This window comes from Chanodichthys erythropterus, chromosome 20 (genome assembly GCF_024489055.1).
Source record: "Chanodichthys erythropterus isolate Z2021 chromosome 20, ASM2448905v1, whole genome shotgun sequence".
NCBI classification, from domain to species: domain Eukaryota; kingdom Metazoa; phylum Chordata; class Actinopteri; order Cypriniformes; family Xenocyprididae; genus Chanodichthys; species Chanodichthys erythropterus.
In genome coordinates, this window is record NC_090240.1 from 37,092,936 (window position 1) to 37,165,024 (window position 72,089).

The following is a 72,089-nucleotide window of genomic DNA, read 5'->3' on the forward strand; positions in this document are numbered from 1 at the left end:
ACTATAAAGTGATTTAACCACTTAAAACACTTTAACTTTATGTACACTTGTTGGTCTCTCCTTTATACTTTCCCTTTTAACTTTCTCACTTATTACTTTACCTATATTTTACTTGAAAAGGAAAATATTGGTTTACAATTAATAATTGCCTTACCTGCATTTGACTTGAAAAGAGAAATACTGGTTTACAATTTTTAATTGTCAAATTTGAATTTAATAAAACCAATTAAATTCAAATTGAAATCCTACATTTTTCTAGAAAGTAATTTTAAATGATTTCTACATTTCCAAATTTCCATTATTTCTAATTTCACAATTTTCATAAATCTAAAATTCTATTTTAGATCGAATTACTTTAGGTATGAATAAGCCTTGAACTTTAGAAGTTTAAGCAAACTTATTCCACCAAAGTTTTTCCTAATTTTGACTCACATTTGCTCATTGTTTTATTGCGTTATATCTTTCTTTTCCCTTTCTTGGTTATTCACTTAGCCACTCTATTTTATTTATTCATTCACCTCTGTTTAATTCCCTTTTCCTTATTTCATCCTGTCATTTTCTTACCTTTTTCCTTTCCTCTTTGTATTCTAGCTTAGGAACGACACACCTGAGCCTTTTTAGGAGACATTGATAACTTATTACGAGTTTCAAACCAATCAGAGACAACCCTCTCTTACTAAAATTTTATTCTCATGTGTTTAGTTGTTCATCAACTACCAATTCTATACTCGTAATTAGACAAAGGCTTCAGAGCCATTTGTGGATCTGGTCTCCTTTCTTCCCCTTTCCTTTTCCTCCCGTCTTTCCTGTTCTCTCCTGCTTTCTTACATCTTATTCTTCAGATTTGTAGGGATCAAGCTTGGACGAACCATCAATCGATTCTAAAGAAAGAGAAACACAATCTTTCCAAAGATATAATTCATTAGGTATTTGATCTTAATCAAACCCTTTTGGGTTCTCCATACTCCCTGCATTTGTAAACGCAATTTAAATTTTGACATTTCCTCCAAGAACATTTAACAGAGACAAGTGTTGAGCAACCGTTGCCTTCACAGCATCCCTGGTAAGCAGTTCAACTGAAGGTGTGTGGTGTCAATCCTGTCAAACTAAGAAAAGAGGTATCAGCATTATTATTGTATTATTGTCCTTGCGAACATAAACAATAATATATATTTTCTTTTCTTTTATTTTTAGAAACCGCTTTTCATTAATAGAAAATATTTATTGGAAATAAATATTTCTCTAAATTGAAAAAAAAAAATCTCTCTTCTTCCTTACTCAGTCGAGTGACAAAGTCCTCACACCACGAGTTGAAAACAGTGTTCATCGATAGAAATATATTTATAGGAAATATTTCATCTACTGAAATTTGTTTTAACTTTTTCTCTTTCTCTCTCTTACTCAGTTGAGTGACAAAGCCTTCTCATCACTAGCCTACCTGTCTACACTCTGAGACCAACACGTAGCCTTCACACTTCACGATTGGTGTACATTCACTGAAACGACACTTAGCTGTTCCACCACATAGGCTTACACCCCACACAGATCTGTGTCAGTCTCTTCTCCCCAGCGTGCCAACATGTTGCAGACGGAAAACCCCACTGCCCAAGATGTGGACGCCTGGCTCAGCGGCATTACAAACTGCCTCATGCCAAAGACAATTGAACTGTTATTATTTTTAATAATAATCATAATTCTGAGAAGATTCCCGACACATGATTCAAGCCAGAACCAAGACCACACTGAACTAGGCAAGATAACCAATTCTCTAAGCATTGCCTTCACAGCCCAGCTGAAACTAAGCGACAAGCACATCACCCACCTACAGGAGGAGCTGACACGTGCCCAGAGCCGCATAGACAAGCTGGAAGTGAAAGTCCAGGATGACTTCAAGCGTCAGACCACTGAGTTCCTGAGAGAGCTGATGCACATCCAACGCTGCACAGACCAGCACAAGGTGAAAGCTCAAGACAAACTTGTGGAGCAAGAAACAAAGGAACAAGTTGACAAGCTCCAAGAAGCCCTTGCAGTTGCGGAACGTGACAAGCAAGAATTAAAGACTTTCCAATGTCACCTGGTAAACCAACTAGAAAATGCCAATTCTGACATTAAAGATAAGAACTTTAAAATCAATGCTCTGGAAGACCATTTGAAATGGTACAGCACTGAAATGGACCATCTAAACCAACAATTAGACGATGCCAACGGCAAGCTCTACATGGTCAGAAATGAACTTAAACATGTTCACACACAGAAACCAGAGTCAAGAAGGGAGGGGCCTCCCTCAGCATCACCACTGCTGAGCACAACAGAGTCCCCCATCCAAGAACTGCCATGCAACGGAAGAAGTGAGTGGCCACAACCCACAACATCACCGGCCTTCACTACAGAATTCTTCCCTATCAGCCAAAGAGAGCTCATCCATGCAGACCCCAAAGTTGCACACGAGATGACCCTTAAAGACCTTGACAAGCTGGCTAAGAACATCACACAGTTCAACCCGAACTCCATGGAGAACCACAACATCCAGACTTACCTCCGAGATATTGACTTCTACCTAGAGGTGAGACCCAACGTGACTGACGGAGACAGGTTGTATCTCCTCAGGTCCACATCCAGCCCAGAGGTACGAAGCTTCTTAGATCGACAACCTGTTCACGTTAAGCACAACTACCAGCTATTACGTGAGTCACTGATCAAAGAATTTACAGGCCCAGAGTCTGAACATGGACTGTTAGTCGCCTTGGAAACCAAACAAGGTCGACAAGAGACTCCCCAAGCTTACTACAACCGTTTCCGACAAGCCTACTTAGGTGCACATCACGAACCTGAACTTGAAGAGGATGTGAACTTCAAAACCCTCTTCCTGAGAAACCTGCACCCTGGACTAAGTCACCATCTTGGCGTCATGGCCTGCCCAAGCACAATGTCAATCCAACAGCTACGTGACTTGACACACAAGGCCTACATCAAACAGAAGATGAACTCAAAGAAAGGTTTGAAAACAGTCACAATTTCAAACTCCGGCAGCCAAGACCCAAGCCGTGCACTGCAAGACGGCCAGTGGCATGACAATGCCACAGCCTGTCATAAAGGACACGGAGAACGTGACCCCCATGCCACTGACAGCTTCCACTCCGACAGCTGGAAAATGCCATGGGACCAGCCACACTTCTCAAGAAACCCACCAGAAAGAAACATCTGGGATCCAAACTGGACAGCCAAAGTCCACCAACCAACACATTCAAATGCATCCACTGTGGGTAAGCGACGGCGGAACCCACCTCTGCATCACTCAGTTAAACACAGCACTGAGAACAAGAACGCCCAAGAACAAGACAGTTCCACCTCAGAAGACATGGAACAACTGATGAGGCAAATTACAGCGTTCTTTGCAAACAACATAAACAGTGACGATCACAAGGATGAGTCACCCTTGTTATGACTAGAGACGGAACGGAAGGTCAGTGATCATCTGATCCACCTTCCAAATGGAGATGACTGCCACCTGTTCTACAACAGCACAGAACGAAGTGGTCTCTTGCAGCCAAACACCGCTGAAAACTCAGTAGTACCAGAGAACACAGTTCTGGTTACTCATCACCCACCAATAAACCCAACGAGTTCCCATCTCAAGAACCATGCTTGTGCAACAGTAACAACAGTAAGCACAGAAGGTCAGACAGTCTGTCACAACCAGAAGGCACTACAAAAGGAATGCAACGTAGGAGACAAAGTTTTGCACCACAGCTCAACACAGCCATGTCAAACTTCCTCCCACCTTCTGCCAAAGAACTTCCTGCCTCACTGGACTGACTCCCATCAAATTAGGGATGATCCCTCGTCCCAAGTCCAAGATGCAAAGAGCCAATCTTCATCTAAGCCCTTCAAGAAAAGGGGGGAGCAAGACAGACTGAACCAGATCTGACCATACATACACTGCACTACATTACTTTACACTACACTACATTAACATACTCACCAACATGCTCTTCCTACAGACAGATATTGGTTTCAGAACCTAGCTCAACATCGACTTAGCTACATTCACCATAAGAAACATGCAACCATCTGCACAACAAGTAGGACACCTTTCATTAAGCTGATACATGACACCTTAGATGCACGCAGTAGTGTTAGCCATACCAGGAAACACTTAACTGTTTTATTTTGTTTTGTTTTCCTCTTCCTCTCTTTCCCTTCTTTATAAGGTAAAATACCTGCCTGCCCCATAAGGGTCAAGGTCATGACATTAGGATTGATGCACCACGCCTAAGGTCTGAAAGCCATTTGAAAATCCGAATGTGAGCCCGAGAGAGCTCCATGATGGGTCACATCATTTTTACCACAAATGATGTCACCAGAACAACCTAGAACAATTTAGAAGAGAAGGAAACAAACAATTTAAATCACACAATTTGATCCAAGCATTAACATACTGAGACAATGTAGAATAACACTCCCAAAATTGAACTTAATCCATCAGTACTCAGATAATCTAATGCCCTGCACCAGTATAGTGGTCAATCATGGAGGTGTTGTTTTGTTGTTGCTTTGTGTGTGTCTGCTTCTGTCCATTTTTCTACAGTGTCCGCCGATGTCTTCATCTCAACACATCGCCGAACCAAGGGGGGATATGTAGGAACTGTGGACGAACCAGACAAATGAATCATTCAGATGATTCTTTCAAAACATAATTCTAATTCAGAATTGAGGTTCCGGCTCCGGCCCGTCTGCAGATAAAGCCAGGCTGATTACTTTTACGACACATGCTTCCTGATAGTAGAAGAAGCGACATACCAAAGGGTCACCCAAGAAGACAGAGAGACAATCCAGACCCTTTTGTTTCCTTACTTCACAGGAAAGCCAAAGAGACTGTTGAACAAATAAAACTGCTTCAAAATTGTTCCAACAATTTTAACGGACTTATCAAACATCTTTTAACTACATACATTTTGCATTATGTGTCCACAAGTACTACCTGTAAACAGTTAGGCTTTAGAACACTCACAATTCATGTAAATGTGTTAACTCTTGACTGAATGACTGAAAGTATGCCTTATTTGGACTTAATTTGATTCTTTCCCCCTTTCCTATATCCTGACTTGAATGAAATCTGTTTAAAATGTATTGTATTCCATTTAATAGAAATTATGTTAAAATGGCACTCTCTGCTGAAGCAGAAACAGGATGTAACACTTATGTTTTATTGGGGGCAGAGGAAGGCCCTCTTGAAACAGGACAATGTCTGATTGGCCAGGACTCCTCAGAGGGGTGACAAACAACTAAGTTTAAATGATCATATTGCAAGATAGTGAAAGGAGAGAAGTTGGTTAGTAAACGAGAAAGGAGTTGGTTCTGTTCTGGGAAAAGAAGAACAGACCAGCCGCTCATTCAAGCCATCCAACCTTCACTCACTTTTCTTTTCTTTACTTAATTTTCATTTACCGCTGAAAGTCTTGTGTCCTAAGTTTCACCGCAAAGTTCAACCAACGACTTTTGCCGCTTCAACTCCAGCGACTTCCTTCATTGTTCCACACGGACCTGATCTGGACCAATCATCGACTTGGGAAACCCCTCTCTGCATGACGAGGGAAATTCACCTTAGTCAACGCAAGCAAGTATCTCCAGATGAAAACTGAACTGGTGCATTTAAATGAATGATTCATGGTTCGTTCTGGTCTTTGAAATGCATTGATAGGAATTCGGTTAATCAGATCTCTCTCTCTCTCTCTCTCTCTCTTTCAAAACTCTTTCTCTCTCATTTCCTTCTTACTGCAACACGTATGAATGTGGGTGTGTGTGTATGTGCGTGCCTTTGTGTTAGATTAGTTTGTGTTAGAATAAATAAAATCTCTTGTAGATTTTAAAAGGAAAGTGTCTTGTATTATGTGCTTTATGATTTAATGTCTTAAACTGTGATCAAGTTACCGTGCTCTAATCAGTGTTTTCACGATTGTTGGATATTTATATCCGTTACAAGAGCTTATTACGGCTCGAGCAAATGAACGCTGGACGAATCAGTTGCTCGGTCGTAATCTAAACAACTCTTTATAATTCCCTAAATATTTCATTTGAGCTAATTTTACTTCCTAGGGTGTTTTCCCTACAGAGAAAAGTGTGTATGATGGACAGTTTACTATCCCATGAAGCCACGGGAGAGGATTTGTAACTGTCAGTGAAGCAATGTAGGTAATCCACATGATAATGACAGTGTGGCGGATGTAGTCCAGATTGCATTCATACTATATACAACATGCTTTTTTAGTGGTCTTGAAGTAATTATTTCAGTGGTTATTTTGACCCCCACAAAAAGAAAAAAAAAAGAATAATAAAATTGATTTAAAATTGTTTTTGTTGTTTTGGCCCATGTAACATTTTATTCAAAATAAGATAGGCCTGCCAGTGAAATTTTCAATACCACAGCAAAACTACTATAGCCAAAGACTTTACTACTGTATAGCCTAACTGTAAAGTTCAAACATTATTAAAGAAATGTAAACATTCAGCAATAAAATTAGAACAAATAAACATAATTACAAGCAATAGCACAAATAAATACAACGGAACAAAGATTAAACAAATGAAATAAACACAGCTTTAAGATTTTCAGGTAGGTATAACAGTATTCAGGTACAGAAATTGAATAATCAAATATAAAATAATCCAGCATAGTCTTGACCCTATAACTCTATACACTTTATAACTTGTTTAAATATGGATATTTTTCATACACAAATGCATCGCTTTGCTTCAGAAGGCCTTTATTAACCCCCCCGGAGCTGTGTGGAGTACGTTTATGATGGATGGATCCACTTTTTTGAGCTTCAAACTAGTTGTTTTCCGTTCACTGCCATTATAAAGCTTGGATGTGTCAGGATATTTATTAATATAATTCTGATTGTGTTTGTCAGAAAGAAGAAAGTCATATACACCTAGGATAAGGGTGAGTAAAGCTTGGGGTAATTTTCATTTAAAAGCGAACTAATCCTTTAAGTATACACATGACACTTTCATAGAATGCTATTTTAGAATTGCCATAATGTAGTATTTATAGAATGTTTAGAAATTTAGTTTACTACCAGTAAAAAGCGCAGAAGAAAAAATTCCCTTACTGGGTGACAGTAAAGTACAAAGTTTCAAATGATAATAATTACAAACCCGATTCCAAAAAAGTTGGGACACTGTACAAATTGTGAATAAAAACAGAATGCAATGATGTGGAAGTTTCAAATTTCAATATTTTATTCAAATGTTGTCCCATTCTTGTCTAATACAGGCTTCTAGTTGCTCAACTGTTTTAGGTCTTCTTTGTCGCATCTTCCTCTTTATGATGCTCAAATGTTTTCTATGGGTGAAAGATCTGGACTGCAGGCTGGCCATTTCAGTACCCGGATCCTTCTTCTACGCAGCCATGATGTTGTAATTGATGCAGTATGTGGTCTGGCATTGTCATGTTGGAAAATGCAAGGTCTTCCCTGAAAGAGACGACGTCTGGATAGGAGAATATATTGTTCTAGAACTTGGATATACCTTTCAGCATTGATGGTGCCTTTCCAGATGTGTAAGCTGCCCATGCCACATGCACTCATGCAACCCCATACCATCAGAGATGCAGGCTTCTGAACTGAGCGCTGATAACAACTTGGGTTGTCCTTGTCCTCTTTAGTCCGGATGACATGGCGTCCCAGTTTTCCAAAAAGAACTTCAAATTTTGATTCGTCTGACCACAGAACAGTTTTCCACTTTGCCACAGTCCATTTTAAATGAGCCTTGGCCCAGAGAAAACACCTGCGCTTCTGGATCATGTTTAGATATGTGTAACGAGACGGGACTCAGGCAGGGATCCATCTGCATGCTTTATTAAACAGAGTTCGTAGTAAAACAGGCAATGGTCAAACAGTGGCAAACAGGTATGGCAGATAGCAGGCAGAATCGTAGTCAAGGAACAGGCAATGAATCAGGTCAGGCAGATATCGTTCACAAAACCAGGAAACAATAAACAGTCCAAAAGGTCCAAAGGGCAGGCGGCAGAAATACAAACACGGGGAACAGACAGGATCAGAAACAGGCAGACAGACAGTGTAAATAACGCTCAGAATTGTACACTGGGTGAAACAAGACCTCGCAATGATGTGTGGTGAATGAGAGTCTTATATAGTCCGGTTAATGAGCTTCAGCTGTATGTGGCAATTAGTGATTGGTTTGGAGTGTGTGCATGTGACTGGCAGGGAGGATTATGGGAATTGGAGTCCGGAATGAACGGGAACATGACAATATGGCTTCTTTTTTGACCTATAGAGTTTTAACCGGCAACGGCGAATGGCACGGTGGATTGTGTTCACCGACAATGTTTTCTGGAAGTATTCCTGAGCCCATGTTGTGATTTCCATTACAGAAGCATTCCTGTATGTGATGCAGTGCCGTCTAAGGGCCCGAAGATCACGGGCATCCAGTATGGTTTTCCGGCCTTGACCCTTACGCACAGAGATTGTTCCAGATTCTCTGAATCTTTGGATGATATTATGCACTGTAGATGATGATAACTTCAAACTCTTTGCAATTTTTCTCTGAGAAACTCCTTTCTGATATTGCTCCACTATTTTTTGCCGCAGCATTGGGGGAATTGGTGATCCTCTGCCCATCTTGACTTCTGAGAGACACTGCCACTCTGAGAGGCTCTTTTTATACCCAATCATGTTGCCAATTGGCCTAATAAGTTGCAAATTGGTCCTCCAGCTGTTCCTTATATGTACATTTAACTTTTCCGGCCTCTTATTGCTACCTGTCCCAACTTTTTTGGAATGTGTAGCTCTCATGAAATCCAAAATGAGCCAATATTTGGCATGACATTTCAAAATGTCTCACTTTAAACATTTGATATGTTATCTATATTCTATTGTGAATAAAATATAAGTTTATGAGATTTGTAAATTATTGCATTCCTTTCTTATTCACAATTTGTACAGTGTCCCAACTTTTTTGGAATCAGGTTTGTACATAAAATAACTGCAATCTCTATAGATGATGAGGTAATTGATTATTCATTCACTGTTAAGAAACTTAAAGGTAATTTTTTTTATCTATGAGTAATTATTTTAAAAGATCTGATTATTTAAATGTGAGATATCTGTTGGGCAGAAGATCAGTTCTCTCATCTCTTGATTTCTGCATTAAAATAGGGTTCCCTTTCAAGAAAAACTTGCGTTGCTTCGAGAATGACGCTGTGGGAATGCTCTGCATGATGTCGTCATGAAGCACATGTGAAATCCATCCAATGGTGTGACGAGATGTCAGAGGCGGGTGACGTCATGACCAGGAAACTATAAAGCACCCTCAAACAGTGCAATGCTAGCTTCTGTGTCTTCAGTAGCACTCTCTGTGACTCATTTGTCTTATTTGGTGTTGTATTATGTTATCACAAGCATATATATATTATGGCGGACAAACAGCAGTTTAAGCTGTGTGTTCATCCCTGCCCACGTTACATCACAGGTTGCAGAGCCTGGACATTCGTCCAAAAAGCAAGCTCGATGAACGCTTCCTGCCCTCACGAGCACAACCTCCACGTTGGGGCCTCCCTTTTTTCCAGATCTCCACAGTGAGGTGTCGAGATAATGGAACAAAATCAGACCACGCACTATGCATTGATAGTGGGGCTTAAAGAGCACAGTTATGGGGCGATGCCTAAAGTGGAAGAGACGCTTGTGAGCTATCTCTCTCCACAGTCCGCATTGTCCCTAAAGGCCCCAACATTGCAAAACTTATCAGCACTATGGGCATGCTGCAAGCCTACCAGGAGGATTTATTAGGAGATGTTGAAGAGGGCAGGGAATTAGCCCAGACGTGGTAGATGAACTATGTCGGGCTGCAGACTTATCTCTCTTATCTCTCCGCCAGATCTGTCGGTCATGGTGGCCATGGAGAGGCACTTGTGGTTAAACTTAACCCTCTGGGGTCTGAGGATTTTTGGGGCCCTGGAGAAGTTTTGACATGCCCTGACATTTGTACTTTTTTCAGTTGTTCATAAACATATTTATGGAAAAAGCGTCATTACACTGTATTCAGCACGAACTAGGCTACCATAATATGTGAGCAGCCAGAGGGTGCTCTGTGCACATTTAGTCCACATTTAGTCTCACCAGTTAGTGGTTTGGCATCGAGGTGTCGTTCTCATGCACATCAGGAAGTTGGGGTTAAGGTCAAACGCCAAAAAGAGTGTGCTTTCTCCAACTCAGAGGACCACTTTTCTAGGCGTAGTTTGGCACTCTGTTGCGATGCAGGTGTGTTTCGCTCCTGCTCGCATAGAATCAATCCTTTCTAACTGTAAAGTGGATGTAAGACAAATCAGCTTAAATGAAATAATTAATTAATTAATTATAGGGAATTAAACTAAGTCACTTAGTTTACGACCGAGCAACTGAATCGTCCAGCATTCATTTGCTCGGGCTTTAATAAGCTCTTGTAGTGGATATGAATATCCAACTATCGTGAAAACACTATTTAGTTGCAAGGTAACATTAAGATCGGCAGTTTAAGACAGTAAATTTACAAGCACATAACACAAGACACTTCTTTTAAAAATCTACAGGAGACTTTATTGATATTCTAACACACAAACTAATATCTAACACAGACACGCACATACAAACACACATTCATACATGGAGCAAACAGAACGGAAATTAGAAAGACTTTTAAGAGTGAAATGATAATTTCATAAGACCTGACCTTAACAAACCATGAATCACAGTAAATTAATGCACCAGTTCAGCTTTAGGATCTGGAGGTACTTGCTTGATTGTCTTTGAATGTGGATCCCCTTTTCGGCGTCCTTGGCTTGGAGAAAAGGGGTTTTCCGGGTCGATGATTTGTTGCAGTATCTTTTCAGGTCCGGATTGATGTCAGGTAAAAACACTGCTGGCAGATGCTGTAACTACACCATTCTATGGCCAAAAGTATCATTCAGTAATCCACATGTAGCCATGTATACTGACATGTAATGTATAAATTATATTATAGACATTGTGCTCATGAACAAAGATGACAACAGGTAGGTTGTGTATTTCTAGGTTTCATGTACAAGCCATGCAACTGCCATTGAGATGAATGTAAATGCAACAGATAGCTTTTTATCAGGTATTGTAGGCTTCCTTATTGTTTGATAAGGAATAAATTGAAAGTCTAAATGAGACTGTAGGGAGTACAAAGTACAAGGTTTTTCCCCAGAGATGTAGTTGTAATACAAAATTTTAGGCTACATGAGTAGGTACAAATTCCTCAAAATAATAAAGTATACTAAGTACTTTAATCCGTCAGCTATTCCAGGTCTTACTGCTAGGCTACATCACCACAGACAGGGCAGCAACTCTTATCATTCTTTCTTAGTCTAGTTCTGGATTACTGGAGTATTTCCATATGAAATTGATTATAAGGAATTGTTTCATGACACACAAACACTGACAACATGCAATCATATTGGTGACACATTCCAGTGTAGTCATAAAATATATTATAACAATGTAACTATAAACAGTTGTTTATGTCAAAGTAATTGATTATCATCTCTCTGGTGTGTAGAAGAGATCTTATGTCTCTACGAGCTACAGTGAAGAACAACAGCATTTAATACTATCAAGAAAGGATCTTTATATATAATTTAAAAGACAACAGAAATTTTTGTATTTTTCAAATAAATAACTAATAAATAAAGATCCTCAAAAAATGCAATTTTCATTTTATGGAGTAGTTTTCACTAGACTTTGTTTATTCTGTCTACTGGTCAAGTTCTTGTTTCTGAAGTATGACATGAAATTACACAAACACACTTTTAAATAACAATAAATACTTCTTTTGATAATACTGCATCATGGTATTAAACTCTGCTAAACTCTTACATTTCTTACATCACTTACCTGTGTGAGAATATCAGATGTAATCACTAGTTTCAGAGTGTTTGAATAAAAAGGTTGTCGTCTGAAGAAGCTTTCAGTTCATCTGTTATAGTTTCACCTTCAATAAAAACTCTTTCACTCACCTGCTGTGATGTCATACAGTAGATCCGCCCATATTTCATGAATATGAAAGTGTGTAAATAGTCTTTGGGTAGATATGCCTATAGTAATAATTCATGATAATGATAATTTCATAACTAGAATTTTATGAAGCCCAGCTAATTAAATAAACACCACACCATAAACATGATCACAAGTTAAATTGTCATTCCTGCATCTTGTTCAAGGGTAAACCAATATTGGCATTTAAAAGTAAAAAACAAACGATATTAAAGTTTCTAAGCCAATAAAAGTTTATAAAAATGTTCTAAGCCAATGTTAATGTGACTTTAATATAAAAAGGATATGTTAGTTCCCTTTCGTGGGAACTATCGACGCTACGTCAGTGACGTGATGGGAATCCTCTGCATTTTTGTGTTCGTGAAGCACTATTGTATCTAACCAATGAGAGAACGCGACGTCAGAGGCGGGTGACGTCACGGACCGGAACCTATAAAGCATGCCCGGAAACAAAGAACGCTAGCTTCTGTTGTCTTCAGTAAGCGCTATTTGTATCTTGTCTGTCTTATTTACTGTTGTTTGTCTACCATCTCGCCAAAAAGTGATCTCTTCGTCTGAGGACAAGAGTTTCCAGAAAGTGAATAAGACACATACATATATATATATATATATATATATATATAATGACGGAAAGCCAGCGTTTCACTAAGTGTGCGCCTCCCTGTCCGCGATTCATCGTGGCAGGGGACACACACGACATGTGTGTGAAGTGCCTGGGAGTTGAGCACGCACAGGCAGCTCTCGAGGGGGCTGTCTGTGTGCACTGCGAGCGGCTCACTCTCAGGGCGCTGCGCTCACGCCGGGCGCTCTTTGAGGAGGGCGCCGCGGCGAGTGTTCCCCACGGGTCTGGTCCCGCTGCTGCTGAGGCACAGCGAAGACTGCACTCGTGGGGTTCACAAATGGATCTAGCAGAGGGGGGAGAGACGGGCTTTGCCTTATCGCTCCCCTTACCTGCTAGATCTAGTGTCTCTCCTTTGATGGTGGAAGCACGCGCTGCGGTTTCTTCCCCTCAAAGAGAGGCACCGGCACTGAATATATCTTCCTCCGAGGAGGTTGATGTTGAAGGTGTCGAGGGTGGTGATGAGGGACCATCATCCTCATCTCCAGCCCATGAGGAGCTTATGGAGGTAGTGACCCGGGCAGTAGAGAAACTGAATATAAGCTGGCCCGTGGAGGAAAGCGTTCCTAAGATTAAAAGCAAGTTAGATGAACGCTTCCTCCCAGCTAGGTCACTACCCCAGCGTCGGGGACTGCCGTTCTTTCCCGACCTCCACACCGAGGTGTCGAGGTCGTGGAATAGACCCGTGCAGTACCGTGTCTTCAGCCCACAGACATCAATGTACAGCAACATCACTGGGCTGAAGCAACATGGTTATGGGGCGATGCCTCAGGTTGAGGAGACGCTTGCGGGCTATCTCTCGCCTGAGTCGGCATCGTCCCTGAAATCCCCGACGCTGCCCACCAGACCTCTAAAGCAAACATCGAATCTGGTGGGCAAGGCTTATTCGGCAGCGGGTCAGGCTGCGGCATGTCTGCACACAATGTCTATATTGCAGGCATACCAAGCTGATCTGCTGGGGGAAATTCATGAGAGTGGGGAGGTTACTTTTGAGGCCATTCAAGAGCTGAGGAAAGCCACAGATTTAGCTCTCCGTGCCACCAAGGAGACGGCCAAGTCAGTAGGCCGCTCTATGACAGCCCTGGTGGCCACGGAGAGACATCTGTGGCTCAATCTGGCCGACATTAAAGATAAGGATAAGCATATCCTTATGGATGCGCCGCTTTCCTCCGAGGGCCTGTTCGGTGACGCAGTTAACACTGTCGTCGACAGGTTCGAGGAGGCGAAGAAACAGAAAGCGGCGTTTCAGAGATTCCTCCCCCGTAAATCTCATCCCCCTGAGGCTGCTGGGCGGGGGCAGCCTCAGCCGATAGCCGGCTCCTCGGGACACAGGTCCCAGCAAAAGGCTAGTGTAGCCGCCCGTGCTCCCCCGCGGAAAGCTTGGGGACCGGAGCGTGCTGCACAGCCGAAGCCTTCCGGGGGTAGGGCGGATCTGAGGACCGTCATTATTTCCTGGAAGGCTTCCCAAAAGAAATCCTGACGCTCATGGGCCAGGGTTTCTGAGGGCAGCCCCCTCCGAAGGGGTTCGACGATTAATTTCTATCGTTCCCCATCGGTGCCCTCAAGGGACTGTTCTGCCAACCCTGCCACCCAGTGTGCGACAGGGCGCAGCAGTCCCTGTCGATCCTCCGAGGAGGGTCGGCCAGCACGTGATTCGCTTATCTGCCGGTGCGCCGCGTCAGATAAACGAGCCAAGTGCTCAAAAAACACCAGAGACCAGTCTCGAGAGGCTGGTTCCCTTAGTAGAATTTTTGGGAGAATGGAAACGTCTTCCGAATGTTTCGAAATGGGTGCTGCTCATGGTAGAACAGGGTTACAGAATTCAGTTCGGTTCTCGTCCGCCCAGGTTCAGTGGAGTGATTCACACAGTGGTAGCTCCAGAGCAGTCTCTGGTAATGGAACAAGAGGTTACGACGCTTTTGCAAAAAGGGGCTATAGAACGGGTTCCCTCTCCCAGAAAAATGTCGGGCTTTTACAGCCGCTACTTCATTGTTCCAAAGAAGGATGGGGGGTTGCGTCCGATCATAGATCTTCGTATACTAAATCGATCTGTAAAGAAGTTGAAGTTCAAGATGCTTACACTCAAACAGATTATTCCACAGATCAGATCTGAGGACTGGTTTGTGGCGATAGATCTGAAGGACGCATATTTTCACATTTCCATCCATCCTTCTCACAGGAAGTTCCTCAGGTTTGCTTTCGGGGGCGAAGCATACCAATACAAGGTTCTTCCCTTCGGCCTATCACTATCACCCCGCACGTTCACGAAGTGCGTGGATGCAGCCTTGGCTCCTCTGAGACTCCAGGGCATCCGCGTGCTGAACTATATCGACGATTGGTTGATTTTAGCTCAAACAGAACGTCTGGCAGCTCAACATCGAGATGTTGTGTTGTCGCACATGAAGAAGCTTGGGCTGAGGCTCAACGCCAAGAAAAGTGTGCTGGTTCCGAGTCAGGTTGCCAACTATCTTGGGGTAATCTGGGATTCGATCACGATGCGGGCGCAATTGACTCCCGCTCGTGTGACTTCCATTCTCGGGGCCGTGAATGGGGTGAAGTTAGGCCGGTCACTCACTGTAAAACAGTTTCAGAGACTGTTGGGTCTGATGGCAGCTGTGTCCAACGTTGTTACTTTTGGCCTTCTGCACATGAGACCCTTACAGTGGTGGCTCAGGACCAAGGGGTTTTCTCCGAGGGGAAATCCTTTTCGCATTATCAAAGTCACGCGGCGGTGCCGGTGCTCTGGTCATGTGGAAAAAGCCTTGGTTCCTGTCCCAGGGACCCGTGTTGGGAACTTCATGTCGTCGCGTAATGCTTACGACAGATGCGTCCCTCACGGGCTGGGGAGCGATCATGAGTGGTCGCTCAGCTCAAGGTCACTGGGAGGTACACCAGCTCTCCTGGCACATAAATCGGCTGGAGATGCTGGCAGTGTTTCAGGCTCTGAAGCACTTCCTCCCCGACCTGAGGGGCCACCATGTGTTGGTTCAGACAGACAACACTACGGTGGTCTCCTACATAAATCACCAAGGGGGACTGCGGTCTCGTCCACTATGCAAACTGGTCAGTCACATCCTCCTGTGGACCCAAGGGAAATTACTCTCGCTAAGGGCGGCGTATATTCCGGGGTATTTGAATATGGGGGCGGACGCTCTGTCGAGGCAGAGCGCGAGTCCGGGGGAATGGAAGCTTCACTCAGAGGTAGTGGAGCTCATATGGAAAACATTCGGTCGAGCGGAAGTCGATCTTTTTGCCTCAGAGGAGTCAACTCAATGCCCTCTGTGGTACTCTCTGAGGCATCCAGCTCCCTTGGGGTTGGATGCCATGTTACAGACGTGGCCGAGGCGACGCCTGTATGCTTTTCCCCCAGTCTCTCTGCTCCCGGGGGTTCTGGACAAAGTCCGTCAGGAAGCGGTAGACCTGATATTGGTGGCTCCTTTCTGGCCAACGAGAATATGGTTTGCGGACCTAGTATCGCTTCTTCACGGCTCTCCTCTGGAGCTTCCAGTCAGACAGGATTTCCTGTCCCAAGCGGGCGGCATGATCTTTCATCCCCGTCCAGAAATGTGGAAACTGTGGGCCTGGCCTCTGAGGGGGCAAGGCTCATAGAATCTGGTCTCCCAACCGAGGTTGTGGAGACCATCCTTCAGTCCAGAGCTCCATCTACAAGGAAGCTTTATATGTATAAGTGGAAGGTTTTCTCTACATGGTGTAGTCATCATAGGGTGGACCCGGTCCACTCATCTGTCAGCTATGTGCTTCAATTCCTTCAAGAAAAGGTTTCAGAAGGCTTAACTCACTCCACATTAAAAGTGTATGTGGCTGCTATTTCAGCCTATCATGTTCCTATGGGTGGTGTCTCGGTAGGTCGAGACCCCTTAGTTGTTCGCTTCCTTCGTGGCGCGCTGAGGCCTTCAGTACGCCCAAAATCTCCGACCTGGGACTTAGCCATTGTGTTACAAGGGTTGGCTGAGGCGCCCTTTGAACCTTTGGAAGATGTGTCAGATAAAATGCTCACATTGAAGACTGTGTTTTTACTGGCCATCTCATCCTTGAAAAGGATAGGTGACCTTCAAGCTCTTTCGGTTTCACCATCATGTTTAGAGTTTGCACCAGGCATGGTTAAGGCCTTTCTACATACAAGGCCTGGTTACATTCCTAAGGTCCCCACTAGGGTCCCAGGTCCTATCGTTTTGGAGGCCTTTTATCCCCCTCCGTTCACTAATCCGGATCAGGAAAAACTTAATCTGCTGTGTCCTGTGAGGGCATTGGACGCTTATGTTCACAGAGCTGCCCTGTGGAGAAAATCAGACCAACTATTTGTATGTTATGGGTCCCCGAGTCGAGGGGGCCCAGCGTCCAAGCAGAGGATGAGTAAATGGGTGGTTGAGGCCATCTCATTGACGTATAAAGCCCTGGGGCGTCCGTGCCCCTTGGATGTTAGGGCACACTCAACAAGAGGTATGGCTGCTTCAAGAGCTCATATGTCAGGGGTTCCCTTGGCTGACATTTGTGGTGCTGCTGGATGGTCATCCCAGCACACCTTTATCAGATTTTATAATCTTAATGTGAATAGAACTCCGGGTGCTTTGGTTTTACAAGATAGTAGCCAGGCACCTGGAGGCTCGGCGTAGTTGGGACAGCGTTCCCATCACGTCACTGACGTAGCGTCGATAGTTCCCACGAAAGGGAACGTCTTGGGTTACGAGTGTAACCCTTGTTCCCTGAGTAAGGGAACGAGACGCTACGTCACGTTGCCGTACCTCCAGCATGCCTGGAGCGCTTACTTCAGACATATCACAGAAGCTAGCGTTCTTTGTTTCCGGGCATGCTTTATAGGTTCCGGTCCGTGACGTCACCCGCCTCTGACGTCGCGTTCTCTCATTGGTTAGATACAATAGTGCTTCACGAACACAAAAATGCAGAGGATTCCCATCACGTCACTGACGTAGCATCTCGTTCCCTTACTCAGGGAACAAGGGTTACACTCGTAACCCAAGACGTTTTCATAAAACTGTTGTCACTGTACGATTGCACACGTCACGATCCGCGCGAATCTGTTCAATTTAAATTTCAACGGTTATTTAGACGGTCCATCTGAGGAGAATCTGTAGATTTATCAAGCTAAGATATGCGAGTATAGATTTTGTTTAATTTTCCATGTCTGAACAATAATTGCACAGAACCTTTGAGAGTTTTAAGAAGGTGAAATATTCATTAACTTTATAGTGTCAATTCTCAGTGCAGCACAGATAAAAACACTTTAGTTTCTTTCTTTCTGGTTCCCTTCTGTTTATTTTTGCTTTACATTTGCCACAATGGCACATGGTAATTTACTGTGGTCATTTTATACTTGATGGATGTAAAAGATGAAAGTGAAAAACTGAAGGATGTTGTTGATTTGGTTGCAGTTATATTATGTAACTATAAATTGTCATAAGAATAGTGCACTACATACCAAGTCTTCTGAAGTGCTTAGAGTGAGGAACTCTAAATAAAGGTGACATGACAAATCAAACGTACAGAATATCGCTATTTATCTATAGACCAACAACTTTTTGACATGAACTGCAAATTACCACAATACATAAATAATTAGGCATACCTTAGTGAGAAACAACTGACCTAAGTGTCGCGAACTTGAGCTCGTGAGAAAGAGTCATTCTCTATGATGATTGGCCGAGAAGACATAACATGAGATGAGATGGAAGACGTGCATAACAAAGTTCACATTCTCCGTACAATCACGACGTAGTGGATCCACCTGGTATCCACACAGCTAGATCAATGAGCCGATTTATAACGACCATCATTTGAAGTGTCACAAAATACTGAAATTATCGTACATTATGGGATTTTTTTCATTATTGATCGTACATCGTACAGAGGTCAAAATTATCGTACAAATACGATAATTATCGTACGTCTGGCAACACTGAACCTGATGAAACATCTGAAGGCGTCATATTTGGATTCAGTTCATCACAAAAAGAAACTCTACATCTATTGATTGTGTTTGTACTGTTTTCAGCCTCTAGATGGCGCTGTGGTGTGTAAAGAGTTGACAGTCAAGATCACGTTCCAGAACCCGCTGACGCAAGTGTTGAGGAACGTTTTGTTCCGGATAGAGGGATTGGGAATGCAGAGCATCAGAAAGATCTTGTATGGGTAAGACTTTCAGTGTTTAACAGCAGTTTATTTCAGCTGTGATGTGTTCATGCACTTTAGATTTGTTTAAAAACATAAATTGTACTACATTAAATATGATATTTGAAGAGTGAAAATCTTTCAGAGAGTTGATATTGTGTTTCTGTCTGTCAGTGATGTGGAGAAGCTTGCGACGGTTACACTGATGGAGAAGTTTGTTCCCACCGTCTCCGGCTCTCAGAAGCTCCTGGCATCGATGGACTGCCGTCAGCTCACTCAGGTTCACGGATTCACCGATATTGTGCTCAAACCAAAGTGAAAAACACTTTCATTGTGAAGCTTTCTAATGCTCTCACTTCTCTTGAAGAATATTTACTAGATTTAATGGCATCTACACTAAATAATAATTCAGTATTTTTATTCACAACTGATGAAAGTCAACAATAAAGATCCTTCATGTTTTTTTCATATCTGTCTGTCTGTTGTAATATTTATGTGTGTAGATGTACATGAACTTAAATCATTCTCCATTTACATATTTATTTACAAGAAATTTAGTGTACAAGTAATGTCAGTTACAGAACTGAACACTTGTCTTTATTCAGATGCTGCAGTTATTCCATTATGAACCAAGAACTGCAGCATTTGCAGTAATTTCAAGTTAACAGCTGGAGAGAGAGAGAGAGAGAGAGAGAGAGAGAGAGAGACATAATGGACAATGGAAATTACCTTAACAGGTGTAGAAGTTTAGAATATTATGCAGAATTTCACCATTTCATATTAAATCATATTATGTAAAAAAAAAAAAAAAAAAAAAACAACAACAAAACAAACAGCAGATTTGAAAAGCTGATTGAGAAGAAAGAGATGAAATACAACTGTAGCAGATGACTACTATTATATTCTGTTGTGTGGAACTGAGTAAGAACTGATGACCGCACGACTTGATCTTTGGTTGACCGGTCAGCGCAAAGGGGCTTTTTATTCCTGCCCATGTACAGATCGATTATTCAAGTTTGCCATTTTGGTTTTATTGTTTTTCCATTTGGTGAAATAGAACAAAGTGCGATTAAAAACAAAAATAAAAATATGAAAAAACAATGCTAGATTAGTTCACTTATGTTCACGTGAAGGGTGGAATATGTGATAAATGAACAGTTTCTTCATTTTTCTGTTTTGAAGACAAAAATTAAAACAAACTAGCTGAAGGTACACAGACCATATTCTGTGGTAAAATAGCATCTCTATTGTTGGTCATTTAAATATATCTCATGACAAATATGTAATATTATATATATAATTGGGTTTTGGAGGATCCTTGAAGTTTGTCTCGTATTTGTCCTGTCTTTGACATCAAAGCAGCTTGAGACTGTGTGTGTTCTTGTGGTTTAATCAGACAGAGTTGGTGTGACACCATTGAGATGAATGATAATGGTAATATGGTCTTCTTTGTGTATCTTATATATGTCTTTTTCAATATAATGTACTTAAACATGAACTAGACTCAAAGCTTCATTCTTCATTCTATTATCCATGAAATCCATGTAATTATTGTGCAGTTACTTTTTGTTTTGCAAAATCTAATCCTCTAAAAACAGCTCATGCATAGATAATCTTTGCAGATTTCATGATTTATATTTTGGAGGATATTTTTTCTCATTTAACTGACAGGTGTGATGATCAGTGGCTTTGAGTTTTTACCTTCATCATTAAGGCCTGGGTCAAACAATGGATAGAGTTTGTCTGTGAAAGTCTGACCAGTGAAAGTGTAGATATGAGATCTGGAGTCCACGTCATAAAAAGAGACCAGACCCTCCTCATAATCCACAAACACTCCCACCTTCTCAGGTTTCACTCTCTGAGATAAAGAGACTGGTGGATCATCATAAGCTTTATATTGATTCTCATTCAGCATCAGAACCCAGACTCCATTCTTAGGACTCGCTGCAATCTCCCCCTTCCTGTTGATGGATTCTCTGGCCACTCCTAAAGCCCACCAAGTCTTTCCCTTCACCTGCACCTCATAGTAAAATCTCCCTGAACTGAATCCCTGCTTTGCCAGAACAGATCTGTCCTCTAATCTCTTTGGGTTTTTTGGGACATTCTGCTTAATGTCTCCATGACGGACTTGTTTTCCAACATCAGACAGGATGAGATATGGATTCGCTGTATCAGGATCCAGAGTCACATCCACTGAGAGAGATCAGACATTATCAATCAACTTCAGATTAAACACTTTTATATACACTAAATAATACAGATTAACAACGTATTGTCAGTGTATTGAAGAAAATGGTGTCAGTCACTGTACCTGCATACTTCTGCACAGACTTCAAACCTGTAGACACTGATGACAATATAATAATGGATTATTTATAGGAATAATTTCAGGTTTACAGTGAGTTTATCTCTATTAACAGCATCATGGGAATGTAGTGATTTCTGGTTATGTATTATTGTTTGTACATGGATAGTTATGTCATGTTGCTTATATGTCTCTAAAGTAAGTTAAAGTAATACTGCAGTAACTGGTTATGGCATAAGTTAAAGTTTGGATTTAACTTCACATAGACTAGGTGTTACGGTTTGCTGTTGTAGAAAGGAGGCTGATACGGATATCCACAATCAAATGGGTTTATTAACACAACGAAGAGACAACATCCAAACACTGGTATATAACATTTAAGATAACATTTAGGACAGACCAGGAGTGAAGGGAGTGAGTCCATTATATAGGGAGTGATGACGATCAGGAACAGGTGCAGGTGATCCGTGAAGCTGAGGAGCTGACGAGGGAAGTGAGTGCAGGTGAGGAGACAAGAGGATCATGGGAAATGGAGTTCTGGAGACGAGGGAACTGTGACAGTACCGCCCTCTCCCGGTAGGCGCGACCTCGCGCCGTAGATGTAACACCGGGGAGGGGGGGTGGGCGCCCTGGAGACCTCATGCCGGTGCAGGGAGAGGCATGGGTAGGAGTGGAGGTCTCCAGGGCGGGTCCATGAGCCATGGCGGGTCAGGCGCAGTGGGCAGCCATGGCGGGTCAGGCGCAGCGGGCAGCCATGGCGGGTCAGGCGCAGCGGGCAGCCATGGCGGGTCAGGCGCAGCGGGCAGCCATGGCGGGTCAGGCGCAGCGGGCAGCCATGGCGGGTCAGGCGCAGCGGGCAGCCATGGCGGGTCAGGCGCAGCGGGCAGCCATGGCGGGTCAGGCGCAGCGGGCAGCCATGGCGGGTCAGGTGCAGTGGGCAGCCATGGCGGGTCAGGAGCCTTGGGCAGCCATGGCAAAGCCCCACCCACCTGTGTGTCCCCCACATGTCCCCCACCCACGGGTACTTGGCCCCCCCCAAAAAAATACTTGGAGAGGTTATGGATCATTAAAAGGAGTCCAAGGAATATGGTAAACATGTGGGTGGAGGAGCATGAAGCTGGTTTGGCGGCGCATGGAGCAGTTGATTCGGCTGCAGCGCGTGGAACGGCTGGCTCGGTGCAGGAGCGCGGAGCGGAGGGCTCGGCGGCTGAGACTGGAGCGGAGGGCTCGGCGGCTGAGACTGGTGCGGAGGGCCCGGCGGCTGAGACTGGCGCGGCTGGCCCGGCGGCTGAGACTGGAGCGGCTGGCCCGGCGGCTGAGACTGGAGCGGCTGGCCCGGCGGCTGAGACTGGAGCGGAGGGCTCGGCGGCTGAGACTGGAGCGGAGGGCTCGGCGGCTGAGACTGGAGCGGCTGGCCCGGCGGCTGAGACTGGAGCGGCTGGCCCGGCGGCTGAGACTGGAGCGGCTGGCCCGGCGGCTGAGACTGGAGCGGCTGGCCCGGCGGCTGAGACTGAAGCGGCTGGCCCGGCGGCTGAGACTGAAGCGGCTGGCCCGGCGGCTGAGACTGAAGCGGCTGGCCCGGCGGCTGAGACTGAAGCGGCTGGCCCGGCGGCTGAGACTGAAGCGGCTGGCTCGGTGGCTGAGACTGAAGCGGCTGGCTCGGCGGCTGAGACTGGAGATGAGAGGGCTGGAAAAGGGGTCCAATACATTCCCTCAAACACGATTAAAATCCCCACTGGTACTGGAGAGGGCTCAGTGGAGCTTGGAGAAGGTTGCTCGGCGGCGGCGGCTGGAGCTGAGGGCTCGGCGGCGGCGGCTGGAGCAGAGGGCTCGGCGGCGGCGGCTGGAGCAGAGGGCTTGGCGGCGGCGGCTGGAGCAGAGGGCTCGGCGGCGGCGGCTGGAGCAGAGGGCTCGGCGGCGGCGGCTGGAGCTGAGGGCTCGGCGGCGGCGGCGGCTGGAGCAGAGGGCTCGGCGGCGGCTGGAGCAGAGGGCGCGGCGGCGGCAGCTGGAGCAGAGGGCTCGGCGGCGGCGGCTGGAGCTGCTTTCTTCCTCCTCCTCCGCTTTCTGGACCCAGCGGAGGAGTGTGGGTCCAGTGTGACACAGGAAGGAAGTTCACTGGAGGGGTATGAGGAGGAAAACGGAGCTTGGCAGACTGGCCAGGCTGCCCGTGTTTTTGGAAGGACTGGACGAGAGGAACACTCAACATCCTGAACCTCTTGGACAAAGAATTTGGAGCAATTTAAATCCAAAACTAAATTTATAGCATCAGTTAAGGAAACATAATCGTCAGGTTCATAAAAGCGGATTGTGTCCTCGTCCAGTCCATCCAAAAACAGGGCGATCAAATGAGCATCCGACCAGTCTGTCAAAAAAGCGAGCTCTACAAACTCCTCCACATACCTCTCCAGTGAACGTCCCATCTGGAAGAGTCCTATAAGCCGTTCCGCCGCAGAGAGAGGTGGTGAAGGAGTGGGAGCCCCGATATGATGAGCCGTTGTGGGTACAGGGACCAGGAAGATACCCATCTTAAAATTGTGGAGGTCCAGCGGTATAGGTCTGTCCTTCTGTTACGGTTTGCTGTTGTAGAAAGGAGGCTGATACAGATATCCACAATCAAATGGGTTTATTAACACAACGAAGAGACAACATCCAAACACTGGTATATAACATTTAAGATAACATTTAGGACAGACCAGGAGTGAAGGGAGTGAGTCCATTATATAGGGAGTGATGACGATCAGGAACAGGTGCAGGTGATCCGTGAAGCTGAGGAGCTGACGAGGGAAGTGAGTGCAGGTGAGGAGACAAGAGGATCATGGGAAATGGAGTTCTGGAGACGAGGGAACTGTGACACTAGGTTTAGTAAGTGATTTTATCATACCAGTTTAATGCTAACAGTGCAAGTTTAAGTTATATTGTGGTTATGTTTTTGAAACATTGTGAATGTTTACAGACAGAGATAAAATAATTGTGATGACCAGCAGCAGGTCACCAATGTTTCTATTGGTTACACTTTATTAGGGGCCAAGCACCGAAGGTGCGTAGGCCCCTATTGTATCCGTTGGCGTTCTTTTTTTTTATTATTATTATTAGGGGCCAAGCACCGAAGGTGCGGAGGCACCTATTGTTTCTGTTGGCGTTCTTTTTTTTATTTTTATTTTTGATTCTTCTTCTTCTTCTTCCGCTCTTGAGTCTATGGCAGCCTATAGAACCGTATGGTAAAAAGTTGTGAAATTTGGCACACAGTTAGAGGACAGTCTGATCTGTGTCTGTAGCAAATTTGTTGTCTCTAACTCAATCCCTCTAGCGCCACCAGCTGTCCAAAATTGCACTTCTGTTTATGCTAATAACTTTTGAACCGTAAGGGCTAGAAACAAAATTATTTTGTCCTCTGATTCCTTGGCTCAAGACGATTCGAATGCACCCTATGACTTTTCGAACTCCTCCTAGGCCGTTGATCTGATTATCATGAAAATTGAACCAGATCATCTTCAGACCATGACTGCAAAAACTTCTCAAAATCTTTTTGATAGATCGATCCGTTCTCGAATAGGGCACAAATGAATTCAACCAAAAGCTCGCAAAATCACACTTGAGGCTATATCTCCAAAACGATTTATCGTATTCTGACCAAACTTCGAACATGTCATCACAAGCATGACTTGAGGCAACATGCAGTGTTTTGGCGCAGTGTTTTGGCGCAGTGCCACCTACTGGTCTGGAGATACGAAAAATGGCTATTTTGGCTAATATCTTCTGAATGGTTTGTCCAAAAAACATAAATGTGGTCACGTCAGATTCGGGGAATCATGCCGAGTCGATTGATAACCAATATTACCATATCATATTATAATTTTTGATTATAACTTCTGATGCTTTTGTCCATGAATCATAAATATGGTCTTGTTAGATTCAGGGCATAATGCCGAGTCGAATAATATCCGATATTCACAGGTCGGACATTTTGGCCGTCGGCCATTTTGAATTTTGGGCTAAAATGCTGTATTTTATGAACGCTTTAGCACATCATCACAAAACTCGGTATGGCTCATCAGCACAATGCCCCAAAGGAGCCTGAGAAGTTTCGGACCAGCGCCACCTAGTGGTAAAATCAATTATTCAAATACTTATCACTATGGTTTTGGTCAACTTATTTTCAAAAGAGTCATGTTCTTAGACTCCTGAATCCCCACTGAGTCCAACGATACCAAACATGCTAGGTTTCGACTTATGGTGTGTCCGCCATGTTGAATTTTGCGAAAAACCTGCTTTTTCGAACTCCTCCTAGGGCGTTACTCCGATTTTCACGAAAATTGATACAGATCATCCTCAGACCATGCTTGCAAAATGTTATTAAAAGCTTGAAATCAGACTTGAGGTTATATCTCCACAATGCTTTATTGTATTCTTACCAAACTTGGTACATGTCATCACAAGCATGACCTGAGGCATCATGCAGAGTTTCGGTGCAGTGCCACCTACTGGTCTGGAGATATGAAAAATGGCTAATTATGCTTATAACTTCTGATGGGTTTGTCCAAAAATCATAACTTTGGTCTCCTAGGATTCGGGGCATTATGCCGAGTCAAATGATATCTAATTTTACAATATCGTTCATTTTGGCCATCGGCCATTTTGAATTTTGTGGTAAAATGCTGTATTTTATGAACACATTTGCGTATCGTTATGAAACTTGGTATGGGTCATCAGCACAATGACCTGAAGGAGCCTGAGAAGTTTTGGACCAGCGCCACCTAGTGGAGAATTTTTTTTTAAAAATATGGTTATAAATTCTGAGTCTGATGCTCATGTCTGATGCACAAGGCTGTGTTGGCAGGCTTGTTGTGCTGCTTTTGTGCTTGGCCCCGTAAATGCCGCTTGCAGCTTTAATTAGGGGTTCAAGCACGAAGTGCTGAAACCCTATTGTAATTGTACTGATTTTTATTATTATTATTATTATTCTTCCGCCGTAAAACGCATCGTGCAGCCCAAACCGTAAGAGCTAGAACCTTGAAACTTTGCCAGATGGTAGTACAAAAATCGAGGAGAGGTTGACAAAGTATGACCCAAATCGGCCAATAGGTGGCGCTACAGCGATCAAATGCGCAAAATGGCTCATAACTCCTAAACCGTTTGTCGCAGATTAAAAAAATTACATATTTGGAATCCTTGGGTCAAGGCGGTTAAAAGCGTAGAAGATCAGATTCGCGCTGCGAGGTCCCGTTTTCCCGCCATTTTGAATTTTGTCCAAAACCTACTTTTGCGAACTAGTCCTAGGTTTTTCGCCCGATTGGAACCAAACCAGTGCAGAAATGTTATCTGGACTCTGAATATCAAAAGTTGAAATTTTGATTAACGGTCGCTAAGGGGCGCCAAAACGTATGCTAAGGGCGGAGCCACTTTTACTAAAATGGCTATAACTCAAGAACGAAATGAGATATTTGCACCAAACTTGGTACACATGTTTAGGGGCTTAATCTTTGGTCACGATAAAAAAACTGCGTCGATTGGACACTAGGTGGCGCTATAACTTGAAAAAAACATAAAAACAGCTGTAACTATGCAACCGTTAGTCCAATTGACTTGAAATTTGGCATGCAGTGTCTTGGTCCAAGGTGCCATGTATGTCTATGAGGACATTGGTGTATCTCAAAAAACATGGCCGCCATCGGCCAATGAAGTTTGAGCACCTATTAGACAAGGTTAACGGACGTCGATCGGAACGAAACTCGATGGGCATGTTCGACTCATGGCCCTAGAGGTCTGTAAGAATTTTGAAAGAAATCGGCCACAAGTTGGCGCTAACGAGTTTTATGCCTCAGCAATCATGTGGTGTTTCATAAAACCACAAAATATCCATATCATTTGATAGATCTGCTCATGCTGAACAACTTTGCCTCAAGAACCATTGCTGTCAATCAAATCGTTCATTAAATATTTGTAATTATGTTAAAAACCTACTTTTGCGAACTAGTCCTAGGTTTTTTGCCCGATCGGAACGAAACTAGTGTAGAACAATTCTATGGACTCTCTAGATCAATAATTATCAAAAAAAAGTTGAAATTTGCCCTTTGGGTTGCTATAACTGGGTCATTTAGAAAATGGGCGTGGCTATATATACCCAAAAGCCTATAAAACCTAAACAAAAACTCAGAACTTCACCAAAATAGGTGAGCACATGCAGCATATGACTCTAATGAAGCATGCCAATTTTTTTGTAAATCGGACAATAGGTGGCACTATAATTGTGAAAAAACTTTTAAAAAACATACGTTTTTAATGGTTTTAGATGTAAATATATATAACTTTGGATGTGTTTGACATATTTTCACGGGAGTCATGTCTTTAGACTCCTGAATCCTTGCCGAGTCCAATGATACTGAACATGTTAGGTTTCGCCTTATGGTTTGTGCCACGTTGTGATTTAGCGCTTAAAAAACTTTTGCGAATATCTTCGAAACCGTTAGTCCGATCGAAACGAAACCAGCGTAGGAAACACGGAACCTAAGTTGGTTTACTATATTTAAAAGCCCAAATGTCAAAATTTTGATAGGAAGTGGCAAAAAAATCCAATCAAAGTCTTTCATGGGTCATTTTTTATGCTCTCTTATATATAAGTGTCTATAACTTCAAAACGAAATGAGATATTTTCACCAAATTTGGCACACATATGTATGGACAGATTCTGAGGACACCCCACAAAAATGGTGGGAATCGGGCAATAGATGGCGCTGTAACTGTCAAAAAACCTTTATAAACCATGTTTTTCCTTGCTAAATTGCCTGAATTCACTGTAAATTGTCTTTTCTGTTTATGATCTAAATGTTTACATGCTTGTTAAATAAAATATAATACCTTTGTATGTGCTTAAAGGTCTTAAATGCTTGAACCCCGGTAAATGCTGCTTGCAGCTTTAATTAGGGGCCAAGCACCGAAGGTGCGGAGGCACCTATTGTTATTGTTGGCGTTCTTTTTAGGGGCCAAGCACCGAAGGTGCGGAGGCACCTATTGTTATTGTTGGCGTTCTTTTTTTTTTTTTTTTTTTTTATTCTTCTTCTTCTTCTTCTTCTTCTTCTTCTTCTTCCGCTCTTGAAGTCTATGGTAACCCATAGAACCGCTTGCGGGAAAGTTGTGAAATTTGGCACACAGTTAGAGGACAGTCTGACCTTTGTCCACAGCAAATTTGGAGTCTCTAACTCAATCCCTCTAGCGCCACCAGCTGTCCAAAGTTGCACTTATGTTTATGTTAATAACTTTTGAACCGTAAGGGCTAGAAACAAAATTCTTTTTTCCTCTGATTCCTTGGGTCAAGACGAATCGATCGCACCCACGTCATTTTCCGTCATGAAAATTTTTCCGCCATTTTGAATTTTCTGAAAAACCTACTTTTTCGAACTCCTCCTAGGCCGTTACTCCGATTTTCATGAAAATTGAATCAGATCATCTTCAGACCATGCTGACAAAAAGTTATGGAATTCAAGTCGATTCCTCAAGCCGTTTTCGAAAAACTCGCAAACGAATTGTACGTAGTGCTTGCGAAAACAGAAGTAAGGCTGTATTTCCGCAATGCTTTATCGTATTCCGACCAAACTTGGTACATGGCATCACAAGCATGACCTGAGGTACCATGCAGTGTTTCGGAGCAGCGCCACCTACTGGTGTGGAGATATGAAAAATGGACATTTTTGCTTATAACTTTTGATGGGTTTGTCCAAAAATCATATATTTGGTCTCGTTAGATTCAGGGCATCATGTCGAGTCGATTGTTATCCAATTTTCCCATATCGGCCATTTAGGCCGTCGGCCATTTTGAATTTTGTGCTAAAATGCTGTATTTTACGAACGCATTAGCGTATCGTTATGAAACTTGGTATGGGTCATCAGGACAATGCCCTGAAGTAGCCTGAGAAGTTTCGGCACAGCGCCACCTTGTGGTCAAAAGTTATAACAAAATTTACAAAAATGCTAATAACTTTTGACTATATTAAACGATTGTAATGAAACTGGTCTCAGTAGATTCCTTGGGTCATGCTGAGAACATAGATATTAAATTAGCCATAGTCAGCTGAACTTCCTGTCCGCCATATTGTTTTTCCTTAAAAACCTACTTTTTCGAACTCCTCCTAGACCGTTGCTCCGATTTTCACCAAAATTGAAATGTATCATCTTCAGACCATGCCGACAAAAAGTTATGGATTTCAAGTCGATACATAAAACTGTTTTCGTATACCGGAGCAATGAATTTGAGGCATGTTGTAAAACACACTCTTGAAGCTGTATCTCTGCACTGCTTTATCGTATTCAGACCAAACTTGGTACCTGTCATCACAAGTATGACCTGAGGCATCATGCAGTGTTTCGGCGCAGCGCCACCTACTGGTGTGGAAATATGAAAAATGGTTATTTTTGCTTATAAATTCTGATGGGTTTGTCCAAAAATCATAAATTTGGTCTTGTTGGATTCGGGGCATCATGCTGAGTCGAATGATAACCATTATTACCATATCAGCAATTTTGGCCGTCGTACATTTTGAATTTTGTGCTAAAATGCTGTATTTTACGAACGCATTAGCGTATCTTTACAAAACTCGTTATGGGTCATCAGCACATGCCCTGAAGGAGCCTGAGAAGATTCGGACCAGCGCCACCTTGTGGCCAAAAGTTATAACAAAATTTACAAAAATGCTAATAACTTTTGACTATTTTAACTGATTGTAATGAAACTGGTCTCAGTTGATTTCTTGGGCCATGCCGAGAACACAGATATCAAATTTGCCATAGTCAGCTGAACTTCCTGTCCGCCATATTGTTTTTCTTTTAAAACCTACTTTTTCAAACTCCTCCTAGACCGTTGCTCTGATTTTCACCAAAAATGAACCGTATCATCTTCAGACCATGCCGACAAAATGTTATGGATTTCAAGTCGATAAGTCAAACCGTTTTCGTATAACGGAGCAAAGAATTTGAGGCATGATGCAAAAATGACTCTTGAAGCTGTATCTCTGCAATGCTTTGACATATTGACACCAAACTTTGCAAGTGTCATTGTCACCTCACTCTAAACATACCACAACAATTTGGACACAGCACCACCTATTGGTCGAAAGTGATGAACCAGTAAATCCCCATTTTTGCTCATTTTTCAGCTCTTTTGCCTAAAATGTTCTCAAAAGGTATTTAATTGCTCACTGTTGGAGTTAGTCTGATGCTCCCAGCTGTGTTGGCTGGCTTCTTGTGCCGTTTTTGTGCTTGGCCCCGTAATTGCTGCTTGCAGCTATATTTAGGGGCCAAGCACCGAAGGTGCGGAGGCACCTATTGTTATTGTTGGCGTTCTTTTTTTTTTTTTTATTATTATTCTTCTTCTTCTTCTTCTTCCGCTCTTGAAGTCTATGGCAACCCATAGAACCGCTTGCGGGAAAGTTGTGAAATTTGGCACACAGTTAGAGGACAGTCTGACCTTTGTCCACAGCAAATTTGGAGTCTCTATCTCAATCCCTCTAGCGCCACCAGCTGTCCAAAGTTGCACTTATGTTTATGTTAATAACTTTTGAACCATAAGGGCTAGAAACAAAATTCTTTTTTCCTCTGATTCCTTGGGTCAAGACGAATCGATCGCACCCTATGACGTCATTTTCCGTCATGAAAATTTTTCCACCATTTTGAATTTTCTGAAAAACTTACTTTTTCGAACTCCTCCTAGGCCGTTACTCCGATTTTCATGAAAATTGAATCAGATCATCTTCAGACCATGCTGACAAAAAGTTATGGAATTCAAGTTGATTCCTCAAACCGTTTTCGAAAAACTCACGAACGAATTGTACGTAGTGCTTGCGAAAACAGAAGTAAGGCTGTATCTCCGCAACGCTTTATCGTATTCAGACCAAACTTGGTACATGTCATCACAAGCATGACCTGAGGTACCATGCAGTGTTTCGGCGCAGCGCCACCTACTGGTGCGGAGATATGAAAAATGGGTATTTTTGCTTATAACTTCTGATGGGTTTGTCCAAAAATCATAAATTTGGTCTCGTTGGATTCGGGGAATCATGCCGAGTCGAATGATATCCAATTTTCCCATATCGGCCATTTTGGCCGTCGGCCATTTTGAATTTTGTGCTAAAATGCTGTATTTTACGAACGCATTAACGTATCTTTACAAAACTTGGTATGGGTCATCAGCACAATGCCCTGAAGGAGCCTGAGAAGTTTCGGCACAGCGCCACCTTGTGGTCAAAAGTTATAACAAAATTTACAAAAATGCTAATAACTTTTGACTGTATTCACCAATTGTAATGAAACTGGTCTCAGTAGATTCCTTGGGTCATGCTGAGAACATAGATATCACATTTGCTATAGTCAGCTAAACTTCCTGTCCGCCATATTGTTTTTCTTCAAAAACCTACTTTTTCGAACTCCTCCTAGACCGTTGCTCCAATTTTCACCAAAATTGAACCGTGTCATCTTCAGACCATGCCGACAAAAAGTTATGGATTTCAAGTCGATAAGTCAAACCGTTTTCGTATACCGGAGCAAAGAATTTGAGATGTGATGCAAAAATTACCCTTGAAGCTGTATCTCTACAATGCTTTGACATATTTAGACCAAACTTGGTACATGTCATCACAAGCATGACCTGAGGCATTATACAGTGTTTCGGTGCAGCGCCACCTACTGGAGTGGAGATATGAAAAATTGTTATTTTGCTCATAACTTCTGATGAGTTTGACCAAAATTCATAAATTTGGTATGGGTCATCAGGACAATGCCCTGAAGGAGCCTGAGAAGTTTCGGACCAGCGCCACCTCGTGGTCAAAAGTTATAACAAAATTTACAAAAATGCTAATAACTTTTGTCTATATTAACCAATTGTAATGAAACTGACTATGTTAACCGATTGGAATGAAACTGGTCTCAGTAGATTCCTTGGGTTATGCTGAGAACATAGATATCAAATTTGCCATAGTCAGCTAAACGTCCTGTCCGCCATATTGTTTTTCTTTAAAAACCTACTTTTTCGAACTCCTCCTAGACCGTTGCTCCGATTTTCACCAAAATTGAACCGTGTCATCTTCAGACCATGCCGACAAAAAGTTATGGATTTCAAGTCCATATGTCAAACCGTTTTTGTATACCAGAGCAAAGAATTTGAGGCATGATTCAAAAATGACTCTTGAAGCTGTATCTCTTCAGTGCTTTGACATATTGACACCAAACTTTGGAAGTGTCATTGTCACCTCACTCTGACCATACCACAACAATTTGGACACAGCGCCACCTATTGGTCGAAAGTTATGAACCAGTAAATCCTCATTTTTGATAATTTTTCAGCTCTTATGCCTAAAATGATCTTAATACGTCTTTAATTGTTCACTGTTGCAGTTGGTCTGATGCTCCCAGCCGTGTTGGCTGGTTTCTTGTGCCGTTTTTGTGCTTGGCCCCATAATTGCTGCTTGCAGCTATATTTCTTCTTCTTCTTCTTCCGCTCTTGAAGTCTATGGCAGCCCATAGAACCGCTTGCGGGAAAGTTATGAAATTTGGCACACAGTTAGAGGACAGTCTGAGCTATGTCCATAGCAAATTTGGAGTCTCTAACTCAATCCCTCTAGCGCCACCAGCTGTCCAAAGTTGCACTTATGTTTATGTTAATAACTTTTGAACCGTAAGGGCTAGAAACAAAATTCTTTTTTCCTCTGATTCCTTGGGTCAAGTCGAATCGATCGCACCCTATGATGTCATTTTCCGTCATGAAAATTTTTCCACCATATTGAATTTTCTGAAAAACATACTTTTTCGAACTCCTCCTAGGCCTTTACTCCGATTTTCACGAAAATTGAACCAGATCATCTTCAGACCATGCCGACAAAAAGTTATGGAATTCAAGTTGATTCCTCAAACAGTTTTTGAAAAACTTGCGAATGAATTGTACGTAGTGCTTGCGAAAATAGACATAAGGCTGTATCTCCGCAAGGCTTTATCGTATTCAGACCAAACTTGGTACATGTCATCACAAGCATGACCTGAGGCAACATGCAGTGTTTCGGCGCAGTGCCACCTAGTGGTGCGGAGATATGAAAAATTGATATTTTTGCTTATAACTTCTGATGGGTTTGGCCAAAAATCATAAATTTGGTCTCGTTGGATTTGGGGAATCATGCCGAGTCGAATGATATCCAATTTTTCCATATTGGCCATTTTAGCTGTCGGCCATTTTGAATTTTGTGCTAAAATGCTGTATTTTACGAACGCATTAGCGTATTGTTACGAAACTTGGTATGGGTCATCAGGACAATGCCCTGAAGGAGCCTGAGAAGTTTCGGCACTGCGCCACCTTGTGGTCAAAAGTTATAACAAAAATTACAAAAATGCTAATAACTTTTCTCTATATTAACCAATTGTAATGAAACTGGTCTCAGTAGATTCCGTGGGTCATGCTAAGAACATAGATATTAAATTTGCCATAGTTAGCTGAACTTCCTGTCCGCTGTATTGTTTTTCTTTAAAAACCTACTTTTTCGAACTCCTCCTAGACCGTTGCTCCGATTTTCACCAAAATCGAACCGTATCATCTTCAGACCATGGCGACAAAATGTTATGGATTTCAAGTCGATAAGTCAAAACGTTTTCGTATACCAGAGCATCGAATTTGAGGCATGATGCAAAAACGACTCTTGAAGCTGTATCTCTTCAGTGCTTTGACATATTGACACCAAACTTTGCAAGTTTCATTGTCACCTCACTCTGACCATACCACAGCAATTTGGACACAGCGCCACCTATTGGTCGAAAGTGATGAGCCAGTAAATCCTCATTTTTGATAATTTTTCAGCTCTTTTAGCTAAAATGATCTTAATAGGTCTTTAATTGCTCACTGCTGCAGTTAGCCTGATGCTCCCAGTCGTGTTGGCTTGCTTCTTGTGCCGTTTTTGTGCTTGGCCCCGTAATTGCTGCTTGCAGCTATATTTATTATTATTCTTCTTCTTCCGCTCTTGAAGTCTATGGCAGCCCATAGAACCGCTTGCGGGAAAGTTGTGAAATTTGGCACACAGTTAGAGGACAGTCTGACCTTTGTCCATAGCAAATTTGGAGTCTATAACTCAATCCCTCTAGCGCCACCAGCTGTCCAAATTTGCACTTATGTTTATGCTAATAACTTTTGAACCGTAAGGGTTAGAAACAAAATTCTTTTTTCCCCTGATTCCTTGGGTCAAGACGAATCGATTGCACCCTATGACGTCATTGAAAAATCATAAATTTGGTCTCGTTGGATTCGGGGCATCATGCCGAGTCGAATGATAACCATTATTACCATATCAGCAATTTTGGCCGTCGGACATTTTGAATTTTCTGAAAAACATACTTTTTCGAACTCCTCCTAGGCCTTTACTCCGATTTTCACGAAAATTGAACCAGATCATCTTCAGACCATGCCGACAAAAAGTTATGGAATTCAAGTTGATTCCTCAAACAGTTTTTGAAAAACTTGCGAATGAATTGTACGTAGTGCTTGCGAAAATAGACATAAGGCTGTATCTCCGCAAGGCTTTATCGTATTCAGACCAAACTTGGTACCTGTCATCACAAGTATGACCTGAGGCATCATGCAGTGTTTCGGCGCAGCGCCACCTACTGGTGCGGAAATATGAAAAATGGCTATTTTTGCTTATAAATTCTGATGGGTTTGTCCAAAAATCATAAATTTGGTCTCGTTGGATTCGGGGCATCATGCCGAGTCGAATGATAACCATTATTACCATATCAGCAATTTTGGCCGTCGGACATTTTGAATTTTGTGCTAAAATGCTGTATTTTACGAACGCATTAGCGTATCTTTACAAAACTCGGTATGTGTCATCAGCACAATGCCCTGAAGGAGCCTGAGAAGATTCGGACCAGCGCCACCTTGTGGCCAAAAGTTATAACAAAATTTGCAAAAATGCTAATAACTTTTGACTATTTTAACTGATTGTAATGAAACTGGTCTCAGTTGATTCCTTGGGCCATGCCGAGAACACAGATATCAAATTTGCCATAGTCAGCTGAACTTCCTGTCCGCCATATTGTTTTTCTTTAAAAACCTACTTTTTCTAACTCCTCCTAGACCGTTGCTCCAATTTTGACCAAAATCGAACCATATCATCTTCAGACCATGCCGACGCAAAGTTATGGATTTCAAGTCGATACACCAAACCATTTTCGTATACCGGAGCAACGAATTTGAGGCATGATGCAAAACCCACTCTTGAAGCTGTATCTCTACAATGCTTTGACATATTGACACCAAACTTTGCAAGTGTCATTGTCAACTCACTCTGACCATACCACATTAATTTGGTCACAGCGCCACCTATTGGTCGAAAGTGATGAACCAGTAAATCCTCATTTTTGATCATTTTTCAGCTCTTTTGCCTAAAATGGTCTTAATAGGTCTTTAATTGCTCACTGCTGCTGTTGGTCTGATGCTCCCAGCCGTGTTGGCTGGCTTCTTGTGCTGTTTTTGTGCTTGGCCCCGTAATTGCTGCTTGCAGCTATATTTTTAAAGTGTCTTTGTTACACTGTCATTAAACATTTAAGTGCTGAGTAATATTAAGAAACTAATATTAATTAATAATTAATATTAAGTAACTACACGTACTTACTGTAGGGTTAGGATTAGGGTTTGGTTAGGATTAGTTGCAGCATGTAATTATGCATAATTTATAGTCATTACTATACTAACTATATGTAACAATGATACTATAAAATAAAGTGTTACCCTTTTATCCCATATAGTCCTTGAAAATGTATTTTTTTAGATTTTTTTAATATCTATACTGTATTTGACATTCACATACCAGTTTGACTGAGTTTTTCATGTAGTGTTTTCCTCAGTTGAGTCAGAGCTCTTTTCAGAGAGTTCACATTCACATCAGAGTCAATCCGGATCTCAGTCCAGTTCTTGGTGTGTGGACGACTGGACAGGGATGAGCACATCTACAACAGGAGAGAGAGATGTCACACTTATTCAGTTATCTTATCTTAATTTCATTTTCATGAACTTTTAGTTTGCTCAACATTGTTTCCTGTTTCCTTTGTTTGTTACTATGGTTACTGATTAATTTGATCACACCTTGTATTCTGTTCATTATCTGTGTAGATTTAAGTTCCTGTGAGTTTCATTTCACTGTCAATTATTGTTTGTGTAACGCTTGTGCTTAGACACACTGTCTCGTGAACTTTGACTATCTGAGTTTGTTTTCTTATTAAATCCTTTTGTTTTAGGAATCCCTTAACTCATCTTCATCTTCGGACTTTAAGTAGCATGACAAGAGGACTGTTAAATGTGTTATTATTATATTTTTAAAGACGTTAAAGGGGTGGTTCAGTGTTTTTTTCTAGGCTTGATTGTGTTTTTGGGGCACAGTTTAACATGTCTTAATGCTTAGTTTTTTTTTGAAAACACTGTATTTTTCATATATTTTACCTTTATTCTACACCTCTGTTTCCACTGTCATATGAACGGCTCATTTTACTTCCTGCCTCTATGAAGCCACTCCCTCCGAAATACGCAATGTGCTCAGATTGGTTAGCAGGTTGGTAGCTGGCCCAGTGTATCATGATTCGCTGAAGCAGCCGGAAATGCCACGCCCCTTACCATTCGTTGCTTCAGTGGAAATGTAAATAATGGTGTCTATATTGCTGTATCAAATTGAGCCCGAATCAGACCAAACTGGTCGTTTTTGTAGGCATTAAACTGCCATAACTTTAAAAGACAGTAACTCCGTTTGCATTGAACTTTCAGCGCTGTAACTTTGCAGATACCGTTTATGCTCAAGCAGCAACATTACACACTAACTAAAGTTAAAAAAGTGAAATTGCATTGAACCACCCCTTTAATTCAATATTTTTTTACGCAGGATCTTTCTAACACAATTGACGCAAGACACCCCAGATGAATAGTGTAAAATATCCAAAGTATGGATAATACCGTACCACCCCCAGTTGATTGATTACTTTAAGAATTGCTAATATTTTCTGTATTAAAACTTGTACTAAATAAATGAGGCATTGTCTCATTAATTATACACTGATTTGAGTAAATACCAAGAACATAAATCTAAACACTGCATAAAGCCAGGTTCAAAATTCTTGTTTGATTTTGTTGACATATGACATTACTGAGGGAATTTTTTAATTTCTCCTTTTATCACTTTATAAATCGGAAAATACTGACAACAGCCAGAAAAAAAGGATTTTCACCAGACATGCAAATTAGGTGAATTGGAGAGTTAAAACCTAAAAAAAATAAAAGTAAAAAATCATCAAGTCAAGAGATTCCATCAAGAGATGCATGCCGCTGTGTTCACGGCTCATCATCACTGTGGATGACCCACATGGTTTCTGTATTGGATGTCTGAGGGAAGATCACTCTGTTCTTGCCCTCGAGGGCACAGAGTGTGAGCACTGTGATTTATTTTCCATAAAGGTGTTCCCTAATCCTGATATTCCAAATTTGAGGTCATTATAAAATGGAGTCAGATAAAAGTTTAATTGAAATTAAATTACTTGGCACACCAAAAAGACAGAACATGCAGGAAACCTTCAGCCACATCACTGGACACCGTCGTTGGGCCAGTTGTGTGAATCTTACAGAACAGAGTGTTTGTACTGTAATATTGTACATGATGACTGATGAGACAGATGTTCACAGACCTGTATGAGGTGGAGATGATTATCGGTGTGTGAGATCTGCTCCAGCTCAGTGTTTCTCTTCTTCAGCTCAGTGATTTCCTGCTGCAGCTCTTTAATGAGATCTTCAGCCTGTTTCTCTGCTGCTTTCTGCTGTTCCTCCATCATTTTCAGCAGCTCAGACTGACATCTCTCAATGGAGAGGATCAGATCAGTGAAGATCTCAACACTGGAGGATTTCTCTTTCTCTGTGTTTCTCTGATGAATGAAAACAGTTAAAAGTTCTATTTGTTAATATATTACATATTACATATTATATGTTCAACCCAAAATGAAAATTCTCTCATCATCAATTAACCGCATGTCACTTAAAATGCGTAATTTTCAGTGGAATACAAAAGATACTCATGTGCAATACACCAAGATTTGTGAACTATGGGAAAAAATAATGTTTTCAGAGCAACATGAGGGTTACTAGATGATGGCAGAACTCTCAATTTAATTCAATGTATTTATTAATTAGGTTGAAATATGATGCATAACATTTTTTGAGATATATTTTTTGGTAGGATAGTTAAACAGAAAGTGAAATGGGAACGGGGGATTGAAAAGGACCATGAGTCAGGAAAACCTTTCTCAGATCTACTGAATGTTTGATTTCTTTAATCTTCTTCATTCTCTTCTGGATCATCTGCTGCTCATCTGTCTGTCTCTGAACCAGCTGATCCTACATACAGAGAAAAACATTTATCACTGAATTTATGTTTCCATCTTCTGACAGTCTTATTTATTTATTTATTTATTTTAAACCATTTAAAGATCATGCTAATTCAAAATTATAGTTTTGAATCTTTTAATCCTTACAGATTTGCGAGTAACAAAAAGCTTTTATCAGAAGTAATGAAAGACCATTGGATTTGGGTCAGGTTCTTCAACATGCCAAGACATAGGAAATAAAACGTCTCAGGTTACTTGTGTAACGATGGTTCCCTGAATAAGGGAACGAGACGCTACGTCATATGACGTCATATGACGTTATGGGAACCCTCTGCGTGATTGCGTCGTGAAGCACTCTTGTATCTTACCAATAATGTGACAAGACGTCAGAGGTGGGTGACGTCACAGACCAGGAAACTATAAAGCATAGCCAGAACAAAGAATGCTAGCTTCTGGATTATGGCTGAAGCAAGACGCTCACAGGTATGCTGGGGTACGGCAACGTGACGTAGAGTCTCGTTCCCTTATTCAGGGAACCAGGGTTACACAAGTAACCCGAGACGTTCCCTTTCATGGGAACTGTCTACGCTACATCATATGACGTTATGGGAACGCTGTCCCAGCTATGCCGTAGAACCAAGTACCTGTCTGTTATCTTGTAGACAGAACTGAGGACCCCGGAGTGGAGCCTACGTCCAGGTTGTAAAACCTAATAAATGTGTGCTGGGATGACCATCCAGCTGAACCACATATGTCATTAATGGATACTCCTGACATTAAGACACACAAACACACAAACAATTGATCTGTTTTGCCCCACAGGGCAGCTCTATGGACATATGCATCTAAAGCCCTCACTGGGCAGAGCAGATTGAGTTTCTCCTGATCCAAAGTTGTAAATGGAGGAAGACAGAAGGCCTGAAGTACGATGGGACCTGGGACTTTGGTGGGGACCTTAGGCATATAGCCTGGTCTAGTGTGCAGGAACGCTTTGACCATTCCAGGTGCGAATTCCAAACACAAAGAAGCAACTGAAAGTGCTTGAAGATCTCCTATTCTTTTAAGAGATGAAATAGCCAGTAGAAATATGGTCTTTAAGGGTGAGGAATTTCTCTGACACTTCCTCTAGTGGTTCAAAGGGAGCCTCAGCTAACCCTTCTAATACCACGGCCAAGTCCCAGGCCGGAGTCCTTGTACGTACTGAAGTCCTCAGTCTCAGAGTATCACGACACACCGAGGAATCCCCCAGAGGAGCATGGCCGAAATGGCCGTATACAACTTCCTCGTGGAGGGAGCTCTGGAGTGGAGTATGGTCTCCACAATCTCAGTTGGGAAACCAGCATCTATGAGCCTGGCCCCCTCAGAGGCCAGGCCCACGGTCTCCATAGTTCTGGGCGTGGATGAATTATCATGCCGCCCGCTTGAGACAGGAGCTTCTGCCTGAGAGGAAGCTCCATCAGGGAGCCATCTAGAAGTGACACTAGGTCTGAGAACCATATTTTGGTTGGCCAGTACAGGGCTATCAATATTAGACTGACCCCTTCCTGGCGTACTTTCTCCAGAACTCCCGGGAGCAGAGCGAATGGAGAAATGCATACAGACGCAGCCTCGGCCACGTCTGTACCATGGCATCCAGACCCAATGGTGCTGGATGAGATAGGGAGAACCACAGTGGACACTGGGTTGATTCCCCTGAAGCAAATAGGTCGATTTCAGCTCGACCAGTTTTCCAAAGACTGTTGGGTCTCCACAACCTCTCCATTCCCCGGGCCTCAGCCCCTGCCCTGACAGGGCGTCTGCTCCCACATTTTGATGCCCTCAGGTCTGGGAGGAAGTATTTTACTGCAAGAAATACCGCCATCATTTCCAGACGATTTATTTGCCAGGAACTCTGATGGTCCTCCCAGAGACCCTGAGCTGAGCGACCACTCATGATCGCCCCCCCAGCCCGTGAGGGAAGCATCCGTCGTAAGCATTACGCGACCCCAACACGGGTACTGGGAGAGGAACCAAGGCTTTTTCCACATGACCAGAGCACGAAGGCATCGCCGCATGACTTTGATCATGCAAAAAGGATTTCCCCTTGGAGAAAACCCCTTGGTCCTGAGCCACCACTGTAAGGGTCTCATGTGCAGAAGGCCAAAGGTTATCACATTGGATGCAGCTGCCATGAGACCCAACAGTCTTTGAAAATGTTTGACAGTGAGTGACTGGCCTAGTTTCACCCCATTCACGGCATTGAGAATGGAACTCACACAGACAGATGTGCCTGCATTGTGGTGGAGTCCCAAAATACCCCTAAGTAGTTGGTAATTTGAGCCGGAACCAGCACACTTTTCTTGGCATTGAGCCTCAGCACAAGCCTCTTCATGTGTGACAGAACAACATCTCGATGTTGAACTGCCAAATGTTCTGTTTGAGCTATAATCAACCAGTCGTCGATATAGTTCAGTACGCGGATGCCCTGGAGTCTCAGTGGAGCCAGAGCTGCATCCACGCACTTCGTAAATGTGCGGGGTGATAAGGCTGAAGGGAAGAACCCTGTACAGGTAAGCTTTGCCCCCGAAAGCAAACCTGAGGAACTTCCTGTGTTGAGGATGGATGGATACATGAAAGTAAGCATCTTTCAGGTCTATCTAGGGCTGGGCGATATATCGCATGCGATTGTCACGCGCATTTCGTCAGTAAAGCCGGTTCCCTGATTACCGCTAAATCGCCATCACCTGCTTTCAAATGCAGCGGCATTTAATAGACAGAGCCGTAGATCACTGAAAAGCCACGCAATATCGCGTTCATTATCGCAGATGAATCGCCTTCGATAATGAACGCGATATTGCGTGGCTTTTCAGTGATCTACGGTTCTGTCTATTAAATGCCGCTGCATTTGAAAGCAGGTGATGGCGATTTAGCGGTAATCAGGGAACCGGCTTTACTGACGAAATGCGCGTGACAATCGCATGCGATATATCGCCCAGCCCTAGGTCTATCACAACAAACCAGTCCTCGGACCTGATCTATGGGATAACCCTTCCTTCTTTGGAACCATGAAGCATTGGTTGTAAAACCCTGACAGCTTGCTGGGAGGAGAACCCCTTCTATAGCTCCTTTTTGCAAGAGCGTCATAACCTCCTGTTCCATTACCAGAGACTGCTCGGGGGCCACCACTGTGGGAAGGACCCCATTAAACTGTGGCGGGCGAGAACTGAATTTGTAACCCTTTTCTATTGTGAGCAGCACCCATTTTGAAATATTTGGGAGAAGTTTCCATTCTGCAAGAAAATATACTAAGGGAACCAGTCTCTCGAGACTGGCCTCTGGTGTTTTTTGAGCACTTGACTTGAAGCGGCGAACCGGCAAGGAACAGCCGAATCAAGTAATGACCGGCCCTCCTCGGAGAGTCGGTGGAGACTGCTGCGCCCTGAAGCACACTGGGTGGCAGGGTTAGCAGAACAGCCCCCTGAGGGTGCCAAAGAGGGATGGGTACCAAGTATTTTAATACCCAACTCTCTCTGGAGGGGCTGCCCTCCAATGTCCCGCGCCACTGGCATCAGGACCTCTTCGAAGCCTTCTTGGTGATAATTACAGTCCCTAATTACAGTCCCGCCTGTCCCTGTCCCCAAGCTTTCTGCAGGGGAGCATGGGTGGCGACACTATCTTTGGGTCTTTGAGCGGTCAGACCAGTGCCCTGAAATGGCGAACCAGCAGGGAACATCTGAACTGACCTCTTTACAATCCTCCTTTTTCTTGGAGGAACACTAGAAACCACTGCGCCCTGAAGCACACGAGGTGGCAGGGTTGGCAGAACGGTCTCCTTTATTTTCTTTTAAATTCCTCAGAATTTAATGTATTCAATATTTAATTTAATCCTCAAATTAAATGCAGCCAGTTCTTATATATATATATATATATATATATATAATTTTTTTTTTTTTTTTTTTTTTTTTTTTTTTGAACAGGTGTCACGGGTGTTTTGGTTTTGTTCACGTTTATGATTTCATGTCTTTTATTTTGTAGTTTGTTTCATGTTGCTTGTTTGTGTCTTGCTTCCCTTGCTCCTCATGTTCTCCCTTAGTCCATGTCTCATGTTCCGATTGGGTGTTTATGGTCATGTGGTTTTCAGTCCTGTTCTTTCATTGGTTCTCTTGTTCCTTGTGTCACTTCCCCATTGGTTGTCCTAGTCATGTGTTCATTCAGTTCTTGTATAAATAGCCCTCATGTTCCATTGTTATCTTGTCTAGCTTTGTTTTATGTAACCCGCTGTTTGGTGTGCGTTAGTGGTTAAAGTCAAGTCAAGTCAAGTCAAGTCAAGTCACATCTTTGTTTTTGTTCATGTTATGTTTTGGTTATGGATTATTCACGTTAAATAAACTGCACATGGGTTCTACACTACGCTCGCCTCCAGTGGACTCCCTTTATGTTACAGAATGCTAGACCGCAACTATCGACCCAGCAGTTTACCTCCTGAACTTATGTCAAGGTAATTTTTCCATTGAAGACTATGTCCAGGATTTTTGTAATGTGTGCCATCGTGTGGACTTCAATGACATTGCTCTGAAAGACATTTTTCAGTATGGACTCAATGAACCCCTGCGTTCACAAATGCCTGGGGGGAAATTCACTTTTCCCTGGCCCAGTACATAGACCACGCCCTGCTTTTAAGTGGATCCTCATTTACTGTGGGATTTGTGGATGAGGAGCCCCACACTCCCACATTACCCACCACACCTGACTGTCTCCATGCCCCCACGTTCATGTCTGGGATTGTTTATGCCACGCCAGTACCTGCTCCCACCATGTCTGCCATGCCTGCCAGGCCAGTGTCTCGTCTCGAGCCGGCCGCTTCGTACTCGAGCCCGCCGGCCGCTTCGCTCACGAGCCTGCCGGCCATTTCGCTCTCAAGGCCACCACGCCTGAGCCTCGCCATGCCACGGCTGCCACACCTGAGCCTCGCCATGCCACGGCTGCCACGCCTGAGCCTCGCCATGCTACGGCCGCCATGCCTGAGCCTCGTCATGCCACGGTTGCCACGCCAGAGTCTCGTCATGCCACGGCTGCCACGCTAGAGCCTCGCCATCCCATGACAGAGCCTTGCCACGCCATGGCTGCCACACCTGCCACACCAGAGCCCCCTCTCATAAAACGTGCCTCAGTCTTCCCCAAGTATTTTTTTTTGGAGGGGGGGGGGGGGTTATAGGTACCAAGCTCCTGCGGCTGTGGAGCTTGGTACACCTCTAAACCACGCTCCATGGTCCAGGTCCTCCCGCGCTTCAAGGCCCAGATCCTCCCATGCTCCATGGCTCAGGTTCTCCCACACTCCATGGCCCAGGTCATCCCACGCTCCACGGCCCAGATCCTCCCATGCTCCATGGCCCAGGTCCTCCCACACTCCATGGCCCAGGTCCTCCCACACTCCAAGGCCCAGGTCCTCCAATGCTCCACGGTCCAGGCCCACCTTTGCTATGCCCAGGTCCCTCGATTCCCCTGCACGGGCCTGGCCCACCATCCCTCCCCCAAGACCACCCACCTGGACTATAGTGTTTTGGTTTTGTTTCATGTTGGGCGTCGGGAGCCGCCCTTAGAGGGGGGGATCTGTCACGGGTGTTTTGGTTTTGTTCACGTTTATGATTTCATGTCTTTTATTTTGTAGTTTGTTTCATGTTGCTTGTTTGTGTCTTGCTTCCCTTGCTCCTCATGTTCTCCCTTAGTCCATGTGTCATGTTCCGATTGGGTGTTTATGGTCATGTGGTTTTCAGTCCTGTTCTTTCATTGGTTCTCTTGTTCCTTGTGTCACTTCCCCATTGGTTGTCCTAGTCATGTGTTCATTCAGTTCTTGTATAAATTGCCCTCATGTTCCATTGTTATCTTGTCTAGCTTTGTTTTATGTAACCCGCTGTTTGGTGTGTGTTAGTGGTTAAAGTCAAGTCATGTCATGTCTTTGTTTTTGTTCATGTTATGTTTTGGTTATGGATTATTCACGTTAAATAAACTGCACATGGGTTCTACACTACGCTCGCCTCCAGTGGACTCCCTTTATGTTACAACAGGCTGAATATATTTAGAATACAAAAAATAATTATAGCTCGTAGTAATTCGCAAGGTATTTTAGGGAAAGAGAGAAAGGGAAACTCCCGTCTACTCAGATCCCTCAATATATAAATACATATATATATATATATATATATATATATATATATATATAATTACAGACACGAGATCTATGCGCAGCCTCAGCAAATGCGAGACCTGAGCCGTATATTCATTCTTGCAGACTTAATCTACGCGCTGCCTCGGCAACGCGAGATCCGAGCCTTGCGTTAGATTTTTATTCCCTCAAGAATAAAGCCAACAGGAGTGGAGCTACAAAACTCCCGCTAGTGCATACTTTTCTTCGGGACATTTTTATGAATGAACACTGTCACCGTCAGTTGTGAGCTGATGTGAATGCTCCACTCCCAGCAAACAACACATAAATCGTGTGTATCCCCACTCACTTTGTAGTGTAGCACAGGGGGAAACGCGATTCATACTGCTGTTCACTATTGATTTGTTATAAACGTGTGATTTTGAAACACGATATGTGTGTGACTGTGAGGTGGCGAGACCTCAGATCGATATCACAATATCCACCTCCTCAGAGCTGGACATGTGAGTACCGGTGCCTCAACCCGGGGGAAGAAACCGCAGAGCGTGCTTCCACCTGGGAGACGGCACTGAACCTGGCAGGTAAGGGCAGAGAAAGGGCGGCGCCCATCTCTAACCCCTCTGTCAGATCCATTTGTGAACCCCACGAATGGAACCGCCGCTCTGCCTCAGCAGAAGCGGGACCCGATCCACGGGGAACACTGGAACACAGTGTCCTGAAAGTGAGTTTTTTAGAGAGCTGCCTGGGCATGCTCAACTCCTATTCAACTGCTGCTCACCATAATACGTGTCTTTTTTATATGTAAATATATGGATTGGTGTGGGATACTCTTGTCCTCAGACGAAGAGATTGTGACTTGTTTATGTAATAAGACAAACAACACCAAATAAGACACACGATAACACAGAGGGCTTGCTGAAGACAACAGAAGCTAGCGTTCATTGTTCTGGGTATGCTTTATAGTTTCCTGGTCCGTGATGTCACCCACCTCTGACGTCTCGTCACATTATTGGTTAGATACAAGACTGACTCACGACACAATCATGCAGAGGGTTTCCATAATGTCATATGACGTCATATGACATAGCGTCGACAGTTCCCATGAAAGGGAACTGCATTTCACAATGTGTTTAAAGTGTTTTGTCTGTAACTCTTTACCTTCATCTTTCGACTCTCCTCCTCTATAGGAACAGTGTTGTGAGTCCTGTGTTCTCCTTCAGTGCAGAACAGACAAACACACGTCTGATCATCTCTGCAGAACATCTCCAGAGGTTGCTTGTGTTTCTGGCATATATAATCCTCCAGATTTTCCACAGCGTTGATGAGTTTGTGTTTCTTTAGACGTGGGACTCTGAGATGAGGCTCCAGATGAGAGTCACAGTAAGAGCTTTGACACGTCAGGCAGGTCTTCACAGCTTTCTGCTTTCTTTCATCACAGATGTCACAGAACACCTCCGATTCTCCTAGATCGAGCTTCTCCTTAAAGTGTTGCACAACCTCTCTGAGTGTTGTATTAATCTTCAGATCAGGTCTTCTGCTAAATGTTTCTTTACAGAGCGGACAGAAGCAGGTCTGTGTGTTCGTCCAGCACTTGCTCAGGCATGTTCTGCAGAAGTTGTGTCCACATGGAGTGGTGACTGGATCAGTGAACACTTCCAGACAGATGGAGCACTGGAGCTCCTGATTTAGTGCTGAACCACTGGAGGATGCCATGCCTGATAAAACAATGAAGAGAAGCAAGAGAAAAATTTTGATAATACTAATACTCAAAGATTTGAAATATTTCTCCACTGATGGCCCACATGGAAAGAACCTATATGTGGATATATGCGCATATATGAAACCTATATGCAGTGTATATGTACATATATGCTGCATATATGCACATATATGATAATATATATGCTGCATATATGCGCATATATACTGCATATATGCGCATATATACTGCATATATGCTATATATATGCTGCATATATGCGCATATATACTGCATATATGCTATATATATGCTGCATATATGCGTATATATACTGCATATATGTGTATATATGCCACATATAGGCAAAATTGAGGTGCATATATGTGCATATACAGGAAATATAGGTCTCCTGTATTGCTTCTTCATATCCATATATATGCCCTATACATACAAGATATGTCTTCTATATAGCTAATGGCAGGATCTGGTCATTTTGTAGCTCATATCTCATTTTTTCATACATGATGCCTAGCTCATATTTTCTATTATCAAGGCAAAAACTAAGAATTAACGAAAAGAATTATGCAAGAACTTATGTATGTGCGAATGTAGCAGTTATGTATTTAGACAATTATTTTGTGATTCCACTTGCCATGACCATATTTGGGGTTTCCTGCCGCCATGCTGACTTGGGGTGTTGACGCACTTTGCTGCTTCCCAGTCTGCATGAGACATCACAGCGGTAGGTCGCACAAAGTTTTTGCGGTGATTCAATTAAGGCCATGTTTCATGTAACAGCTGAATTCACATGATATATTTGTATGATTGTAATCCAAAACCCCTCTGTGATGTACATTCAGATGTTTCGTTGATTATTTTTCTTTACTTAAGTTACTTTTAATATCTCTCTTTCTCAGCGTTGTGCGTTGCTGCCGCATGCTGTTTGTATGCTGCACAAGTCCTCATATATTGCCATTTGTGTTATACAGAATAAAGTGAGGACCTGATGGCAAGATTTTTCGCAGTCTGTCTTTGATTACGACACAACGCAGAAAACACACCGCTACACGAACACGTGAAATTGGTCCCACATGGAAAAAACCTATATAAACATATATGTTTCAATATAGGTTTGATATAGGTTTTTAATATATGTGACATATATAAAATTGGCCGTTTTCCTATATTATGTGTACATATATGTACATATATGTGTATATATATATATATATATATATATATATATATATATATATATATATATATATGTGTGTGTACATATGTGTGTACATGTATGTGTGCATATATGTGTACATGTATGTGTGCATATATGTGTACATATATGTGTGCATATATGTACATATATGTACATATAATATAGGAAAACGGCCAATTTTATATATGTCACATATATGTAAAACCTATATCAAAACCTATATTGAAACATATATGTTTATATAGGTTTTTTCCATGTGGGTAATGTGAAAAAGCATCAGTTCACAGAGGAACAAGAGAAATTCATATCTGAACTCTCACCAGAAATGATAGAAAAATTCAGAAAGGCTTTTACCAACAGCACTGTAAAAACAAACTGTGTTGGTAAGAATCAATCAAGAGTGATGGAGTTAAGTGCACTGGAAGAGCTACCTGTGATTTTAATGCTATTGGAGGTAACTGCCAATGCAAAAGAAAAGATCGGGACCTTGATAGACTTGGCATCAGACACAAACTATATTACCCACAAAGCTGCCAGAAGATTAAATCTGAGGAGTGAAAAGATTACTTTATGGAGTTGGAGGAATGAACATGAAAGTCAAAACCAGAAGGTACTTTCTCAGAGTGAGGATCAAGACGCCTATAGGCACAGAGAGAGCTCATGAACTTGTTTGCTACGGTTTGGATGAAATTGCCAAGGTGCACCGGGTAGTCAAGCCTGAACAACTCAAGAAATTCTTCCCAGAAGTTGAACTTGAAGATTTGAAAAGACCAAAAACCATTGAGATGCTGATAAGTCACCGTGAGGGAAGACTTGCTCCACAAAGAGTGAAGGTAATTGGAGACCTTGTCTTAAGGGGAGACTGTTGGGGGAGCACATCCAGATATCTTCGAAAAGATAGATATGGCTATGCACAAATCTGAAACACATTTTGCTCGATCCATGACAGCATCCGCAGTGAGGTATCAAGAAATCACAGAAGCACAAGAGTTCAAAGCTGAAACCAAAGTTGCTGGCAAAGAGTTTCTAGAGTGGTGGAAATGGGACAGCAATGGAGCAGCATGTGAACCCAAGTGTGGAGGATGCCGGTGCGGCAATTGCCAGCTGGGAGGCAAGGAAATGACTCTAAGTGAAGAAAGAGAATTGGAAGTCATAAAGAAAGGTCTTACCTATGTGAGAGCAGATGAACATAGTGATCAACTTCACTGGGATACAAAGTATCCTTGGATCGAAGACCCAATTTCTCTGCCTAACAACAGGAGTGGAGTGGAAACCACTTTTTTAAGGACCGAGAGGCAGCTCAAGAAAGAACTAGAGTGGCAGGTAGCATATGCAGCTCAAGTCCATGAAATGGTGGAAAGAGGAGCTGCAAAGAAACTCACAAAAGAGACCATTGCCAGCTGGACAGGACCAGTGTGGTATATAAGTCACTTGGTAGCACCTAACCCTCATTCTGTGACAATACCTGTGCGTCTCATATGGAACAGCAGCCAGAAGTTTAAGGGACTCAGCATGAATGACCTACTGTTGATGGTGGCTGATGTTCTTAATCCAATCCGGGCAGTTCTCCTTAGGTTCAGGAGAGGTGTGCATGTGGCCCTTAGTGACATCAAAAAAATTTACAATTCTGTGTGGTTAGAAGATCTAGAGATGCACCTCCATAGATTTCTGTGGAGAGACACAGAAGATGGAGAAATTGAAGAGTATGTCATTACCCGAGTAAACATTGGTGATCGACCAGCAGTGTGCATCGCACAACTGGCCATGAGAGAAACAGCAAAGCTACCTGAGTTTGCTCACCTGAAAGAGGAGAGTAGGATCCTGGAAGAGGATTCGTATGTTGATGATATATTGACTTCCCACAATGACAGGAATAGGCTAGACGAAATCACCAAAGGGGTTGAAGTAATCCTAAAGGCTGGTGGATTCTTCCTCAAACCATGGGTCCAGTCAGGCCAAAGTGGGAGGCAGGAGCATGTATCAGAAATGGCTAAAGCATCAGTGGGAAAAGTGCTTATTCTCCCAAATCAAATGAAGAGAGAAGATAATAAAGCTCTAGGAGTCGGATATCTGGTTGAAGAGGACAAACTATATCTGAACTATAATGACCTCAATCAACTTCTCTAAGAGGAAGAAGAAAATGAGAGTTGGAAAAAATCTCCTTGTAGAAGAGGTGAGAGAAAAAACTCCAAACCCACTAACTAGGAGAGAGCTGTTAAGCCAAGTAGCTAGCCTTTATGACCCAATAGGTTTAATCACACCTGCTAAGCAAAAGGGTGCCATTCTGGTAAGAAGAGCATTTCAGGAAGTTGGAACCAGATGTCTTGCCCGGGACACTTGGGATAAGCCACTTTCTGAAAAGTTGAGGGAAGAAGCCATTCAGCTCTTTGAGGAATATGTCTGTCTCAGCCAAGTCACTTTCCATAGAAGCCTCACACCAACCAACTGGATTGGGAAGCCTTGGGGAGTAACATTTTCTGATGGAAGTGACAAGAGTTATGGAGCTGTGGTGTACTTCAGGTGGGAGACAAAAACAGGTGTCCAAGTCCGATTGGTTGAATCCAAAGCAAAGTTGTCACCATTAGATCAGAAAGGAGAAGCAGTCAAAGCTGAAATATGTGGTGCAGTCTTCGCAGTGCGACTCAGAAAATACATTGAAAAACACAGTCAAATAGAGATTGATCGATGGTTCCATCTACTGGATAGCCAAACTGTGTTAGGAGCAATCCAAAGAGACAGTTGTGGTTACCAGACCTTTTTTGTAAACAGGGTTGGAAAGATTCAGAAAGTCGGGTCTGCTGAAGACTGGTGGTGGATCCCAGGAGATCTGAATGTGGCTGACATCATAACAAGGGGAGCAACACCAGAAGTCCTTAAGGAAAATTCTGTTTGGCAGAATGGGCCAGAGTTTCTGAGGCAACCTGTAGAAGAATGGCTGAAAAAATCAGCCAAAGAAGTTGCTGCATCTAATAAAGAAAGCATAGACAAACTCCAAAGAAAGTCCTTTTCTGCAGCAATGACCAGAGCACAGGCTAAAAGGAATCAAAACGGTGCCGAAACAGTGCTAAGATCTTCATTAAGAGGTGAGGAGGGAAAAGACGCAGGGTGTCCACTGGAAAATAACTCGGCTAAAAAAGATCCAGAGACTGGAATCCGAAGAACACCAGCTACCACTACAGTAACAAAGCTCACTGATACCAAGAAGTTCAGTAGTCTGACAAAGTTGGTCAGAGTCATTGCTTGGATATGGAGAGCTGCAATAAAATGGAAGATGGTACTGAGAAAGAATTTAACCTCAAGGAAGTCAAAGTGGGTGGAATTTCCTTTAGCAGAGGATGTGAAGTCTCGAGTCAAACATGCTGTACTTACTGTTGAAGAATGTGAAGATGCATTGAGAGACCTCTTTCTTGCAACTCAGGAGGGCATAACCTTCCAAAACACCACTCTCAACCAGGGGCGGAGCCAGACATTGTAAACATTTGGGGCTTAGCCCAAATCTATATTTGTCCAAAGACAATTTAATTTTCTATTAACAGCTTTACTGACATGAAAGGAGCTTTTGTTGTCGTATTCTTGTTCAGAAAATGTACATTATTTGACACTGTAATTTGTAAAACTTTGTTGGATGTACCTCCTCTAGGGGGGTCCGGGGGCATGCACCCCCGAGAGAAAATTTTGTACGTTTTAAGGTTAAATGCATCAATCTGGTGCACTCTGGAAACTCAAAATTAAGAGCTTCAACCCATGTACAGTGTGCAAATTGAACAAAGAAACAGCATTGACTTGTACCTGGACATTAAAAAGGGTTCAAACATCTTTTTTACAATACTTTTGTACTCATTTCTTTTTAAAAGATAAATCCTTGAGCTTCAATTTTGATCACCAAATCGCCAGCTGATCTCGTGCGCAAATGTGCTCACTTCTCTTTAAAACATGCAGCACAGACAGACTGTATACTTAATCGCTGTCTTTTGCTGTTTTATAAAGGCACAAAGCCATATCACGGTTTCGATTTTAGCTCGTTGGCAAACGTAGTATGTTTTAAATTTTCAGTTCATTATGAAACGGTGGCGGCAGTAGAGGGTCATTAATGGGAAACACTGAATGAATGTTTAGCTGACAAATGTGCTAAAGTTGTCATATCGGTTGTTATATAACAAAAACCCTTCCACCGGACCGAAAGAGAGTCTCGAGGCCTGCCGCTGCTCTGAGTGAGTGACAGGAGGCGTGGCTCAGTACAACTGCGGTGTGCGAGAACTCATTGTTGGAGAGAAGAGAGAGAAAGCGCTGCAGGTGTATGGTCGGATAGCCCATAGGCTACCGACAGCAAAGAAATGTATTCTATAGGCTAGATTATTTTTAAGGTCTATTTTTACAGGCTGTATGCAGTATATGCAAAGCCAAAGCGCAATGAAATAAAGCAACTTATGATTTCGGGGGTTTACATAGGCTATTGTCCAGTTTCATATTTGCTCAGTGACAGTCATTACATTCGGGGATTGACTCAAAACATTCGGGGCTAAAGCCCCAGCAAAATCGGCTGGCGCCGCCCCTGCTCTCAACAGACTTGCAGTGTTTAGAGATGAAGAGACAGGACTCTTAGTTTGTGGAGGAAGGTTCCAAATCTTCGATAAAGAAAAAACAGCAGTACCCATTCTACCATATGACGCATGGATATCCACTCTTTTAGCTCGAGAAGCCCACAGTGTGAACCATGAAGAAATAGCAGGAACTCTTCTGCAGATGAGAAAGAAGGCTTGGGTAATTAAAGGCTGAAAATAAGTAAAGAAAGTGGTTGACAACTGTGTGGAATGCAGAAAAGCCAGAGGAAGAAAATGTCAGCAGATCATGGGTGACCTTCCACCAGAGCGGATAACACCAGCACGACCATTTGAATACACAACAGTGGATTTATTTGGACCTTATGAAGTGAAGGATGAGGTAAAGAAGAAAGTTAAGCTTAAGGTATGGGGGATTGTCTTCTTTTGTATGGCATCCAGAGCTATGCATGCAGATGTTGTCAGTGACCAGTCAACTGAAAGTTTTCTCTTGGCCTACCAAAGATTCACAGCATTGAGAGGGCATCCAAGAAAGCTCTGGTCTGACCCTGGAAAAAACTTTGTGGGAGCCAGACCTGCCCTGAAGGAACTCCACCTATTCCTGGACAAGTTCCAGAGGTCAGAACTCAAAAATGAGGCTTCAAAATTTGGAACAGAATGGAGTTAGAAAATCCATCCGGCAGACTCGCCACACAGGAATGGACCTGCAGAAGCAGCTGTTCGCACTGTGAAACGGGCCTTGCATGGAGGAGATGGAGTCTTCACGTGGAGGGAGTTTCAAATATTTCTGTACATCGCTGCCAACCTCACTAATGAAAGGCCCATTGATGCCAGAGCTCAGAGCCGGGAAGACTGTGTTGATTATATCAGCCCAAATTCTCTCCTTCTCGGAAGAACCAGACCTAAAGGAGATCTGGTGAACTTTCAGTTTGAAGGTTATCCTTATAAAAGGTTGAGAGTCATTCAAACTGAAGTGAACCGGTTCTGGAGAAAGTGGAGTCAATTGGCAGGACCTAATCTATTTGTGAGGAGTAAATGGCACACAAACGAGCGAAATGTGGCTATTGGAGATATTGTCTGGCTAGCTGACCAGAACGCGTTAAGGGGTCAGTATAGGCTTGCCAGAGTCGTTGGTGTCAACACAGATAAGAAGGATATTGTAAGAGATGTAAATGTGAGAACTTACCCCAGTTATCCAGTCTCAACTGTGAAGCCTGTTCAGAGAGAGAATGTTAAGAAACTGTCAACTAAAATCTCTGCTACAATCCTTCATAGGGATGTCAGAAGACTGATTGTTTTATTTCCTGTAGAAGAACAAGAGCAAGAGCAAAGGTAAAGCCATAAGTGGATTACCGTGACCTCCTTGGGTTTATGTACCAGGAGGTCAAGTGGGAGGTCTTGCGTTAAGACAAGGTGAATGTTCACTTCAACTTCAAGTTCCTCAATGTTAAAAAAAATCCTGAAGAGGGCAGTGTAGTGGCTAAGGTGGAACCCGATAGGTTGTGTTTCCAGAGAGGAACAATATAATGGTGCACCTCTGAGAGTACATGCAGGTGGAAAAGTTTGGAGACAAACAAAGGACTTTCACTCATTCAGCTCAAATTCAAGCCTGAATACGCAACTGGTATGAACATTACTTATTTCAACAATTATGTTAATGTAAAATATCAACTTTGAAATGTTAGTATTGTTTCAGCTTATTTGATGGAACTTGCTACAGTACTGTTTGATGCTAAGTTTTGTATGATTTGTGTTGAACAATTAAGTTTGAAAGTTGTGCTTTAAGTTTGTCAACATTATAATATACTTTAAAGGTATTTGATTTAGTTGATTATAGTTAATGTGTTGATGGTTAAATGTTAGTTTAAATATCTGTCTTTATATTAAAGGTCCCGTTCTTCGTGGTTTTTTGAAGCTTTGATTGTGTTTATAGTGTGCAATATAACATGTGTTCATGTTTCGCGTGTAAAAAAACACAGTATTTTTCACATAATTTACTTATCTGTATACTGCTGTTTCCACTGTCATAAAAACGGGCTGATGACTTCCTTGTTCTATGAAGTCCCTCCTTCAGAAATATGTAACGAGTTCTGATTGTGCCAGCGGTTCCTGTGTTGTGATTCGACAGCTCTGAGCGCACCGTGCCCGGAAAGGTCACGCCTCTTACCATAACGGGGAGATGCATGCGCTCAGTGTTATCGTAAACATGTCTTTAATTTTACCTTATCAATTTGAGCCAGAATCAGACCCGGAGAACATAGATGAAGAGGATCGAGTAGAACCTGTGCAAACACGTCTTTTGCAGGATGTATCACAATGGTAAGCTGTTTATTTACAGTAGGTAACGTTACATAGGCCTAAACATAGAACAATGATTCGCGTGGCTGCAGCTAAACCAGCATGTGGTTAAACAGTAAACAACAGATATAATCAACAAATAATTTAAACTGATCATAACAAACACCAACAATCGATGGTGTCCGGTTGAATTACTACACTTTTTAAAAGTTTTGGTCGGATAAGTTTCAATTGCCATCTAGTTAACAAAGCTAAACAGCGTTGCCCTTTGTGTGATAAGTTACAGAAACTGTTAAACGCACCAACGTAAATAATAAAATACACTTACCGGTTGTGGTCCACAAACAACGCCTTCTCCAGACAAAGAGGGAACTGCTCCATCTTTCAAAAATAATCTTTGTGCGAATCCGGCATTAAACTGACTGAGATTGAGGAAGCTGTCCTCAGTAAAATGTGCTGCACATAGTTTAACATGTGGATTATAATGTTCGGGAACTGGGTTAAACATAAATTGTAACCACTGATTTCTAAGTACAGCGTCCCTGGGAAGGCCAAACAAAGGTGATTGGACTGCGGGATGAAAATAACAGCGTTTCGACGACATGGCGACAAACACACTTTACAAACGCAACTCTTGCTCTTCTCCGTGGGAGCGCAACAAGACCACGCCCCCTTTTTTTTGTGTATTCCTGTGGGCGGAGGTTAGTCAAAAAACTGTTTTAGTGATGTCATTAAAGAAGGAAGTAGAGTGATGTAGTCCAAACAGGCTGTTCGTTGTAGGCTATTTCTGTTAAATAAAATATCTCGCTTGGCATTGAACTTTGAGCTTTAAAATTTTACAGATTTTATTTATACTCTAACAACAACATTACACACTAACTAAAGTTGGAAACATGGGATCACGAAGAATGGGACCTTTAATGCATATTTTGTTCTACCCTTTTAAAGGTTATCAACCTAATGCAACTACTGTACTGCACTCCTTCTGTTACTTCTACCAACAACTCTGCAAACAGAAGTAAATAAAACAGTAAAGTCAACCTTAATTCAACTTAATTAAACTTTTAAAAATGTGTTAAAAGATGTAAGCACATCGACTAGCTGTGCTTGGAGTCAATTGTTTCATGTGTGATAATGAAATGAAATTTCAAATTATGTTTGGCCAGTCTGTCATACAAAGAAATTATGAACACATGCAAAAACAAGAGAGAACCAATTAAATATTAAAAATTTTGTTGTATTCAATGTAATATTTTAAAACATTTAAATAATATACAAATATTTTCCTCATATTTTGATGGTTTAAGCAAAATTGTTTGCGATTAACAAGAAACTCTTGTTAGGGCCCGAGCACCGATGATGTGAGGACCCTATTGGAATTGCTCAGCCAATTATTCTTCTTCTCCAAAATGAATCACATTTTTGAGGGCCTAAACGTTCTCAAAAACTCATGAAACTTTGCACACGCGTCAGAAGTGGTGAAAATTTACATCTGATATGGGTTTCAGAATTAGGTGTGGCAAAATGGCTCGATAGCGCCACCTACAAAATTTCAATTAAGCGCCCTTTGTGCTACGTTTCACGTACAGTTATGAAATTCGGTAGACAGATGTAACAGCCCAATACCTACAAAAAAGCCCCTGGTGCAAAGTTTGTAAACCCAACAGGAAGTGAGATATTTTGAATTTTCTCTACAAAATTTTGGCAGTTTTTGCCATTTCCACATGTTGTACTTTAACGAACTCCTCCTAGAGCTTTAATCAGATCAACATCATATTTGGTCAGCCTAATCTAAAGGCCTTTGAGACGTTAAATTGTGAAGATCTAGAGTTTTCGCTGAAGGGCGTGTCCATGGCGGCCTGGCAAAGTTCGATGTTTCGCCATGAAACAGGAAGTTGTTGTAACTCGGACATACAATGTCTGATCTGCCCCAAACTTCACATGTTTTATTAGAGTCCTGACCTGAAGACATCTATATGACAATATTCAGTTACAGTCATAGCGCCACCTGGGGGCAACAGGAAATGACGTTTTACACTGTGATTAACTCCTCATAGAGATTTAACCAGATCAACATCAAATGTTATCAGTCTAATCTTAAGACATTAGCGATGATAAATATCAAAGATCTTGAGTTTTCGCTGAAGGGCGTGTCCGTGGCGGACTGACAAAGTCTGATGTTTCGCCATGAAAGAGGAAGCTGCTGTAACTCAGGTATACTATGTCTGATCTGCCCCAAACTTCACATGAGTGATAAAAGTCCTGGCCTAAAGACATCTATATGACAATATTCAGTTAGATATAGCGCCACCTGTTGGCAGCAGGAAGTGTGGCACTTTTACATGATTTTGCCATAATTCTCCTGTATTCACTCACTTAAATGCATGACGCCCACTGTTCACTGTTTTCCTGAGGCCAACGGGTGGCGGTGAGCCCGGGTGCGAGGGCCCTCTCAACGCTGCTTGCAGCTTTAATTTGTATTTACTCTTGTGTACTGTATGTTCACCTTTTGTGCTTCCTTGTCGTTCATCATCTGCGCTTTATTTTTCGTGAAGCATTTTGTTTCACATCAGCTGTGATAAACAGACATCCACTCTCATTGCGTGTGTAACAGAGGCCAGACACTGAGAGTTTTGCAGGTAAACTACTGCACACTGACGTCCGCTAGAGAATGAGGTGTTTAACATCATTGGTAGTGCATTCGCCTCACACACCAGAAGGGATCGGGCTGGGGTTCTTGACCGACTCAGAGCAGGGTGGCGACTCAGAGGTTAGGATTGGAGTATGAGTTTTGGTGGCGGCGCAATGAAGAGAGGGGTGTGTTTGTTTGGGTTGATTTCAAATAATCAACAGTGTTCAACAACGAATTTGAGAAATCGCATACAGCACCTTTGAATGTATTAAAATGCATAAAATGCACTGTCCCAGAAGAAACAGACAGGAGACGAGATTCCAGTTTGAAAGCACCCAACGGGCTGTGGTTTATTTCTTGAACGTTTACAAACTAAAACGCGGGTATCAGGAGGTGTCTTACTTCCCCAAAAATAATAAAACGCAGAAAAAGCTTGACTAACGTTTTTTCCGCTTGACTAACGTTCCACTACATTCTTCTTTTTTCCCCCCGGCATGCTGTGTTAGCCCCTCCCTCCTAACTCTTTTTTCCCCTGAACACCTCCTCCCAACAGCAGGCGAATAAAGTAAAACACATTTATAGCAAAGAATAAACAGTGTCATCGCCACAATATTAATTATTGTTTAAGTAATATTTATTACATTTATTTAAAGTTATTACATTTCTTATTAGGTCAGTTACAAAAAGAATTGACAATCAAGTTTATATCATTTTATCAACTCCATGTCATCATATAACTCCAATACAGCATATCTTCATTGGAAAGCGCGTGTCTCCTCTTCTTTGCTGCCATCTTGTTACTCTTAACTAGGTTAAGACACCTCTCCAGCTCTTTTAAATAATTTAAGAGCTAAGACCTAGTCTTAACACTTAGGAACCTTTATGAATCACACTTATTCTTAAGTCTAAGAATAAGAGTAAAATTTCATCATTCTTAGAATTTTGACACACTTAAGACTAAAATTTTACTCTAAGCGGCTTTATACATACGGGCCCAGTTTACTGAATAAGAATTTAGCTGCTGAACAGCCGTCATACCTGTGGTTGCGTAGCCTAGAGTTGTTAGTTGTTAAAGTGATGGGTTGATCATGAATGATTGTTTATTTTGAACAGATCTTTAATATGTCTCGGGAACAATGAGTCATCTCAGAGAGTTATTCGGAATTCTTATTCAGTCTTGTAAACTGGTCTAACTTGTAGGGAACTTGTACATTTCCCCTTCAAAAACCTGATACTCAAGAAAAGTTCATGTTCATATCCTTATATTTTATGTCATACAAACACCCATCAAGGCAACAAAATAAGATAATTTTATGTTTGGAGTTGAAATAATAGTGAGTCTGCTAATTATAATGTACTTTAAGTTAAACTAGTAACCACTGATTATATCAAATCAAAAGTGCTAGATATTAATTTCTGTCCTGTTGGAAAAAGAATACTGAAAATAGTATCTCTTCTGGAGACACCTGACTTTATATAAAACTGATCATACAGCGAGGGTTTTTTTGTATATGAAATACAACACAGGATAAAAGGGCAGTTCAAGTCTTTTAGTTGTGTGACATGACAGAATACATCAAACTTTACTTTACAGCCAGTTAAATGTCATACTTATTAACGATATTCTAATAGTATTCCAGAGTTTAAAACTGCTGAACAAGCTCTTACATCTATCACTTACCTTTGAGTGAATATCAGATGTGATCACTAGCTTCCGTGTGTCTGAATAAAGTTGTTTGAAGAAGCTTCCAGTTCATCTGTTTTATTTAGTTTCACCTTCACTGAATTCTTATTCTCAGCTGCAGTGATGTCATAGCCCCTCCCACAGTCATGAATATGGAACAGTTTCTAATTCATCCCTGCTGAGTGTGCAAACACTTTAACATCATTAGTTCGGTAAACTTTTATAGCTGTGAATGAGACTTCATTAAATATATATTTTTGTGTTTCCATTTGTGCAAATAGCAAAAGAAAAACTCCATAATACTGTTTTCACAACTTTCAAAACGAGAGAAAAATAGAGAGCAACTGATAACGGCAGTCAGAAGAGAGAAAGATGTAATTTTTAACCGTCACTCCCACAGCCGCTGTATTAGAAACACCCTCACAGCAGCATTAAAGGCCCACTGAAGTGTGTTGGAACACGCAGCATTATTCACCGTGTTGACGCTATTTTACCTGAAAAAGGAAGACAGGGCGGGACATATCGAACAGCCCCGCCCATTTTTAAAATAGCCAATAGCGTTTCGTTCATACCACAGCTTGGCCAGGGCTGTTAAACTTGGTGAAACCTCCATTTCCTTCTAAAGTCTAACTGTTTCTCCTCCTAATGCCCTCTATATCACTTTAACACAGCATTCTGTGCAGAATTCAAATGGGTCGGATACCTTTTGTGGTCTTTTGCAGTTGTTAATCACAGGGTTAAGAAAAAGTAGCACGTCAAGATTTATACTCGATTATTGAGGAGTCTTGCGTCTAAACTTTACTGAGGGTGCGTTCACACCACTTGTAGTTCGGTTCGTTTGGTTCATTTGGTCCAGACCAAAATAGACCAAAAAAAAAAAAACATTTAGTCCTGGTCCGATTAGCGCTCAGATTGGCAGTTTTATCACCGAACCAAAAGATACCAAACCTAAAGGCACAGGGATACATTCACAACGTGATTGATCGGAGTTTATGATGTATTGCCTATTTTGAGATGAACTTACCGAACATCCCAAACAATGCTGTTTGCTGAGATAAATGCACTCGTATGTGTGTAGCCTGCATGGTATTTTGGCCAGCTGGGAACTCGTGAAGGGATTATAAAATGTGTAAAGGAGTCAAAACAGCGGCGGGAATCCCTCCGACCGTCACACGCAAACGATCTGCTGCATGGAGAGGCACGTCTAATGCCTGTGATGGGCAAACTTACGACTTTGACAAGAAAAACCGATATGCATGAGGATTCTGTCATTTTTAGGGTCTCATCTTCCTGTTTTTGGTTCGTTTACATGTCTTTGGTCTGTATTGCGTACATATATCATTCGAGCCGCACCAGAGTTCATTTGGAAGCGGACCGAGACCCATCTTTTCAGTGGTCTCGGTCCGCATGTTTAGTGCGCACCAGGGTTCGGATGGCAGCGTTCACATATGTTCAAATGAACCGCACTAACAGAGCAATCGCACCAGGGTTCATTTTAATCAAACCAAACATGACAAGTGTGAACACACCCTGAGTTTTGTGGCAAATCAGCATACAACTTTCTAGGCGTGGACTTGGATTCTTTCACGATGCGGGCACATTGGTCTCCCGCATGCATTCAGTCATTACAGGTCTGATCCAGTCCAGAACTGGAAGTTAAGTCCACGTAGGTTTATGCAGCAGATTATGGGTCTAATGGCAGCAGCGCCCCCTGTGGTTCAGCTGGGCCTGCTCCACATGAGACCATTTCAGTGGTGGTTCAAGATCCAATGGATCTCAACTCACCGCCACCATTTGCACGTGATTAAAAAGTGGACATTTGTTGTTCGCGGCCCTGTGCTGACCCACTCAGATATGGTTTCAGACAGGCCTGTTGACTCAGACCCAGGGTATGATTTGACACCCCCATCTGGACTTGTGGAGACATTGGGTGTGGCCCCTGAATGGGGCGCAATAATGTGTTCTGGTCTCTTGAGATTACAAATACTATTCTTTAGTCTAGGGCCCCCTCCACGAGGTGCCTGTATGCTTTTAAGTGGAAGCTTTTGCCTCTTGGTGCAGGCAACGTGACCTGGATCAAGTTCATTGCCCTGTCGGTTCAATACTGGAGTTCTTGCAGAGGCGTTGTTCGGCAAAAGCAGTCTCAACCACTCTAAGGTTTATGTGGCAGCTGTATCGGCTGAGGAGGTTCAGATGCTGCAAGGGACGAGATGGCTTAGGCCTATCCGCCCTGTATGAGTACCCTCATGTGACCTTTCTGTTGTCCTGGAGTGTTTAACAGCTGACCCCTTGAGCCACTGCAGTCAGTGACACAGAAGTTCTTTACTCTCAAGACAGTTCTTCTGATGGCTCTATCCTCTCTTAAGAGAATAGGGGATCTACAGGCAGTTCCGGGCCCCCAGGTTTTTATCTGCTTGAGTGGACGCTTTCCACGGTCTCCTAACTACTCTCGGGTGTGTGAAGGCGTTATGGTATATGGTTCCCATAGCGACGGTCTCGCAGTGTCGAGAGAACCTATGAAAGGGAACGTCTTGGTTACGTATGTAACCTTGGTTCCCTGAATAGGCAGTGTTGGGAAGATTACTTTCAAAATGTATTCCGTTACAGAATACAGATTACATGCCCATGTAATTTGTAACGTATTCCGTTACGTTACTCAATCTGAGTAACGTATTCTGAATACTTGGATTACTTCCACATTGAATTGCATTTTAGAAGTGTAGGAATGCGGCCATCAAATCCTGCTTACCAAACAGGCCTATTCTGGTGTGTTTTTCTGTTCCAACTGGCTGAATGTGTTAGGCCCAAGTCTCCCTGAAAGTGCAACATTTTTTAATTTTCTGTAGAGGAACAAAGACTACATACAAATATTCTGTTTCTGTAAATCTTCCATAAAAAAAAAAAAAATGTCCAGATTGTTACAGCTAACTATATTCACATTAATGTTCTTTCATCAAGATAGACACACTAATAATGGTCCATCAAAATAAAACAGTCTCAAACTGAATGTGATGGCAAAATAATATTATTTTTTTAAACTATGCCACCAAATATAATTTTAACCTCATGAAACAATGTTATATTGAAAAACATTCTTGGTAATGTAACAACAAAGGCTAGCAACAAATCAGCCTATCCAAAATGTCAAAGTTGAACATAACATAGGGTGAAAAACTTTTTTTCTAACATTTGCAGTAGGCATTGTAAGGTGTTGATTTTATATGAATGTCAGGTGAAAAAAAAAGACAATTGTTTTTATAATAATGAGATTGCCAATTTACATGCTTTAAAAAAGCCTATGAACCTAAAGACCAATATGTTTTGAACCACCTACCTACATATTTGACCCACCTACTCTACATGTCAACACTCCAGTAAAGTCGGTTGTATCGCAGCAGGAGAGCCTGCTCAAAGTGCTTATCTGTCATTTTGTTACGGTGTGGAGTGAAAATAAGTCCTCCCTGGCTAAAAAGCCGCTCGACAGGAGCACTTGATGGCAGAGTAGTATTGTACTTTAAGAAGAGGTCTCTGATCATTGGATACATCTTCAATGAAGCCAATGACTTGTCTGGATCCTGGAGATACCTCTGCACCTCTTCCTCGGCTGATGAACTTGTCATCTGTGTTGTCTCAAAAGTGAAGAAGTTTTCATCATCTTCTGGATCACCTCCAACTGCTGCATTTCCAGTGGTGCCGGCATCCTCTGAAGGCTCTTTATGAAGAAGACGAGACTCTTGGACCATTGCTGTTTTCATGGCTCCCCTCTCTTCATCAGCAAGCCACCACAGTCGAAACTTTGGGATGGTGGAAGCCGCCATCCTTGCCTCATGGGAGGCCAACACCTGCCCAAATCGAGTGTCAATGGCTTTTATAACAGCTGAGAGGATGTGGGCTGAGAACTGCGCTTGGGTCAACTTTTCAGCTAACTTGGCTTTTAGGCTGAGAATGGTGGGAACTATGTATCCAAAGTAACAGTTCTTTTCTCCCTGGAGCAGGTTGATTGAGTAGGCAAGAGGTTTCAGTATGGCTGTGTACTCTATTAGAAACATTGTCTCTTGAGGATGCAGTTTGGCCAATTTCAGCTGGTCACAGATTCCATTGAGCTGACTCTCAGTGAGACTCATCAACTTCTCGATTGCATGATACTCTGAGCTCCACCTAGTCACTGAAGGTACCAAACATCTCATTTGGGCAATTTCCTCAATTGCATCAGCAGCACCTGATGAGCGATGAGCCTTATTCCAGATTGCAGCACATTTAGACATTGCACTTCTGTATAATTTTCGAGAAACACCCTGTGAGGCAGCTTTGTCAAGATCAGTTGTGGCAATAAGATTCAAGGTATGCGCGGCACATCGATGGTGAGGTGGCAAAAAAAAGTTTAGCTCCTCTTCCTCTTCCTGAAGAACTGCAGAGACATCAGCAAACTGCACATCATCTGTGTTATCCATCTCATCATCCATTTCACAGCCTCCATATTCACTGAATGCCTTAACGAAATTGCTACCATTGTCAGTGACTGTGGCACTGACTTTGCCTTGGATCTGGAATTCTGCATGAATCTGACTAACTTTGGCAGCAATGACATCATAGGTGTGGCGCCCCTTATCCTTTCACATGCCAATGCAGCAGACTTTCGATCTAATGTCTCTGGCTCAATCCAATGACACGTGATTCCCATGAAACTCCTATGATGAGCCGTCCATATATCTGCTGTTGTGCACACGGTTTGAACATCCTGAAGAGTTTCAGTAATTGCCTCCTTCATATTTTGAAATCCCCTTTCAATGCGCTGCATCAATGTTTTTCTGCACATGGGTGTCCTACCCCCACTAATTCCTGCAATCATCTTCATTGGCATTGTCCACTAAAGAAAAGGGCTGCACATCTGCAATTATGAAATTAAGAACCAAGGAGTTTACTTTACTTTGGGTGATTGATGCTGAGGTGCTGCAGAGTGTTGCTTGTTTGAGAGGAGGTGGGGTGGGCATGGCACTTCCTTCACCACCATCATCTGATGCCATTTCTGCTCTATGCAAGACACTGGAATGCTTCCTCTAAAATAAAGAAAGACACAAAGAGCACGAATTAATAACACTGAAATTGTTTTAGCACTATCCTGAACCCATGTTGCTAGCCAAGTGGTATGAGTATGCTATATTTACTTATTTATTAAATCCATGAATTTTTTTAATGAAACGTTGATTAAAATTAAAATAAAATTAATACAAAACGAAATTAAATTTAAAGACAGGCTTTGTGCTTTCTGTTTGAGGTCTCTGTGAAAGTTTTAAAGCAGTCTTTTAGTGCTGAAACACCTCATATGTGCCACTCACAAGTATAACAAGGGTCGTTCCTTACCATTAATGCTTGGAAAACACACATACATTTCCAACAATTAATAATAATGGCCAGCGCAGTGGCTGGGATACAGCCTAGTACATAAACCTACCAACGTCCGTTGCCATGGTTTTTGGAATGATTTTGCTTTTCGCGCGAGAAAAAAAAATGTAAAAAAAAAAGTTTTAGTCGCATAACATTGGTTAATGGAAACACCGTCATTTCAAAATAGTTTTTTGTCGACATTTAGAAGAAAAAAAAATCGCAAAAGTTTTGCTCAAATCTGTAATGGACACGCAGTTCGTCGATATGAGTGTCATCGTGATTTCGGTTTCATATCACATTGCATATCGTTACAGACCTGGTAACGTTAGCTACCTGATACAACTATAAAATAGCAAGGTGACCAGTAAAATTACAGCAGACGACTAAACCTGGCTAATTTAAAGAAAAAAAAATACTTACTTTAAGATGCTTCTTCAGGTTGGAAGTGGAGTCTTTGGACGCTGAAAGGAGGTTGGTTGCTGGTAAGCAGAGGTTGCATTGCACAGATATATTTCGTTCTCCCTCTTTTTTTAGTGTGAAATGCTGTTTAAATTTCCAAGATATAAACGCATTCTTGCCCTGGCTCTGTTGTTTCGGCTCCATCTCTACCTGTAGCTGAGCTCCCGCTGCTTCTCTTCCGACTGATCACGCAAACCGCGCATTTTTTCGTTTTTATATTGGGGCTTCTGGGAAATGCATGAAGTTGTCTTATTTTTATCTTTTTTTATATATATATATAAACGTTATTTAGAGATTGTGAAACAGAGAAGTATCCTCATGTAATCCATTGATTTCAACAATGTAACTGTATTCTAAATACCAACTATTTAAATTGTAACTGTAACGGAATACAGTTACTCATAATTTGTATTCTGAATACGTAACGCCGGTACATGTATTCCGTTACTCCCCAACACTGTGAATAGGGAACGAGACACTGCGACACCGGCCGTTCCCCTACCTTCGAGTAGTAGCTTCCTTCATCCTGAAAATCTGATGAAATGGTGCCTAGCCTGCCGATTTAAGCATACGGGACGTATTCTCGGGGTGGTGCTAAGCACCACTAGCCAATCAAATTGGCATGATAGTACAAGAGCTTCAGACATTCGTCACACCAAAGGTGTTCCCATAGCGATGGTCTCGCAGTGTCTCATTCCCAATCGAGTCATTTCTTTATGACTTTGTGATGCTACATCCTACCTTAATCCATTGAGCCTTGCTCAATTTTCTCCTCAAATTCAAGTTCCTTACCAGCTTATATCTCCACCACCTGTACATCACAACTCCTCTGCTCAGATTCTACCTGCAACCTCATCTGCTGGTCTTAATCTGCCCCAAGCCTCATTTCAAGCCTCCCATGTTCCAACATCATCAGCTCATGTGCTTCAGTCAGCTGTGTCCCAACCTTTGGGTATATCAGCTGCAGTTCCTTATCAACCTGTTTCGTCAGCATATTTGCCTAGCAGTATTCATCCTGCAATTGTGGCGATATGCTAGCGATATGATCCCATTCATTTCAATGGATAGTTGGTGATGTCTGGTGACATGTGTGAAAGTGACCCCTGGTGACCGGATGGGGCATGTCCAGCAACGTGACAAAGTTGAGATCTGAGAACTTTATGCAAATGAAGAGCAAATTCTGCAACCAATAGGAGTGATTCTAGCTTGTAAAAAGCGTTCACGTCCTCGTAGAGCTCGTAATTATAACTTGTAAGCTGGGAGTTCTCTGAAAGCTCCCAGATGTACCACGTGGCCGCTGTACCACCTGACCGCTGTAGATTGATTTATTAGGCATTGATAGTGGTGCCATGGAAACGCATAATTCCCAGTCCAAGGACCAAAAGGACGTGAACAGATCCGAATATAACGTCATGTGTTGTCATTTCAAGATTCCGGTAAATACGAGGTGACGTGAATGCAGCTTAATATCTGAGAGGGTAATTTGTTAAAATTAAAGGTGGAATTTATCTTTTTCAATCATGAAAATGAAATTCATAAAGCTTGATGCTTTAATCTGCTGCTTTATTTTAGTGAGTTTTAATGTGATATAAAAATAAGAATAATTAATAAATAAAGATATTTGTTAGTTGTAATAAAATTTAATAATAACCATTAAGTATTAAAGGTGCGTTCACGCGGCCTCGTAATTCCTGTAGTTACGATATTCCTGCTTGTAAAAAGAATTCACGTCCTCGTAGAGCTCGTAATTACAGCTTGTAAGCTGGGAGTTTTCTGAAAGCTCCCACATGTACCACGTGGCTGCTGTACCACCTGACCGCTGTAGATTCATTTAGGCGTTGATAGTGGTGCCATGGAAACGCATAATTCCCAGTCCAAGGACCAAAAGGACGTGAACAGCTCCGAATATAATGTCACGTGTTGTCATTTCAAGAATCCGGTAAATACGAGGTGACGTGAATGCAGCATAAGAATAACCTTGTACGAGCGAACGCGTCACGGCCCTGAAGCGGGAATCTAGCGTTTGAAATTTCAACGGTCTTTTTGAGGAGACTCTATGGATATATCAAGATATGTGAGTATATTTCATTTTAGTCTTAAAAAAATAAAAAAAACTGCACAAAACCGACACGTTTGGACTTTTATAATCAGGTAAAATGTTCATCATCGAATTGTGAAATTCTTTTAACAGTCTGTCGATTTTAGTGCCAAGGAGAAGACCCGCCTGTAAAATAAGAAAGAAAGCTCGCACGAGGAAACATGTACGAAATAGAAATGCTCCTAACCTATAATTACCTGAAAATTAACACTGGAGGAGACTGGGAGAAGATGCCATATGTATCGCAGGAGAATAGCACGTAAAGGAATTCTCAAGGATTTACATGATCGTTGGAGTGAAGCCGTTCACGATCAGTGTGGTAAAAGTTTCACTCAGATATCGTCAAAGATGCTTTTTATATTGCTGGGAGTCGTAATACTAAAACTATCACTGAATTGCACTAAATTGTGTTGCTATTGAAACAGAATGGTTAACAAATGGAAAAAAAAAAATATTTTTCTCAGCTTTGTTATGAAGAATTAAAAAAAAAGAAAAAAAGAAAAGAATTTAGAAGAAGCTTATCCACTTTATTTTTTCAGGTAAGAGCGGGCGGGTGTCATTCGCTTCCATTTTTAGCTGTTATTTTTAGCAGTTATGCTGCTTGATATTGGAAACTGGTATTTCTTACCATATTTTTAATGTATTGTCTTAATTATAAACACGCTGGTTTATATCGCAAACAGTATTACACTTTACTGCTCTTATATTCTTCTCGTTATTTCCTTATTGCGATGTCGAAGGAGTTTGTGCAGCTTCTGCAGCTCCACCGCCAGGGGGCGCCAAAACTGCACCTGCTGCCCTGCTCCTCACAAACACTGAACACGCACTGTGTATTTGATGCTGATCTTTTGATTGTCTGTTTTTTGTTTTTATTCATTTCTTTATGCTCTACACACACTCATGTAAATGAGTGCCAATTACAGACGACTACTTTTTCAAAGAATGACTATAAAACTATATAACAAAGCTTTAACTTTATTAATAAATCATTGCACCTTTGAGAATGCCCCAAAAGGAAAGCTTTGTCAGATTTAGTTCAGTTTTGTCCCCAAAAATATAGCTAATAACCCAACTCTCACTCCACCGTTGACCGAAAACTGTTGGAGACAGCATGGAGAAAAAATATGTGATTGTGCTCAATTTTGGTGTAAAATGTATTTAATATTGAATCATTTATTTAAACGTTTAATGTATAGGCTATGATTATAGAAGTAGTTTGAAATTTGAGCTCAGAATGCTCACTGAACACAAATATCTTAAGTGTTTCTGCTCGCTTCGGCAGTATTTCTCAGGATTGTGTAATACGGACTGTTTTTTTTTCTAGGGTGTTTTCAGTGGACTTTAGAGTCATAAAGTAAGTAAATGATTAATGTCGCTGCAGAATTGAGACTTAAGGCTGATCACGGTGAAAGACGAGAGAAACAAGTTTCTCACAGCGACCGGGTCAAATATAGATAGCATATATAAATACAGTAACTACTTAAAGAACCGTTTAGTACCTTTAAGTTTTAAGTGTTTTGGTAGTTCATGCTGAAACCGCTTTGAAGAAAAGTCAACGCGACCCCTACCCACGTCATCTGTCCATCTTTCTGAATCGATCAGAATTGTGATTACATGGTTGACCAGCAATGGAGGAAAGTAAGGTAAGAGAAACTCTCTTAATGATAAAACATGAAATATCCAATGATTTTATCTGATTGCCTCTGTCTATAACAGACTAATCGTGTAACTCCACCCACAACTCCAACTAAAGCCACGCCCTCCCAGTCAACATCTGCAGAACAGCCAAGTGAGTGAATCCAATACAACTATGGAAGCCCATTTCTGCCAAATAAGAAAAAAAACAATTTGGTCAATATTAATTATGACATAAAATTACTTTTTAATGTATGTGCATAGTAAAATCAGCTCTGCTCAGAGTACATATGATCCCTCTCTAAATAGTCTTAAAATAACACTAAATCAGAGTTAAAGTTAATGAGATAATTAATCAATTAATAAGACTGTGACTGAAGACAGTTGTAGTTCTTGTGTTTCTCTTTTCTTCAGTGATTCTGCTTGTTAACAGCAGGCGTTCATCACTAATGCACAATCATCACTTAATTAACTGCTTAATAATCTTATTAATTTTAACTCTGCTTCAGTGTTATTTCAACACTATTTAGAGAGGGACCATATGTACTCAGAGTTGATTTAACTCTGGAGATTTTGCTGTGTAGATGTAGATGACCTACAAAATGTGCAACAAATACTGTATCCCACAATGCAACTTGTTGGATGAATGCAGTTACAGTGATTCCTGCAGATATCACGTCTTTCTTTCTTTCTGTCTGTTTTCCTTCTGCAGTGGGTTTGAGCAGCCCAGAGTTAATAAAAGAACTGAAACAACCTCACACGCTCAAACACGTCCCTATGAAAACGGGAGTGACAACTGTGGTCTATGGACAAGGACAACAGGTGAGACACACACTAAACAGGACACATTTATATAATCTAAAAATATTTCCACTGTTATTTATAATATATATATTTAAATTGAGTTTCAGAGACCGGAGAAAAAGAATCAATCCAAAATGCACCCAAACTCCATCCATGGCTAAGCCCCACCCACTGTGGTGATGTCATTATGAGCGGCTCTGGTTCTTCAGTGAATATGTCTGTGATGATTGTGTGCAAGTATGAAAGCCAGTTTATCACCCTGAATGTTTATCTGATGTTTAAGGAATGTGTGTAATGTCATGTCAAATAAAAATCAAATCTCAGGAGGTGTGTGTGTGTTTTTGTCTCATTTTAATTTATAAATGTGAAGTGCATTGGTCACGACACACTGAATTGGAATGATGGGAAGAGGCATTTACTAAATTGAAGTTCAAAGAAATTCAATACAGTCAAACAGGAGGAATTTGATTAGCCAAAATTGAATGTGGAAACCAATAAACTGCATCATATATTTTGATTAATTTTGTCCAGTTATTCTTAGATCAGACACAATGCTTTTAACATGATTCAATACTGTCAAAATTTACAGTTTAAAATTAAATTAAAAAAGTAAATGTTCTGGTAAGAGACGTGTGTCACTATGGTCTATAAAATAAACAAGGTTTATTTATTAAATATAATAAAATATTTGCGATTTCTGCATTTCAAACATTGATTATTAATATTAAGTTTCTTGCAGTGTTATTGTAGTGTCATTTATTATAAACTTTTTAAATGTATTAAAATATTTATTTTCATTTTAGTTTATTTGTTTTTTTTTTGTTTTCTAAAAATATTTTTTATTTTAGTTTTAGTTATTTTAGTACTAGTAGTTCAAATAAAACATGTTTTTAATATTTTATTTCAGTTTGTGATTATTTTAAGTAATGTAAAAAAAATTGCAATTTCTGCATTTCAAACATTGATTATTAATGTAATGTAAAGTTTCTTGCAGTGTTATTTTAGTGTCATTTATTATTAACATTTTAAATGTATTAATATATTTAATTATTTTCATTTTAGTTTATTTTTTGTTTTTTAAAAATATTTTTTATTTCAGTTTTAGTTTGTTATTTTAGTACTAGTACCTCAAATAAAACATGTTTTTAATATTTTATTATATTTCAGTTTATGTTTATTTTAAGTAATGTAAAAAAAATGTATAGTTTTGGTTAATGATAATAACCCTGGTGTCTGGAAATAATCTTATGTTTATGGATAATTCATATATATACTGTCAAAATTTACAGTTTAAAATTAAAATAAAAAATTAAATGTCCTGGTAAGACACGTGTGTCACTATGGTCTATAAAATAAACAAGGTTTATTAAATATAATAAAATATTTGTGATTTCTGCATTTCAAACATTGATTATTAATGTAATGTAAAGTTTCTTGCCGTGTTATTGTAGTGTCATTTATTCTTAACATTTTAAATGTATTAATATATTTTATTATTTTCTTTTTAGTTTATTTAAGGTTTTTTTTTGTTTTCTAAAAATATTTTTTATTTTAGTTTTAGTTATTTTAGTACTAGTAGCTCAAATAAAACATGTTTTTAATATTTTATTATATTTCAGTTTGTGTTTATTTTTAGTAATGTAAAAGAAAATGTATGGTTTTGGTTAATGATAATAACCCTGGTGTCTGGAAATAATCTTATGTTTATGGATAATTCATATATATACTGTCAAAATTTACAGTTTAAAATTAAAATAAAAAATTAAATGTCCTGGTAAGAGACGTGTGTCATTATGGTCTATAAAATAAATAAGGTTTATTTATTAAATATAATAAAATATTTGCGATTTCTGCATTTCAAACACTGATTACTAATTTAATTTAAAGTTTCTTGCAGTGTTATTGTAGTGTCATTTATTATTAACATTTTAGATGTATTAAAATATTTAATTAAGGTTTTTTTGTATTTAAAAAATATTTTTTATTTTAGTTTTAGTTTGTTATTTTAGTACTAGTAGCTCAAATAAAACATTAATATTAATATTTTATTATATTTCAGTTTGTGTTTATTTTAAGTAATGTAAAAAAAAATGTATGGTTTTGGTTTATGATAATAACCCTGGTGTCTGGAAATAATCCATATGTTTATGGATAATTCATATTGATAAATGAAATGTATTACTAAACTATACTTCAAGTCCTATTGTAATTCTATTTTCTTAAATTCAAATTGCGTCCTGTTTGTCACCTCAGTTCAAGCTTGAGGTATTTACCTGTTGACAATTTGTTTTTAGTTCAGCTCAACCCTGGTCTTTACACAAGCCTGATTGAGTGACACACACAGCAGTTCAAAGGTCATGCTGATTTGAGTTTTACTCTGTTCATTAGGAGCATTAACCCGGGAGACACAGAGGAGAAACCGGCGGTGAGCGGAGACGTTATTGCGATGAGAATGCGATGTCGTCTGCGGCGGTGTGTCGTGACCGCAGTCACGTTGAGTCTGCTGCTGTTTCTCAGCTCACTGTGGCTGCGTGAGTAAATGCAACCTTTCACCGTCAAACAAACACAAACACCCCTCGTGCTTCAATAACTGTGTGTTTTCTGTTCTTTGCAGCTCAAGGGACAATTCAGGATTGTGAGCAGTCGTGGCGGCCTTGTTTAAGTGTGTACACACCAACCAGACAGGTGAGAAGTGAATACTTCACATCACTAGCATTAACTATTAGTGCTGAGTGACACTCTCTTCCTGTCCAGGTGCTTCGGGCTGCTGTTACTGATGCTGCTGATCATGTGCTTGGAGGAAACGACATCATCGGAGAGTGTCCTGGACAGAAGTTCCAAGTGTCCCGCCTCCTCCTGCATCTAAACTCCGCCCTCGGCCCCGCCTCCGATGTGCTGCTGGATCCGTACCTGCTCTGCTGGGAGGAGCTGATCAAGTATGATATTCC

The 72,089-nt window shown here is 41.6% G+C and overlaps 2 protein-coding genes across 3 annotated transcripts in view; one reads left to right on the top strand and one right to left on the bottom strand.

The window, feature by feature from the left end:
* Positions 1–20,500: 20,500 nt before the first annotated feature.
* LOC137009478 (E3 ubiquitin-protein ligase TRIM39-like) lies at positions 20,501–46,382 on the bottom strand. 2 transcript variants are annotated; one of them, XM_067371736.1, is made up of 6 exons: positions 45,828–46,382; positions 38,442–38,537; positions 37,835–38,068; positions 35,977–36,115; positions 21,152–21,178; positions 20,501–21,033 (listed from the first exon to the last, which is right to left on the bottom strand). In XM_067371736.1, the coding sequence occupies exons 1-6, from the start codon at positions 46,380–46,382 to the stop codon at positions 20,501–20,503; spliced, it is 1,584 nt and encodes a 527-aa protein (XP_067227837.1). The 2 variants fall into 2 exon arrangements, with proteins under 2 accessions (XP_067227837.1, XP_067227836.1); XM_067371735.1 differs by having other exon boundaries at positions 21,152–21,187.
* A 20,231-nt stretch (positions 46,383–66,613) lies between these two features.
* Positions 66,614–72,089, top strand: part of gltpd2a (glycolipid transfer protein domain containing 2a) — a 10,072-nt gene continuing 4,596 nt past the window's right edge. The window contains exons 1-4 of the mRNA XM_067371820.1: positions 66,614–66,678; positions 71,530–71,672; positions 71,756–71,826; positions 71,896–72,077. Coding sequence (XP_067227921.1) covers positions 66,677–66,678; positions 71,530–71,672; positions 71,756–71,826; positions 71,896–72,077 — 398 coding nt within the window. The 5' untranslated portion in view covers positions 66,614–66,676. The remainder of the gene's footprint in view (positions 66,679–71,529; positions 71,673–71,755; positions 71,827–71,895; positions 72,078–72,089) is intronic.

Excerpts from the sequence above, each read along its gene's own strand:
- LOC137009478 (XM_067371735.1), bottom strand. The coding sequence starts at position 46,382 with ATGGCATCCTCCAGTGGTTCAGCACTAAATCAGGAGCTCCAGTGCTCC. Across the intron at positions 38,069-38,441 it reads ATTCAGTAGATCTGAGAAAG|AGAAACACAGAGAAAGAGAA; the intron begins GTTTTCCTGACT and ends TTCATTCATCAG. Across the intron at positions 21,034-21,151 it reads GTCTGTGCAGAAGTATGCAG|TGGATGTGACTCTGGATCCT; the intron begins GTACAGTGACTG and ends GATCTCTCTCAG.